Source organism: Cyrtonyx montezumae, unplaced genomic scaffold (assembly GCF_038088225.1).
Source record: "Cyrtonyx montezumae isolate F1298 unplaced genomic scaffold, pur_monq_1.0 scaffold_18, whole genome shotgun sequence".
Lineage (NCBI taxonomy): Eukaryota > Metazoa > Chordata > Aves > Galliformes > Odontophoridae > Cyrtonyx > Cyrtonyx montezumae.
In genome coordinates, this window is record NW_027071914.1 from 2,849,192 (window position 1) to 2,920,984 (window position 71,793).

Below are 71,793 nucleotides of genomic sequence, written 5' to 3' on the forward strand. Positions count from 1 at the left end.
ACCATATCCCTGAACATCACTGAGCAGCTCCAGGGTCAGTGACTCTGTCACCTCCCTGGGCAGGCCATTCCAGCACCTGACCACTCTTCTAGTGTAGAACTATTTCCTAACGTCCAGCCTGAATCTCCCCTGATGCAACTTGAGGCCATTCCCCCTAGTCCTAGCACTAGTTATATGGGAGAAGAGGCTGACCCCCACCTCAACTTCCTAGTGGTTGTTGTAGAGAGCAGTAACCAGCTTTGTTGCCCTTCTCTGAACGTGCTCCAGGGCCTCCATGTCTTTATTGCAGTGAGGGGACCAAACCTGAACACAGTGCTTGAGGTGTGGCCTCACCTGACTGAATACCAAGGGATGATCACCTCCCTGCTCCTGCTGGCTACACTATTTCTGATACAGGCCAGGATGCTGTTGGCCTTCTTGGCCACCTGGGCACACTGCCTCCTCATGTTCAGCGGAGTGTCAACCAACACCCCCAGGTCTGTTTCCTCTACACGGTCTTCTAGTCACTCTGCCCCAAGCCTGTAGTACTGCCTGGGGTCGTTGTGACCAAAGTACAGGACCTGGCACTTGTTCTTGTTGAACTTCATCCCTTTGGCCTCAGCCCAGTGATCAGCCTGTCCAGATCCCTCTGTAGAGCCTTCCTACCCCCATGCAGATTGACACCTCTTGCAAATTTGGCAATATTTGCATCATCTAGTCCCTGTCTGTAACACGGAAGGAGTCTTAGTGAGGAACATTTGAAGCTTCATTTCTTTTCACAAGTAACTATTATTTTTGCATTCAGCCAACTTACTTCTAAAACAAAATTCTTGAAGTATTCTTCCAGATTGCCTGCTCCAGGACTGGAGCCTCCAGAAAAGTTCATGCTACGGAGATCATATGATGGCTGGAAGGGATTATAACTTACTTCTTTACTGTTACTAATTTAGAAGCACCTGGAGAATAGATTTAATGCATCTGAAAGGTCCCAAAGCTTGCCTTTTCCCGGAGACAAAGAGAACTTGACTCGCCAGGCTTGAAGCCCTTGAAGCACAGACTGCACTGGGATGAAGTTATTGCTAACAGGAGCGTCTCCTCTTCCAGACCTGCAGTCTCAGCAAGACATTGATTGGCACATCACATCATTTATTTATAAGAGATTGTTTTCTGTGTCTCGGGCATAGCAGAGCACTTCCCCTGTGAGCACTGTGGGCAGAGGCCTGCCTCTGGGGATGCTGTAATGGAGGAGACAGCCAGGCAGAGCCCAGTGGCATGTGGGGTACCCGGTGGTGGAAATCTGGGGAACTCCATGTGGGCAGTGAAGGAACGTGAGTAACCGTAGTGCTTGCTTCAGCTTAGGTTTCTTTTGCAGATGGTTCCTTTAGACATACTGAATGCTGGGTCAGCACAGAGCACCCAGCAGTGTCCTGTGTCCCTCTGGCACTGAGACAAGACCCTTCTCTGTGTTACCTGCACAACAACTTCCATGGCTTGTTCGAGATGTTACACTCATGGGACCCAGAACCAAACTACTTTCTAGGCCAGCTTTCCTGGTTCTCCAACTGCAGCAAGTTCTCTTCAAATCAGACAGCTTGGGCATCCTGAAATAACATCAACCCAACCTAGGGAGCCTGCTGGCTTTCCAGGCCTCCTAGACATCCATCCCAGTGAGGGACATCAGAGGTTATACTTTTCAGAGGGATGACTCATGTACTTGCCACGGGCAGGGAATCAACTATTCCATGGATTAAGATCCCCTGCAAGTTGGCCAAGCAGAAAAATTGGCTTTCGCTATAAAGGTAGCTGGTAGCCTGCCCTTCACTCGGAGGTAAGAAGGGTTGGAGAGCTGCCACCCTGAGAGTATACTTCAAAAATAGGGACAGAAATTAGGAAAATGTTAAAACGGAGAGGAATGCCAGTTAAAAAGCCTGTTATAAACACCTCTGAGGGCTCACTAACGTTAGCCTCGCTGAGCAGCAGATCCATGGCTAGCTAACAAAAGGAGGGAGGCTTGGCAGCCAGCTCTGGATGAAAGGTTATTAAGAAACATACCTTTTAACATTCAATTACATCATATTGTTTCCAAAACAAAGGTAGTTATCTCTAGGTTTAACGAGTGATTTAATAAAATGGCCGTATCTGCAGTTTTGCTTCTGAGGGAATTGGGAATTGTTTCCTCAAGTCTGATCTCAGGGGTTACCTCTTTTAATCCAGCTTCTGAAATAACTGCAAGCCTCCAATTGCTTTGTAATTAGATCTGCTTCTTACAGAAAGCCTCCATCAGTAGGTCCCAGAGCATCAGCGTGTGGTCACTGTCTTTTGCTGAGCTTTATAAGTTCAGAAGTGAGGCACGGGGGCAGGGATGAGGAGCGGGTGATCTTCAGTGCCAGCTCCTTGCAAGTGGGGTTGACTTGTCAGCTCTGTAGCAGAGCCTTGTCATTTTGGTATCTGAGGCTGCATTTATTCTGCTAGCTCACCTTGGAACGGAGATTCGGAGGTCAGACTCTGTGTTCTCTCACATACCTTCCTGCTGATGCTACCTTATCTTCCCAGCTCCCAGATTTGGGGACAGTTGCACTCTGTGCTGGTGCCTGGGAAGCCCAGCGGTTGTGGGGTTCAGGTACAGCTGTGGGTATGGATGGCTTCAGGGAGGAAACGTGGGTGCAGGGAGGGATTTGCCTGCAGCTGAGCGCTGGCTGTGCCAGCAGCATGGGCACTGGCAGCTCAAGCCATCTGCCTCCAGCATCTTCAGCAGGGTGCTGTGTGCTCCAGTTCCATGGAGTCTGAGCAGCAAGGGATTTCAGTGCTGCTAGGGGTTGCTTCCATTATAGCAGAAACGCCTTTTGGAACCAAATACCCTCTAATTCCTTTTTATATAGATCATTGTAAATTTTCTACCTTTCCTTTTTATACAGTTGCTCATAAGCCTTGTGCCTCTCTCTGCTTTTAGTCATTTTTGTAGCTTTAACCTTCCACCTGCCTGGTCTACTTCAAGGCTTGCTTAAAATGCCCCAGCTGTAATTGCTTTACCAGTATGTCCCTCGTGTAAGTAGCAGTTAGCGGTAAGACACCCAGAGACCAGGTTTTAATCAGCCTTGACTGAAGACTAAAAATGATTCACTCCTGTCAGCACTGGGCAACGCAACAAACAGCTCTCCAGCAAATCACTTAAGCAGAAATATGTTGGCATGTTTCTATAGCAACTAAGGAAAAATATTTCACACAGAAGTCCATCTGCTGCAACATAGAGGGAGATCTGGCCAAGGATCGTGTTATAAATTAATCTTAATTTGCAAATTTTATTTTTGCAAACCTCACGCAGCCGCCTGCACAAAAAGGCAGAACGTCAGTGACAGGATGACAATTGGGTTTGGATGCAGGCTGTCAATTAATCAGCAAACTGGTCATTAATTCGGGAAACGGCGATTGTCCAAGGATGAAAAATCACAGTGCATTGGAGAGGTATTCATCTTCCTTGCTGTTTACCAATCAGACTGCATCACACCATCTTGTACGCAGTGTATTTGGAAACACACACTGGTTTTTCAAAGAAGGCTAGTAGCAGGCATCCAATATTTTTTTAAAAACCATTTTGGTTTGATTTACTTGTAAAGAGTTACTCAAATTTATTCAACCATATAAAATGCTTTGTAGAAGCCATCAAAGTGAGGAGAGGGGGAAAAACCAATGCGATAATTTGGACTGCAATGCATTTTATTTTATGTGATGTCAACACTTCAAAGCCTATTGGAGCTGTGCTCGGGAGATCTGAAACATTTTACGGGGTGCTTGGTGTCTGTGCTACAAACCATCTCCAACTATAGATTCTCTTGCACAATGTTCACATGCTGCCTGCCAGTGTTTCTTTCTTTCTTCCTTTCTCACTTGCTGCTTTCTGTGTCTCCTCTGGCAGCTTTGCATAGCCCCAAAAAGGAACTCAAAAAGCAAGTTGGATAAACAAGAAGAACTTTCTGTCGGCTCGGAAACATGTAGGCTAATGTCCTTGAGTGTGTGCCAGGCCTCCGGGGGTTACGTCCAGGGAACGTGAGTCAAGCCTCGCCAGGCTCTGTCACCTGCAGCTCTGTGCGATGCTAGCCCTCAAATATTTCAGGAAGAGTTGAGATTTGTGTCTCATGTCACGCACCCTTACTCACATGCGGTGATACGTACAAGTACATTGACACACTTGATTGGCAAGCGTTGGGAAGGCAGAAGCACATTTTCCAGCACGGCGGCCGTACTGTGTGCTCCCTTCCTACCAGCATCCTTGATGAGGAGGAGTGTCAGCCTGCTTGACTCTGGGTAGGCGCACAGTCTGTGTGAAGGTGTGGTAGGTTAACAGGTAAACATGGAGGTGGAGCTGCTTCTGGAAAGGTAACTTGAGATGGTGGAACAGGAGAAGAATAGCACATCAGAAGTCTTGGAAAGGCCATGTTGTTCCATTTCTTCTCTTCCGCTCATCCCTTCTCCCTTCAGCTCTAAATATTACCAAATGCCATCTTCTCAATGGAGCAGGATCAAAGAAAAGGGACTTCTCTGGATAAGTTTATGATACATTTTGATTTCAAGGAGCAAACAACTGTTGATGTTTAAACCTAAAGAATTACAGACAAAAAGATGTTCTCTTCCTTATTAAACAGAAAACAAGTGCCATGTCTCATCCGCAGTCTGACATGCCTTACACCTATCAGCTGAAAACTAGCAAGACACCTCCAGTTAGCTCAAGTGCTAACTTGTTCATTGTTTGTGAAAGCAAGTTGTTTTCTCTGGGCTTTTGTGTTGCACAATGGTTATTATCAGTGTTCCTTCAAGTTCTTAGGGCAGAAGAAGGAAAACCGGGCTCTTTTGTGGAGAAAATTGCACCCTTGGTTGTGATCTGCTTTTCTGCTCTCAGAAGCTGGCAAAATATCTGTGCTCTACCTGACACATTGGCTTTACCTGGAATTTTTACCCAGGAGTGTCAAACCTGTTGAGTTTTAACACTGAAGTGAAAAAAAAAATAAAAATGCAGCTGCAGAGTTAGAAACATGAAAGAGTCTGCTAAGCACATTTGCTTACAAAACTGCTGCAGTCTACGGTGGGGCCATCAGAATAATTAGGGATGAGTGGGTCAGGAAATCTGGCTCACCAGGCTGGGCCCAGCGCTGGCCAGTTCTGAGCTCTAGGAGGAAAAGGTCTTTCAAATGCAAACACATTACAGCATTTCATATGGATGAAGTTCCAAGCTTCCAGGCATTATTTAAGAGTCTTTGTAAATTGGTCTGTTGACCATGAATGAAAGTATTTGAATTTGGTTTGACACTGTAATAGCTAGCATGAAGCTCAGTTAAATCCATAGCATTATCCAGCCACATACAGTAGTTTAAAAGCCCCGAAGCGCTCGATGAATCCAGGTTAGCATTCCTAAGTGAATAACTGTTCTGCAGAATTCGTACTGGGAAGGAAATGAAGAAACTGGTTTCGGATTAAAACAATCTTCCATCCTCCTTAATTCAGTCTAAGCTTGAAAAATCTGAACGGACCTTACAGTGATTTTTGGAAAAGTTTTATTAAATTCTTTTGTCATGGATCGCTTTAGCCAAGATTTATTCAATAATTAGTACAGCGCTCTGATTTGAAATCATTTCTACTCTATTATTATTGTTATTATTATTATTATCATTACTATCACAGCTACTATTACTATTATTATTCTATTTAAATGCATTAGGCTTGATTATCACTGGGAAATTTTTGCTGGACGCAGTAATCAGCCTTAAGTATAGGTTCCTCTTGGCTGAGTTGCACCGAGCTCACAGGACGGGCTCCTCAGCGGAGTATTTTGGTGGGTGTGTTCTTAGCTGAAATAGTGGAGTGGAAATACATTGGAGTCGTACTGTTTTGTAGAACCTAATGATTTGCTCCTCTGCCTGTACGTGCCTGTGCTTTACAAAGTCCGTAGTGTATCAACAGTGATCACACCTTTGCTGTGGAGTTCTTTTGAAGCTAAAGTTCAGTCTTCTCTGAAATCCACCCTAGGTCTGTCATCGTAAACAGCCTCTCTGCAAGTTAATGTCTATGTAATGATCAGAATTGGCTCCACGAGGCTTTGATTTGTTGATGGAAATACAAAAACTGCCCGTGTCTGATTTCACCTTCTGTATATTTTGTCAGAGCTCAGTTCTGTTTGAAATACCCCACGGGTGATTTTCGTTGCACTGTCCTTATGGGTTGCAAGTAGATTTGATGGAGCCTTGCAGTGTTCTAACTGAGCATTCGGTGCCAGTCTGTAAGGTGCCCTTCCGTCAATCTCTTCTTCAGTACTCTTCCTCAAACCAAGACTCAAATCCCAGGAAAGGCTGTACCGCAGCAGAAGTGTCACACATCTGACACCTGTGGGGCTTTAGCCTGATTTTCGAGTAAAAAACATTAGATAAGCTTCAGTGTTCTGCAGCTCCCCCAGTGCTAACTTGAGAGTCCAGGGTGCAGTGTATTGTAAGGACGTGTCAAGTTTTCCACAGGCTTAAAATTTAAGCTGGATTTTCTTCCAGAGTGAAGTAATCTTACAAGATTGTTTCAGGTGAATCATCTTGGCCATTCAGTTCTCACAACCATGGTTGGTCTGTATGGTCTTAGAGCATTTCCCTCCATCAGGTTTGGTTTGTGATCGCAGTTCTAATTTCTAAGCCACTGAGTGACTATTTATTGCAGTATTTTTGTTATTCACAGCTCTTCATCTTCCATCAAGGAGGTTTTCATAAACTATCGATGCCTCCACCTGTGGCCTTACGTCTTCCTTGCAGTGGTCAAGGAGCTGGGTGGGAAGTCCAAGTGGGAAACGGCTCAAAAGCTTTTCTTGCCCTGTGGAACTTTGTCAAAGCACGGCTTCATTTGGAAGGCAGATCATGCCATGGGATTAATATTTGTATATATGACATGTTTGTGAATTCAGCCTCTTGTTAGTCATGATTTTGGCTTGTCTCATATAATTTTTAGTGGGTGGATGCTAGAGCTGCTGTTGAAGGACAGTTCCGGTTCTTTGGTTTAAGTACTGGAAGCAGCCATAGGGCAGAAATGCAATTCCAGTTGGAATGTCTTTATATAACTCTGTGTAGCTTTCCCAAACTGTATCAGGATTAGCATTTTCCCTGGCCACTCTGGTAAATTCAACAGCAAAACAAAAGAACAAGAAAATAAATAACATATATCTTTTGTTTTGTAGTGGCCTGAGCTAAATCCTCCTGTGGCAAAAAGTGGCATTGTTATTTTTCAGTGGAAAGGAGAAAGCTGCATAAAAATCTGAGGGCCGGTTTGGGAAAAACAATTTTTTTCACTAGCCCTCAAACATGAGCTCTCCAAAACATTTTTGGCACGTTTACTGGTTTATTTCTCTCTAATTTTGTTGCTGCATCGGCATCTAAGAAGGCTGCAGACGGGGACGCAGGGTGGATTTGGTAGTTGGTTATCACATTGCTGTAAATTAGCTTTGAGGTAATTAATCCTTGTACAGAGAATACAGTATTACAGAATACTGAGAATTTTCCAAATATTTTTGTAAGTCTAACACAGCCTTGCCAACTTGCGAGCCCCGAGTGTGCCATGACATAGAGGCACTTGAGCTATCTCTGCCTGCCATTAATACTTTGTGCTTCTTGAACCCTTATTAATTAGGATATTAATTTCCATATGTAGTTTTGGAACAGTGCCATGCTGGGAAGGAGATTTTTCTCACACGCTGTTCTGGTTTTGTTCATTTACCCACGTTTTGATGCTGTTTATTACATTATCAGGTAGGGTTTGAGCATCGAAAATTTTGGTGGAGAGGGATCTTCGGGATGTTTTACTTCGTGTTATTTCTTGCAATGCTCTGAATGCAGATTTATCATTTCTGGTTTCTGTGCAGTGAATCATTTGTGAACAGATTTTCATTTTTACTGCTGTAGTGACATTTATGAAGAAAGTGTATGCAAATGCACTTCATGCTAGCAGTTGTTCATTAAGGGTGCACTCTGACATTCGTTATTTCTTATCTATTACTTGAGACTGCTTTCTTAAAACAGTTTAGGATTCATTCCTGCTAACCAATGGGAGAAATGAGCTCCTTTAATCCCAGATTGACAAGAAGGGAATAGAAGTATAATCACTTTGTTTATGCAGAAAAAAAAATCAGCAAATTCATAATATGCGGAAAAAAAAATCAGCAAATTCATAAAGAAATTTCCCTTGATGGCTGCAGCCTTTCCCCCCCCCAAAAAAAAAAAAAAAAAAAAAAAAGTATGTGAACAATGTCACATTTTTTTAGAGATGCAGAAAATCTCTGGTTTTGTATGCCTGCGCACTGCTGGCTGCTGATTAAAGACACCAATTAAAATCAGAACTATGTTCTGTATGTCAGATTGACATTCAGACCTGAACTGCCATCCAAAGACCAGGGATGCTGTGAAGGATGTTGAGCAATTTTGGGATCTCAGGTTGTCCCACATCAACTGCTTACACAAAGCCTGCTTTAATTTCTTGGGTACCAAGTGTGGCATCCTTAGCAGTCAGTGGGATCATCAAGGTGATGATCACTGAGCAGCTCCAAGCTGCATTTCTGGAGCATAAGACTTGTTGAATTTTAATCTCGGCTTGGCACACTGGAATGGGAATTAGGAGCCTCTTTGACTTTTAAATGATCTGACGAGGAATGTACTTGATACAGGTGGTAAGCATTATTCTTGGAGCCCTCAGATATTCCGGGCATACATGTATTTTCATTCCTCATAAACGTATCCCTGGTGAGAGGGGTGGGGACATCAATTAAGAGGAAAGCCATTTTCCACAGTAGCAAAGGATCAGAAAAAAGTGTTCTGCAAATTAAGCAGAGGTTTTGCCAAACAAATTTTTCAGATTTCTTCAGGATTCTAGTCATGGCCTGTGATCTGAAACATTTGCCAAGAATTCGGCAGAAAAAGGAAAAATACCCCAACCTTGAAGTTTTGTACAGGGAGGTGGTTTGTGGCTTTCATGGGATTGCATCAGAAGTCTGATCTTCCCGGCAAAATATACTCTCTTTGCAAAACAATGAATCCCCTAAAACCACAAGTGCCATGAAGTCAAGCAGCATGTGGTTTGGATAGGAGCAGGCCAATTTGTCAACTTTGTTTCATTCAAAGAGAATGAAATAATGAGTGGAAAAACATTGAGATAAAAAAAAAAACCTCAAGACACTCGTTACAGATTGATCCTCCCAAAGCAGAATCTAATCTTGTTTTTACTTAACAGAGCTCCTGTTTTTGTACTTAGACAGCACTGCTAGGTGATTTGAATAATACATATTTATAATCTATAATTAGTTTTTGACTGGCGTGGGGAGTGTTATTCTAGCTAATACAGGATTTTTGTGGGAATTTCAATTGTGTTTTAGAATCCAGTCTAAATATTGTGACGAATTTCTAGCAGGTAGTCCGAAGGGACAAACCCTGTTGAGGAGGTGGGACTGCCCTTGTGCATCCCGGCGTGACCGCGCTCGGCTCCCCGCGATTCCATCCTGGAGACGGGGCTGAGCAGCTCCAGGCATCCATCCTGCTATTACTCTGTCATTCTAATTGGTCACACTGTGCAGAATTGCTCTTTGAGGCAAAGTTTCGTGTCTGTTCTTCCTGTTGCTAAACATGCACAACGCCCACCCTCGACAGCAACATTAGAAGTGTTCAGAAAAGTATTTACCAGCTTCACTTATTTAATTTTTGTCTTCTTTGTCTTTCAAAAGATAAAAGATGGGAAGGCTTTAAAATTCCAGTCTACAGAAAAGAGCTTTGCCCCACCAACACAGTATTTTTTGGAGAATTGGTGGGAGAAATCTTGGCTTCAGGAAGTTGCAGAGAGAACAAGAGTCTTTAGATTTGCCAGAGGGATTCTGTGAAAGGTGTACTCTGTAGGAAAAGCAGATTTTCTCAGCAGTTTTATAACAACTGAACCAGGAAAACAACCTACAGGAAAACAACAATTCTAGAAATAAACTCAGCACTACAGGTCAGATTATTCTGCCTGTGCAACAATGACAATTTCAGTCTGGAAATCCACTTTGCTCTTTGAAACTGAAATCCCCAAAGTCCTTTCTAAAAAATCAGATTTTCCATAACCAAGCAGATACATTGTGAAGGTAAATTTCACCCTGCAGCTTCTGCTCCCGGCCGCTTTAATTCAGGGAATTCCTCTTTCCTGTATTTTAGTCTTTGCTAACAGGTGCCAGCTTGATTTCAAATTGTTTCAGTCTTGGTGTAAGCAGGAGACAATCTCCACCCACATCTTCCTTATTATCTATAAGAAATTCCACAAAACTTGTAGCAACAGCTTTCAAAATCTGCACAGAGCTTAATTAGCATCAGTCGAGGAGAACAGAACAGATTTTAAGCACTGGTGCGCTGTGGACCCACTTGAGCAGGGACTGCCATCCCACTAGCAGTCCATCAGCATGGGCTTTGGCCCAGCACGTGAACCAGTGCTGCCTGGTTACTGGCAGAGTCATCACCTCTGGAAGACATAGCCTTTGCTATAGCCATTGGCTTCAGCTCCAGGTTTGTTAGAAACAGATCCAAATAGAAACCCCCATCTCTAATAAGCCTCTAATAAGCATCAAAGAAAGCAGGGATGTAGTTCCTGGATCTTAATTTTCCTTGGAAAGCACCAAACTGAGAACTCATCTTCTGAGTGAAGACATACTGTCTACATACCATTGTCCTTCTCTGCTTTAAAACAGCAGCAGCATGGAAAATGGAGTTGGTGGCAAAAGGACAGTGACTATCCCTGACTAAAACAAAATTGCACCCAACCTCTTTTTCCTCTTTAACAGAATAACTGGAGAAAACAAATATGTAATCCATTAAGTAGCAGGCTCCATGGTGACTTTCATGCCAGCACTGGCTTCTTCCCACTGGCTTACTCCAAAAGTCTGAGGCCCCCATGCTTTGAATTCGGTACAAACTCCCACACAGGTTGGCTTTTTGACTGATTTACAGAAGAGCAAACCTGCAAAGTACGAGCACAAAAGTTCATATCTCCAGCAATGGGCAGCAGTAAACCTTTGTGCTCTAGGTGCTGGATGTGTAAGCGTTGCTTTGTGGGATGGGAAACTTGGGGGAGAATTCCTCCTAGCTATGAGTTAACCATTGCCAATCCATTCAAACTGTTGTGAAAAAAAGATGCAGAAATGGATGTAGCCCAACTTCTCTATACATAATGTTTGTGTTATTTAGTTCCAACTTAAACAATATCCCACCCAGTTTCTGAGCAGTAAGAGAATGTGGTGGTGACTCAGTGGAGGGGAACCAGAGGTCATCAGACATCAGTTCAGTAGCAAAACAGAGATCAAGGAGAACAAAATGTGGAAAGCATGGGGGTTAATACACAAATGTGAGGGTAAGCCAAAGCTAGAGGAGGAATGTGGAACACTGACTTATCTGTGGGTTACCCCACTAAACGTACGCATAGTTGCAGTCAGCAGAATGACAGCAGAGAACAGGATTTCCTCAGTGTGTGTTGTGTTTCAGTGTAAAGCTTTTCCTATCAAGTGAGGCTGATGACAGAAATGGCATTTGCTGTTTTTCCTCTTTTCCCTTCAGATGGAATAAATCTCCAAAATCAAAATGCTGTTCTCGTTTCTGCAGTACCAAAATCTGAAGAGTTGTTACGGTCAAAGAAACTGAAAGTGAAACAACAGGGCATGGCCGTCATTGCATAGTGGGGGAATAACAAGTCAACAGACAGGTCTTGAGTGCTCAGGCTGTGTCAGAAACATAGGCTTAGGAGATTTGAGTGTGTCATTATCAACTGGCTGAGTTGACCAGTGAAGGTAATCCAAGAGCCTTTGGTGCTCCTGGTCATCTTGGAGAGGAGCCGTGCTGCCACCACCGCCCATTTGGCTGCTGTACAAATTGGGCATATGTTTTCCAAACAGGGAAAAATTGTTTGGGAAACACTGATCCTAATAAGAGGTCAAAATATGAGTAGGGAACAGAAATCTTAGGTTACCTACTACATCAGGTTTCTTTTTAGGGAATGTGTGTGTCCTCCCTGTCTTTCTCTGTGCCATGATTCATGGAGGCTGAACTTCTGCCTTGAAGCCTCCTCTTTCCATATTTCCAATCCCTTTTCTTAATCATGCTCCTTGTTTCCCCTACCTGTTTCCAGAACCAGGCTCCATCCCAGCATAGCCAGAGGCATCTGGTTGGCTAAAATTATAGTTATGAGCAAGCTTGAGTGGAACAGACAGGATCCGTTCTTTTTTTCCACAGGGTGTAAGTCATGTCTGAAACCCTGAGCTAGGGTTTGTGCAGAAGATAAAAGGGATGGGCCCAGCCCAGTTAAACTTGAGATGGCTCAAGAAGTGTCTGAGCCACATCCCTGTAATTCATGTGGTATGGTAAGTCAGCACATAGTGCATAATAGCCCTCACTCAGGCACCTGCAAGTGCTTTGTTTTGGGTCCAGTAATCCCAAACACTGCTCTCAGATAGCTGGGTTTCATCTCTTTCCTTTTTCTCAAGGAGAAATTTGGATTGGCTCACTCTTTAATTTAAACCATTTGCCCATCTCAAGAGCTTTTACAAGCAAAAATCTCTGGTTTCAGGACCTTTTAAGTCGTGCTTACCTGGTGGAAGTACTTGAGCAACAGGCACGTGGTGCGTCCCCGCGTCTGCTGATGGTCTCCTCCCCTGTCATGTGTCTCGGCCGTACCCTTCTCACATGTGCTGGTCAGTTGCTTCGGGTTGTTTTGGTTTTTTTGCTCATAATTTCTTTTAAAAACCTGCATAGAGATGCCCAGTGCAACAGAGATCTTAACTAAAAACAAATTACCAGTTACAACTGAGGTTGTGGACTTTAAAGAAACCCGTGAGTGTTAGCAAATAGCTTGCAAATGTTGAGCTGTGCGATGCATGAGGGCAGAAGAGTTACTGGATTTGTTCCTTTCCTTTTTGTCAACTGTGAACTGCTGATTCGGGACAAAACCTCGACGGTCATTTTTCTTCACACTCCTTTTGTTCCTTATCAATTCCATCTTTGAGACTGCCACGATTATGAAAGGTTTGGGTTTTTCTTTGGCATAAGACTCAACGCTTCCAAGATGTAGTACACGTTGTTACAGGGAAGGCCTTGTAATGCAAACAGACAAGACAATTCTCTTTATTCCACTTACATAATGCTTAGGCACCAGCAGAGCACAGCGTGCTGAAAGGAGGCTGCAGCAGAGCCAGAAACAAAGCCCAGGTGTTGTGCCTTCCTTGCCAGCTCTTCACTCATACCCTTCCCTCCCGGAGCATGTTTTGTTTGCATCCATTTCCAGTTTTCAGTGCGGAAAGATAAAGAGGGTGGGATTCACCTCCCCTAACTTCAGCAATGTGAAAGCTAAGAAACTGGTCTGAACTAGTTGCTTGGCTTCCCTCCAGAGCCGGCTCCTCCAGGAGGTGATTCAGCCTATCTTAGGGCATGCTGGTTCAATCCGCTTCTGCCGGGCACTTGCTGAGCTCCGCGACTGCCAGCAGGACTGGTGGCAGTACCAGGACACACCTCTGCCTCCTGGTCTGCCAGGCTATGGTAAGGACAAAAAGACAAGGAGATCTTCCATTCCCATAACGCCCTGTGAACTGTGACTGTTTGACAGGTGTTGTCTCAGGGGCATCCTGCACGAGCTCATCCAGCCAGGACTTTGCACTGAATTTTTCATTAGAAGGAAGGTTTAAATGAAATCGAATACATGTAACTTAGCGACATACCCAAAGCTCCAGTTCATTTTCTTGAATTGTAGAGCCAAGTCCTGGCCACGCCTGCTGTTGGCAGCTCCTGAAACAGGAGTGTGAGCTGGGCTGACCTTCAGTCCTGAACCAGAATGGCTGTTCCTATCTGCTGTGATTTTTCATCCAACCTCTTCATTTCTTCTCAACAGGTAATGATAGAAAAAGCAGCGCTTCCTCTTTCAACCCTTGACAGCCATTCAAAGAGTCTCTTACTTTGAGCTCTGTGCAATGTTTGTGCTATAGCTTCACCAGTCCGGTGTCTCAGGTGGGTGCCACTATTTACTATTTATTTCCCTTAGCAGTACTTCAAGTCAGGTCCTCAGTTGCTGTCTTTGTTACAGCAAAACTCTCTAGGAGCAGAATAGAGAGGAGTCGGTGTCTTTCTCCCCTATAAAGGGTTTGCTGCTTCCCGAGAGCCATCTTTTTCTGTTTTTCCCTCCTGGTATGCATTTCACATTGACCATATAACTCAATTTTTGGGAGGTCTGAAGGAGCTTTTGCCAGTTTGTGGAAGTGGCACAAAAGGATTTGGCATTTCAAATCCAGGCCTTCATAGAACTCGCCTCTGACCTCCATGTGTGGAGATCATGTAGTTTCTAGAGTTGATGTATCACAATATGAAGTGCCTGGAAATAATATGGAGAGAGAAAAAAATATTTCCTGTGAATTATTTATATATGTATCTACAGGAGATTTCTGTCAGGCAGTGATGCAGCCTCATGTGAAAGATTTTCTTCTTCTTGTGTCTTCTTAGTTGAGAATAAAGCAACACAGAGCAAGAGTGGTCCAGCAAGATGCATTTGCTAAGCAGTGTGCATCTGACATGCCATCAGGTCTTTCCTTTTCTTAAGAATGCATATATTTGGACTTACCCAAATATTGTAAAGACTAACAAAAAAAGAAGAAGCCACAAAAAAAAAAAAAACAAAAAAACAAAACACCAGATCTCACCAAGATCCAAGGCATAATTCCCCTCAAGTCTAAATTTTGCATTTTATATCTTGAGACCGAAAGGTGATTTAATGGTGATATCATAACCACCTCCCATAGACAGATGAAGACTTACCTAGGATTTGACCAAGGACTTGAAAATTAGCTTGTTAGAAATGCCTTTCATGAGCAGCTGTTAGATGGTGAGGTTTGTTTCATGAGAGATTTTGAGCACAGTCTGGATGCAGTTACATTTTTGGTGAGAGAAGAAAAACGGTGTACACGGCAACAATTATTTTGCTCATTTTAATCTCAATAAGAATAAGCAGTCAAGTTTGTATGTGACCTAAATACTTAATATATTCTGGAGGAAGAAACTTCTTAAGGAGATTAAGTTCCCAGTCAGCAATGGTACTTTCTTTCATGGGGATATGTCTGTATCTCCTCTCAGTTAACAATTGCAGTGCATCAGTTAACAGTTGCAATAAGGAGATCAGTTGACAATTGCTAAATATTTTCTGTCTTCTCTTCCCCCAGAACATCCTGCTTCACTTTCACGTCCAAAGCTGCTGAGATACTTTGCCAACTCTGAGCACAGCATTAAAAGAGAGACTCGATCCACTTGACATTCACAGATAAGTATTTTTTTCCCTTCTTTATTTTCCCATTAGAAGGTGAAGAGATGATCGGCTCTGAGTCTGTATATTAGGGCATGTGAATGGTGATGTTTTGATGTAAGTATTCCTGCTCTGAGTACGACGACAGTCAGGTAGGAAAGCTGTGGTGTGAAAGAGCTGCAAAATGAAGGCAAAGCAAACTATTTTGTCCACCTAGCGTTACCTGATTTGGACTAAAAACAAGGAAGATCCCCTTGTTTCAGAATTAGGAGTTCCAGTCTGTGTTCAACAGAAGTTGTAGATGTTGCGTATCGTTCAGGTTGTTGCCTGTGCGTAGAACAACAAAGATTCTTTTGGAAAGTGGCTAAAATTTGGGCCATGAGCATGAGGTCATTTGGCACATGTGTCATCTTCCCTGCTCACAGCCACATGGATCAGTCACCAGAGGCTGAAACCTTTGCTGCCAAATTTCAGCCCAGGAAAGGTGTTAGAGATTGAATTGCACTGTGATCCTTGGGAAAAAGAGGGCATATCTTTGTCATTTTGTGTTACTGACATTTCAATGGATTTTGACAGAAGGAAGATCGCAGGAACGTGCAACTCCTGTCAGTGAGCATCCCGAAATATTTCTGAGTAAACGATGGCAGATGCTTCATGCCAGAGATGCTGTTAGACACTGAGAAATGTGATTTTCTTTTACTCTCAGATGAAGCTCTGATTCTTTTATTTTCCCAAGCATAAGGTCAGTATGACATTCAAATCATATATTCGTACAACTCTTGTATTTCATTCTTGCCGTTGCTTTTTGTGCATAGAAAGTGATAGAACTTTCTAAATACATTGAACAAAAAGCAGTTAATCACTAGGCAGGAGACAGGCAGTGCTAAAAAAAGTTTCTTACTTAAAAACAAGTTTTATTTGGCTTGTGTGCAGAGCTCTGTCTTCATAAGCCTTTAATCTCAGACCTGTCAAACCTCCTTTGACCCAGAGTTTTACAGTAAATAGAAAAAAAAAGACAAAGATGCTCTTCTGTAGGAAAGTGAGCTTAGGGAATGGAGTTCAAGGTGAAAATCTTGTAGTGCCGTTTCAGCAGCATTAATGGAAATTGATTCAAGGGAGACTCTTCTGGATCATTCCTGAATCTCTACAGCCAAAGCCTTGGGAAAACGATAAAGTAATGTGAATCTGTGATCTTCTAGGGGAGTCCTGAGTGGCCTGTGCAGTGGGTGAGAGGAGAAGGCAGATGGCATGGAGCTGTGCTGGAGACCTGGCAGTGTGCAGCTCATTACAGGCGAGCTGCTGTGTCACACCCAGCACAGAACAGTTCCATGGGTGAATCAGGCCTTGACAGCGTTTTCCTGCTTCTCATACCCCGCACACAAATGTCATGTAAGGAGACAGTGGAGCAAGCACTCGAGCACTTAGTTCCAAGTTTCTGTACTAGCGTATCTCAGTGCAGTTGTAAGATGGAAACATGAATTACTTTCTGCATGACACCTTCAGAGTGATGGGAGGAGTACAGATGCCAGGTGCAGTGGAGGCACGAGGAGAGTGTTCAGTGAGGTTTTGTACTTTGTGTTTTATTATGAGAAAGGCAAGCAGTGTACTGACAGTTTTTGTAGATCTTTGGAGTCTTTCTTCTGTTTGCACGGTGGCAAGTCTTTGCATTTAAAATGTTTATTTGAACAAGTAGGTGAGGGAAAAGTAAGCTGGATGGTAAGCAGCAGTACGCAGAAGCAGTTCATGGCATGGGATGTGTGCCTGGACATGGGTCTGGTTGTTCTTCCAATATTCATAGGGAAATAGCAGAAACCATTCTGGGAAGAAAAAAAGCCAAAAAACAACCAACCCTCATCTGCTTATTTTAATTACTAAGGCTCAGAGATTAGATTTTGACTCAGGAAATATTCTGTGATGAGATGTTCCTTGGGGCACCTTCCACTTTCACTGCTGCTGCAGAATGGTGAAAATGTGAGACCTGGGATATTACTGAAACAAGGACAAACTTCTTTGAATGGTGACCAGGGAACTCTGGATATACAACACAGGGATGCACCACTGCCAGTTCACAGGGGAGTGTGAATCATGTGCAGAATTAGTCCACTTAGAGAATGTGGTCCCTTGTCCCAGCTCACAAAATGTCTACTGGTATCTTTTGATTTCCGTAGCTAGTTTGGCAGACATGTTCTTGAATTAATCCAGGTGGGTTGTTCATTAATAGTTTTACTCTATTGTTTGGTGGTGATAGGCTATGTTAGTCATCAGGTGTCCTTTCCTTGTCTTGGGTAGAAAAGTAAACTTCTACTTGCTTTGATGAATTTTGTGTTTGCAATTTAAAATCTATTTTCTGTGAATACTCCTGCACATGATTTTGAAGTAGATTTTTGCAAGGATTTTTTGCCAGTAAAACTCACTCACTTAGATGTTGCCAGAAAACAAGCACTACTAGATGCTTGATATTATGTACTTATGTACTTTAATATTATTATCCCAACTGTACTTCATCCTTTACTTCACCCTGAGCAGTGAACTATATCCAGAATTTCGTTTGGGTGAGATTTTTCAGTATTTCCTTGTGCTGTAGGCAAAACATACTTGTTTCTGAATCCCATAAAAGCACTCCACCATTGGTATTAACTTTGCAGAGGAGTTAAAGATAGCAGCACAGTATTCAACAGCAGCATTAGGTGGACAGATGGATGGACTGAAAATGAGCTCACATTTGCCTCGGTAAAGGCAGGCAGGCAGGCAGGACACCCAGCTCAGCAGATGCTCTGGGAAAGTCAGGAAGGGAGGGGATTTTTATGACTCCAGTACCACTTGGATGTTACTGAAAAGGCACTCAGCCACTTCTTTCTTGGAACATTAGGTTTTGCACCTGCAGTATTTCCCAGACTAAATGAAGTCATCTTAAATAAATGATGAAAATGCAGAAAATACATCTGTGAAAAGAAGCAAATTAAGAAACCAATAAGTTGTCATTTGTAGAAGGAGCGTGCTCATCCCACGCTCTCATGTCACAGCTACAGGTTCATATACACCTTATCTGCTCCTGGATTTATTTTCAGTAATTGAGAGCCAGAATAGCTGTTACATTTTTGCACTCAGATACAGCGGGGTCAGGTAGCCTGTCTTCTGTTACCTTCATGCCAGTTCTTTACACTTTTTTCTTTTAAAACCTAAAGACGTGCATATTTCAGTCAGCATAGAAAGTATGATAGGCACTCACTTTCTTTATGTATTCTATACTGATGACCATTGTGATATATCTTAGTGAAATGATTGTGTCTGGCAAAGAAGAGATATCAAGGGTGATAAGGAAAAGAGCAGACTTGGTTGTGGGAAACAGGATCACCGCTCCACATTTTTGAGGCAGACAGGAACACCATTAATCAGCGTACAAGCTGTTCTGAAAAACTCATTCCAAGTTATTGTGGGGCTAGGTGATGGCCAAAGATTGTATGGTTAACAAAAGGTGTCAGAGAGGGACAAAGAGCAAGAGGATGAAGCTCCTGGGTATCAGATCTCTTGTCCAGATGAGTCTTTGGGATGTGCTAAAGGCAAATTAAGAGACTGCAGGTTAGATTGCAGGTTAGATAAGATGTATACAGAGTGATTGTCTGCTGGGACATATGATTTATGTAGTCTTTAAAGTGTTGCAGTGAAAAAGACCACTTAGACTAGAAGGAATGTGCTAAGAAATAGAAACTCGGGGCTGCCCTCAGAGAGGAGGAGGGGAAAGTCCAGGAATGGCAGCAAGAGTCAAGGGAAGTGCAAAAAGTGGAAAGGAGAGAGAATGGTGTTGAGCAGAGAGCATGATGAATTGCTCAGAAGAGCTCTGTGTGAGCAAGAGAGTGTCAGTGAGGAATAAAAACGGGCAGTGAAAGATGTCTGAAGGCTAGACCTCAACGTACAACCTCAACAGCCAAGTTCAGGATGTCAAAAGAAGCCTTGGGTCCTTGTAGCTGAGTGGTGTCTAAAATATCACGAGAGCTGGCAAAGAAGGTCAGTGCAGTCATTCAGTGTTATTTAGTTAAACTGTGTTTTTGTAGGAGTATTTTCAAGTTTTCAACCAAGAATCTTTGCCCTTGCTAGAATGCTCTCCTTGTTTTTCAGCCTAAGAAAATTTCAGTATTTCAAATGACACTTGGTTGAGCTACCTTGGTACTGCTAAAACAGCCGTGCTTCTCATGTTTCTGTGCGAGCACTGGGCATGGAGAAGGTTGGAGGAGTGAGGCATGAGCTGTGCTGTTCCCTGCAGAGCTGGACACCAGTGGTGGTATCCCAAGGGCTGGTTGAGAACACCAGCTTTTGGATGTTTGGCTGTAGGTGATGTTTTGGGAATAGATCTCACCTTGTGATCTAACTGAAGATCCTTCACCTCTTCCCATGTTCCAAATCCCTCTTTGTGTTGCTCTCCTCCTGCAAAAAGCAAGCATCTGCTATCCACTCATCCATTCTAGAGACAGCATTAAACGTGCCTTCCTGCTCCGAGCCCCATTGAGCAGGAGAGGTGCCATCCCCGTCTGTCCAGCTGGCAACAAAGGCCTCCTGGACCTGTGGGCCCTGAGGGCGAAGAGCCAGCTTGCTCAGGTGGGATGTCCACGTGGGCAGGGGCAGGGAGGTGGGAGAGGGGAGGAATGGCTCCCCAGGGAGCACTGCTTATACCAAGTGCTACAATGGTGGAGTACGTGGTTCCTAGGGAGATCAAACTCACTTTGAATGCAAGGGAAGGATCCCGCTCCTCATTTTAACAGGGCAGGACTGGAGCCTCAGCTATTTTTAATTTTTGAAGAAGGATTTTGACAAGTGAGTGACAGATTTCAAGTTTCCTACTCAGGAATAAATAGAGGCAACTGTTTCTTAGCATACCATATTTCCAATTAATAAAACGTGTGGGACTTGAGGCACTCAAAGCTGGTTAGCAGCGGGGAGCCCCTCATTTCCATGCACAGGGGACGCGCGTACCCAGCTCAGGGTGCTCGGTGGCTGCCGGTGAGATTCTCAGGGCACTGTGAGCTGAGCCTTGCCGGACAGTTCACAGACACAAGGATGGGCTGGGTTTGCTTGGAAGTTCAAGCTCAATGAACTGAGACTCCAGAGAACAATTCCCCGGCCGCCGCCACCTCCCTGCACAGCCCTCTGAAGCTCTCCGTCCTCAGAACCCACCGGCCTCCCTCTCTTAATACGTTCACAAATTTTCCCAACAAAAGAGCAATTACAACCTTACAGAGACTGCTCACAAAGAGAGTGGGGATGACCCCGGCGAGGGGTTTGCACGACTCAACACATGGCCAGTCACCAACAAAGCCAGCCCCGCTCCCATTTGATCCCAGAAGAGCCTCTCAGACCGGCACGCTTGACCAAAAGCTGGCCGGGTGATTCATTCGTCTGGCGGCTCGGTGATTCATGGGCCTCCAGGAAGAAGGGAGGAGGGAGGCGAAGGCTTTTCAGAGCTGAAGTTAAATGCGGGTGAAACACATTCCCCAAAACCTGACTGTGTCAAATTGGTGTGTGAATACCCGGACAAAGCCGGGGCAGGAGCCCTGGTGGGCCACGCTGTGTGACTCTGAGGGTGAGCCGCGCTGCAGGTGGCACCTTCCCAAATCCATGCTCTGGGCCATGTGGAGTGCATAAAGAAGCAGTGCTTTACATCCCAACGGTGTGTGCTCCTCGGCTTCCCCTGTCTTCCCAGTCGGGCACACTTTGGGTTGGATACTAAGAGCTTTGACACAGTATCAGGGTCAACACTTCAACTGACTTCGACTTAAAATATAAGCTTCCAAGTTGTGCTGACAGTTCTGGCTCCTTCTCATATCTATGAAGCAAACGTACCACAGGCCCCATCTCCAGAGAGGTGCATGCCCATGGGACACGGGAACATGCTGCAGGAGCCTCTCTCCGCACGTGCTTTGGAATGCTGTGTCCAGTTCTGGGTCCTCATTTCAAAAAAGACAGAGATTTTCTAGGGAAAGTCCAGCCGAGATCCACCAAGAGGGTCAGGTCCTGGAGCATCTCCTGGAGGAGGAAAGGCTGAGAGCCCTGGGGCTGTTTGGTCTGGAGAAGAGAAGGTTGAGAGGAGATCTAATCCCTGTTTATAAAAATCTGAGACGCTGGAGTCCGATGGAGGGGGCCAGGCTCTTTTTGGTGGTGCGCAGCAACAGGACCAGGGGCAATGGGCACAAAGCACAACACAGGACGTTCCATGCAAATCTAAGGAAGAGCTTCTTTCCTGTGCGGGTGATGGAGTGCTGGAACAGGCTGCCCAGAGAGCTGGTGGAGTCTTCCACTCTGGAGATATTACAGATCCACCTGGATGCTTTCCTGAGTGACCTGCTATAGCAGAACTGGGGAACTGCTATTGCACGGGGATGTCCAGAGCTCTCTCTACAGTTCTGCAAATTCAGTGACCCCACCAACCATTTGCACTGCTGTCCTCTCTCAGCAGTGCCCAGGAGAGGCTGCAGGGCCCCCAGGCCTCGGCTCAGCCCACCGAAGCGCCTGTGTCCCGCATACCCTGCTGGTCATCTGCTGCAGGGGATTGTGTTACATATTGCTTCAGACACACAGGTCAAAATGCTAAATTATTTAGCAGCCATTGCCAGATGGGTTTTAGAACAATTAACAAGTGCTAAAAATAGGCAGCTCTCTCTGTCTCATGGATTTTGCCAAAAAGCGTCTGTTTGCTGCTCTCTTGCCAGAAATTTATGCTGAGGGTGCAGCAGAGGCCTCATGCTCACTGCAGTTGTCGGGGCTTCTGCTGTGCCTGGGTCTCTGGATGGCTGCAGGCTGCAGTGCATCCGGGTACAAGTGCCACTGGCAGGCAGTTGTTCATGCACAGGAAAGGGTTTGAATTGCTGGGTGTTGCTTTTCTTACTGGTTGTATTACTATTGTAGCTCTGCCTTTGGTGGCTGCCTTTGGTGGCTGGGTGCCACCATCCATGTGGGACCACATCTGTGTTGGGGCAATGAAGGCAGGAGCCATTAATACCCTGGCACCAAAGGGGCTTAAGTCCCTCTGAAGGACTGAGGTCCTCTCCATGCTGCAGCAGGTGGAGAGACACCCAGCAGGGTGTGGAAGCCAGCTGTTGGCTTCAACACACCATCCACGTGGTAAAGCATTGTGGGACGTGTAGTTCAAGGCTTCCTGGGGCCTGCTGCTCCCTGTAGTCAGAGCAGGAGCATCCCCTGGCCGTGCTTCAGGGCTCTGCCATCGAGACTCTGGCCTCTGAGCATGTGTTTCTATCAGCAACACAGGGTGTGCTTTGCGCGGAGTAAAAGGGCGTGTTTGTTGCTTTTCTGAGTTTGCAGCCACCCATAAAAGCAGGGGCCCTGCATTGAGCCCCCGGTTTATGAGCCTCCACTGCCCGGCGAGCTCTGATGCTCCGCTTGGTGCCACTTGCAGCACTATGCTCAGCAGGCCCCGGGGAACAGCAGTGCAGATGATGGAGCACATTTCACTGAGTTTCTGTTTCTAAAAAATGTTACACTGGGCAAAGGAGTTGGACCTGAATGAAAGTGGTGGATCTAATTTTAGACAGTACCTATGAATGAAACTTGAAACGATCTGTTCAGGAAATACCTTCCTCTGCACCAGTGCCAGGGAGAGTATGTGATTTAATGCTAAATTAGCCAGTGCCTATGAACAGGTTACTGCAAGTATATTTTTCCTTACTTTAACTAAATCATCTAAAATAAACCAAAGCCTTAATTTCTACATATATGCCCATGTCCTTCTGCAAAAGCTGCAGATCTTCCACCTCTGGGGAGTGAATGCCTCCTCTGCTTCAGGGCCATATGTCACCTCTTGAAGGCTGTTTGTCACTGCGGCCCTGCACTGAAGAGCTCTTTTCTTCGATCTGGTGTCTGGGGATGTCCAGAAGTGAATGGTAAATATGAGAGGACCTTGAGCAAACTGAAAGCCTATCCCAGGGCTCTTGCCCAGATGAGCAGCCACGTTAGCTTTCAAGAGGCCAAGTCTCTTTCAAATGTGCTTTGTTATATATTGACCAAACATTCCTCTTTTCTTAAGAAAGACAGAAGGGAATACTTCCCCTCCAGATACCGAGCAGGCATCCTGTCCCTGTCTCCCAGGCCTTTTATCACACAGCTTTTCATGTCCATAATTTGGGACCCTAGAGACCTGAGGGTTTAGCTGAGAAATAAATCAGCAAACAAGCTCTGTACCTTCCTGCACAGCCTTTGCAGCCAAGCACCAAGTTACAGGCGCCTTTCTGCATAAGTGGGCTAGGCGCAGCAAGAGCAGCACTCACACCACTTGATCAAAGAATAATTTACAGGTATAGTAAGCCAGTTACTCCTATCTAACCCCTAACAAGATTCTTGGCTCTTGGAAAAAGGAAGCTGTAGTAAGGAAAAGCGCAGAAATGTTTCGTAGTGCTTTTTTTCTTTATCCAGATAATCTGTGTCTTGGGTCAAATCCATCGTTAACTAACCAAACCTTCTTCAACCCTCTATTTTATGAAGTTTCCACGTGGAAAGGCTTTAATGAGTTCCTGTTCATGACAAAACTTCCTATGTTGGATGAAGCCCTGCTCATCTCATGCCAGCTCTGGCGTAGCCTGGGCTGGTGCTGCTAGACCCAGACACCTGGAGCTGTGCTGTGTAGGTGCTGGGTCATTGCAATGCCCAGCATGGCTGCTCCAGGGAGTGCTGGCAGATGTAGTGCCCAGTGTGAGTACATCTCAATGTAGCATGAAACTAGAGCAGTGCACCTACTGGAGCATCTTCACGTTGCGGTCTGAGGGCAGGTGGACCACAGCTCTTTCCCTAGGGACACGTGAGCCAGGGCAGAGGCGACCACTGTAAAATGCTCAACAGAGGAGATGTATTTATGGGAAGGCTGGGGAAGAGAGGGGTCTGCAAAATATTTCTATGTGGCTGTGATTGCTACGACAAATTCTTTATGTATGCAGAAATCAGCTCTGCTGGTCACAGCGTGCTGGTCACCAAGCCCACCTCCTCTATTGGCAATAAGGAAAGGCCAGAGAAAGCACCAGGGAATTGTAATGCAGTTTGTGCTGCTGCTCAGCTGTAAGTTCAGCTGCTCACCTCTTGTCTGCCTTGCACATATGCACACGCTGTAGCTGCAGCATGTTTGTGTTTCCCATTTAAAAAGTCACAGCACCAAATGCAGCAGAGATTAAATCAAACGATGCCTCAGTTCTCCAAACAAACAGTGAAATCAGTTAACTAGTAAATGAGTTTCAGGCCTTCATAATACTGCTGAAGTCTAGGAAGTTGTCTCAGCCTCTGGCAGGGTCACCTTGGCTTGTCTACATAAGAGCATGCTGTGCCCTTCTGCTTTTCCAGCATCCTTCTGGCTTCATGGCTCATCCCCCAGTCATAGTATCAGTAAATCTTCATAGGGAATAATGCTGTCTGATTACAGTGCAGTGAGACAAGAGCAGGTACGCTGCCTGAGCTTAGGTAGTAAGTGGCTGCCTACTGTGTATTTGCCCTCGATATATTGCTCTGAGACTTCCCAACATATGTATGGAAAGCTGAATTTACAGAACAGTTCAGTCCCCCTTAAAAAGATGATGGGATTCTTGGAAATATCCAGAAAGAGCTTTCCCTTAATTTGCAAGGAATATATAGTGAATTAGAGAATTGACTGAGGAGGAAGGAGTGAACCTGCTGGGCTAGGAAACAAAATCTTGAGTCCACGTTAGCAGCACAAAGTGAACTGAGGCGGTCTGAGGCTGCTAAAAGTGCACGTACTTGCACAAAGCCCTGGTCCTGTTGAAGGCACAGGAATTTATCAATGAATGTCAGCGCAGTGAAGGTTTCTTTGGGGTTCTTCCTCTTCTACTGTCCAAATTGGACCCATATTGCACGATTCATCTGCTGTCTGAACACCTGATCCTGCGGGAGCTTAAGCAGCTCCTAGGCCGAGCTGGCCTTGCTTCATGACCACATGAGAGCAGGGCAGCTGGAAGCTTCCAGCCCTTTGCAGCTCTTAGCAAATGCATCAGACTGAACCCAGTTGCTTCACTGAACACGTTTTAAATACTATCATTAAAACGGGGATTTTCAGAAGGCTGTGGGAGGGGCACATCAGTAATGCCCATCCTCGAAGGGACCACTGTGCATTGGTCCCTTCATTGCCTTTTAGAATCTATCTCTGCCCTTTTCTGATGTTAAGTAAAAACAAACTGCATGTCTTGGGATTTGTTCATAACTGATGGATATTCAAAACATACACAACTGCCACAAGCTGTCACTTCTCCATCCCCTCCATAATACAGTTCTGGGAAATAGCACCTTTTAACAACGAGCAAACCTGCCTTAATAAGACAAAAGTCTTGTTGCTAGGAGTCCAACTTTCCACTGGCAGCACTTCTGGTTAATACTGGAAATTCTAAATATCTGATTAAACATTTCTGGAATTTCTGGGAATACGGAGATGCTGCATGGGCAAGATCTTCAGAAAGTTCTCACCAACACAGCTCCTGTTGGGGGCTTAAAGGAGCCCCTCCAAGTAATCCATTTCCCTAATTTCCCAGTGTTGTTCCTTACGTTCCCTGAGCTAGCTCCGTCAATGACTTAAGTTCTCCTTTGCAAGATGCTTAGGCACAAAACAAATCAGATGTTTTGGTCCAGAATCACTCCTGGGGTAGCTCCCGTGAATTCAGACAAAACGCATGAATTGAGTTTATTAAAGCAACCCTATCAGAAAAGAGGGTTTGGAAATAGCAGTTGAATGAGGTTTTGCAATAGTAAAATGGTTGTTTATTAGTGATGAGTGAATCACAAAACGTCTGGCATGTATGTTGGTCTTAGAAAAAGAACTGAAGAAGTTTGAAACCCGATCAGGTCTCTCCGAATCTGTATGTCAGCAAAACTGCCTGAAAGTAAGTCCAAGTCAGGATTCCCATTCAGACATAGTTAAATGTTCAGATTTATAAGGCTGGATATAGTCATATCCCAGCAAGTGCTAAGAAATTAGGGATGGTAAATTAAACCGCTGAAGAAACAAGAACAAACTCGTTCCTGAATTTTATACGATTGTGATCTTTTGGAGATAGTCACACAAATCCCACAGCCGTGCCAGAGCTGCAGAGAGGGATATGAAAGCCAGGGAAACAAAATTAATTCCCGATTCAGGCTCAGTAAACAAGCAGCGCAGGTTGTTTCCAAACTTTTGTTTTGTTTTCTTCTTAAAGGCTTTGTCAAACCACAAGTAGCTTTTCAGATGGCTCTGTATATAAATAAGCTTTGGGGTTGGAGTAGCATGATCTTAGTTAGATCTTGTAAGAGCATTTTTGAGATAGATACTCTCGTCATGTGCTGGGCCACAGACTTTCTCCTGAGAAGCACAAAGCCAGAGATCCTCCTGCTGTGGCCACTGAGCAGGCAGCTCTCACAGCCCTGACCTCAGAACTTCAGCTTCTCAACTGACACTGAAGGACCTGCAGATACACCTCGGGAGATGCGGGCTTAAGCTGCCGAGGGTTCGGTTGGTCTTGTCCAAGGGCATCAGTGTCCCTTGCATGTTCACAATCTGTGAGACAGTCTCCGTGCACACTGTATGATTTCAAACCACTGTTGGCTTTATTCTCACAGTGTTCCTTTTCTGCTCACCTTTGCAAGTGAATTTTGTCCAAGGCTGCTGCTCATTGGGACACCTGAGATAACAGGCCAGACAAAGCCAAAGGGCAGTTGTAAGTTAAAACAGACTTGAGTTGCAACCAGTCAACCTTCATGTTCGCAGTTGAATGGTAGAAGCCTGAAGAGCTCCTGCTGCCCAGGCTGCCAGGTGGGTGGACCCTGGTCAGAGATAGTCACTGAGAGCCTGCTTCATCCCTTTGGCTGGGAACTGATGCCAAGCACCCACGTAGACACTCTTTTCCAGTGCCATATGACTGGTGGGGCCACTGCTGACATAACAGAGAGCTTATCAGTCCCCATCTGCCCACCTTGCACAGGGAAATGGGGCAGTTGGAACTGCTGGCTGGCAGTGCTGCCTCCTGGCAGCAGGTCTTCAGAGTGGCAGCAGGTCTTCAGAGTGGCAGCAGGTCTTCAGAGTGGCAGCAGGTCTTCAGAGTGGCCTAGGAATGTAAACAAAACAAAACTGTTTCACAATCTGGCTTGTTCGTGGTTCCAGCAACAGAGAGTGATGGCCAGGGCAGCTAAATCCAGTTACCAAAATAAGTCTTTGGGACACCACACCGTGACCCACAGTGATAGTCACGTGTACCCGTTGGCCTCTGCCTAATTCCTGCAGGAATCAGCTTTATACTGGCACAGGAGAACAGAGTGCTTGGTTTACGGAGCTGTTTTTCATCTGTGACAGCCGTGGCTTTTAAGGCTATGAAATCATGAAATGCTCTCTCATTTGTACTCAGGATTTCTCAGAAAGACACCCACGTGATCACCATGGTGCTCACAGGAGCCCTTGTTGGGAAGAAGCTCACCCAGCACGGCAAGGGGAGCAGGAGGGAGAGCAGCCCATGTGAGGTGGGTGCTGGGGGGCAGACAGAGGGCCTGGATGCAGTTATTTGCTAGCACAAATTCCCCATGAAACCAAAGGGAAGCATGCTGCCTTTCTGTACATCCTCCACTTGTACCTCCCAGGAATGTGGTAAGGGTAAGTGCAGGCAAGAGGCTTTGAGATATGCTTGGTTGTTTCACGATTCTGGCCTTACTCCTCGTTAGCTGTAGCAGGAGCAGAAAGTAGGTCAGATCTAACTGAAGGCTGCACTGTAGTAGCTGCAGTGCACTCCCTTAGGGGCAGGGCTTTAGGGAGACCTTGTGCTCTCAGACATCCAGCTTCAGTTTCTAGCAAAGTTACTCTTCCTGCATTAAAGAGCGTATTTCTGAAGGTCACCGAGATGTGTTTAGATAAATGGGCAAATCAGAACTTTAAGGAAGAACGTCAAAATTGCGACTTGCATTTCAGCAACGTGGAGCACTCTGCGCTTCCTGCCCTGACAGCTGGCGATTGGTGTCATGGAGCATGCTTGCTCCTTGGAGCTGAGGCCAGCCTCAGAGACCCGAGAAGAGTCTTGTCTGAGAGCTGGCACAGTGAACCCCGCGTGTGGTTGTTTTCTTATGTTTAATGAAAATGGAGTCTGTCAGCTTGGAGCTGTGCGTGGACTGTGGCTGCCAGGAAACGAGGCGGTGTGGGCTGATCTGAGCCCACCTTTGCAGCCTGGAGAGACCTTCTCCCCCTTGGAAAGCTGCTAGCAAATTCTGTGTGCTCTCACAGCCAGGATCTTACCTGACCCTGCCTGAGATGTCTTTATTTCTAGAGCTAAGCAAGGACAGCTGGTATTCTGGACTAAGTGTTTAAATGCACTAACTCAGATGCACTGGTCTTTTGAATCTCAGCAATATACCACTGGGAGGCTCTGGGTCCAAGAGGTGCCTCGGGAGGAACAGAGCGTATCTGAAGAAACGTGTCTCTCTGGAAGTTCAGAAGATTTCCAGCAATGAGGGAAGGAGAGAAAAGACTCCTACTGAACCATAGCGAGGAGTCGCATGAGCACCCCGGTGGGTTTTTCAGTGGATGAAACAGAAATTCAAGCTTAACTGGGGAATTTATAGCTACATAGTGTTTTCTTTTTTCATATACAACTTTCTCCAGATCCAAGCATTAGGTTTAAGCCCATGCATTGTAGGAAATACATTTATTAATGTTTGTGTTCATTTAGCTTGGCCATAGGGAAGACGTGATTCCAAGTGCCAGCCTGTGAAGCCGGAGCAGCGCATCCCTCCTGCTGTGTCCTCCCCAGGACCCAACACAGAAGATCCTCAGGAGGCAGAAAGGGGCTTCTCGGCAGAGCTGTGTGAGTCAGTGTGCAGGCTGGAACCTCGGTCTTCTCGTGACAAGCATTAGTCAGAGCGTTCCTGGCACGTGGCAGGAGCCTGAACCCCGCGGGTCTCCTGCGAGTCCAGCGGCTCACGCCGGCCCTTCTCGAGGTGGCTGCTGTTCAGCGGCGTGCAAGATGATCCCGCTGAGGAGCGGAGTTCTGCTGGGCTCTGTGTGCTGAGAAGCCCTCCGCAAACCTCCCTTATGGTTCTCCATTAGAGCAGCTACACATAGCTCCTCTAGGGCTCTACAGAGTTGCATTAACAGGCAGGCAACAGAAAGCACGAATTTATCAAAATTAAATGGAAGTCAGGAGAACATACTGTCTAAGGCAGCGGGGCGGTTCAGACAGCTCTGCAGCAGCCTAAACACATGACAGACTCAAGCAGCTCCCACCGCTGCCAACACAACTGCTCGCGGGGTCTGCCAAGAAGCCAGATGCTGCTGCTGGAAAAAATATCTTCCAGAGTTTGGCATCAAGATCCTGTGATTACCATCCAAATGGGAGGAGATGGAGTGGTAGAATGTGAGTTTAGTATTTAGCACCCCAGAACTGTGCAGCAGCCTTTGAAGGCAGAGGAAAAAAGTTCAAGCAAAATATTTTTGCTAAAAATATGTTCAGAGAAATGAAGTTTTTTTTAAATAGCAGAAAACCAAACTATTATTAAAACAACGCAAAATATTTTATGTCTGTATCAATTAAATGAGTAAAACCAAAGAGGATTGTGGATTCTTTACTTGAGTAAATTTTGTTAAGGAATAGTTTTATAAAGGTCAAAGCATGAGCTCTTTGTCTCTCGTGTTGTTGCTAGTGGAAAGTTCCACTGCAGATAGCATCACAGCAACTCCCCTACCCAAGACAAATAGAGATGGGTCTGAGCGTTCCCGTGTAAGCTTGGGAAGGGTTGAATATTGATCCAAAGTTTGCAGCTAGTCCTCCTCTCCTGGGCAAACAGAGGCCGAATCCAAGCTGACCCAGAATTTGAGGGAAAGCTGACCTGTGTTTGGTTCCAGGCTGACGTTTAAGCCCATCTTCGAAGGTGTAGCAATCAATGCGTGGGCCATTTCACAAAGAAGTTTGAGACTGCTCTTGAACCTCCTTCTCCTAACACCCATGAGTGATATTGTCATAATCTGGGAGCAGGAGAGGATCTGGAGTCATGTGCGTTGGGAGAGGTGTCCCAGCTGTGGCCTCGAGGAGCTTCCCCAGCAGACACCGTGGCTATGGCTGCTCAGCACACAGAAGCAAGTGGGCCAAGCAATGTCTGCTCCTCTGACTGGCTCTGCTCACCTCGTGTCTCCATTCTTACTTTTCTGCACATGTGCTGATTCTGTTCCACGACTGGGAATCCTATTATTACAGTAATAGTAGTAATAATAATCATAATAACTACCCAAGTGGGAACTCAGGAACTCACATATGGAAAGTTAAGACATGAAGACCGTTCTGTTTCACTCGTATTTTTGGTTGCTTGTTTTTATGACTGATCTGTTTTTCAGCAAATGTTATCTCATTGCCTGCTGGAAAAGAACAAACAAAGTTATTGATCATCATCTCCCACCTTTGTGGACCTGTCAGACCTTTATGTAGGGGAAGTGGGCAGGAAGCTGAGAACATCTGTTCCCTCACTGAGGAGCTCACAAGGGATACTGCAGTCACTGTCTTTTCTTCGGGGGAGGGGAGGGGGGTTGCAAAAGGGAGGAGGACACTGCTAAGTTGTGGGCATTGGGAAGGGCTCACACCGGATCATTCCAGCCCAGTACCATGCATGCTCCCAGTCTCGGCCAGCTGCTGGTGGCTGTCTCCTTGCAGGCCATGAAGTCCTCTTAACTTCCTCACTGGGGAGCATAGGGCAGTGCTGGGGTCCACTGGACCCCAGGAATAGCATGGGGCCGTGTCAGACGAGGGTCAGGTGGGGGTTAGGGAAAAAGACTGCCTTGGCACAAGCTGCAGCAGCTCAGGGAGAACTTGGGTTTGAGTGGTCTTGTGTGGAGCCTGGGGTTAGACTTGATGATCCTTGTGGATCCTTTCCAACTGGGGTATTTTATGATTCTGTGATAACTGCTTACCTGTTTTATTTTCCAGTACCCTTGGACATGGCTGAGCATCTCAGCTGATCAGTTCAGCTGTTGATTTTATAGCAACTGGAAGAGATAATCCAAAACGATTTAACCTTTCTGAGCCCTTCATAGAATCATTTAGATTGGAGGGGACCCTTGAAGGTCACCTAGTCCAACTCCCTGCAGTGAACAGGGACACCTACAGCTCCATCAGGTGCTCAGAGCCCCATCCAGCCTGCTCTTGAAAGTCTCCAAGGATGTGGCATGCACCGCACCTCTGGGCAACCTGTGCCAGTGCCTCACCAGTCTTATTGTAAAAAACTTCTTCCTTATATCCAATCTAAATCATCCCTCTTTTCGACTGAAACCATTTCCCCTCATCCCATCACAGCAGACCCTGCAGAAGAGTCTTTCCCCTTCCTTCTTACACTCCCTTTAGATACTGACAAACCATTCTCAGCTCTCCCCCGAGCCTTCTCCATCCTGCACAGCCCCAGCTCTCAGCCTGTCCTCAGAGAGAAGTGTTCCATCCCTTGGATCATTTTTGTGTCCATCCTCTGGATGTGCTCCTACAGATCCCTGTCTCTGCCCTTGTTACCCACAGGTGCTGATGTTTCATCCCCCAGCAGGTTGCATTCTGAAATTGCTCTTTGCCTGGGGGATGGGGGCACAGAAACTGAAGTGAAGTGTCAGCAGGAGCTGCCCCACAGCCCTGGTGTCACCCTGCAGGGCAGCCCTCAGCTGGGCTGGGAGCCTCGGTGAGAGTGAGCTCTGTGAGTCTGATCAGTGTGAGATGTGAAAATGGCTGGTTTAGATCAACTGGAGAGCATGGGTGGCATCTTGTCCCTGCAGACTGCTCTCCTCTCATCAGTGTGTGCTTGAGTTTGGGTGTTGACCTGGCCCTGGCCCTGGTTGCCCCAGGGGGAATACAGAGTTGGATGTGCCTTTCTGCTTCACACTGGAAGGAAACTGTGTCTGATCCAACCAATAGATGGGATTTTTTTCATGACATACAGCATTGTAAGCTATAATTTATTGCCTGACTCTGCATTATCGCTTTCCTGGATTTCCCCTTTCATTCAGCTGTGTGTGTTCAGAGACACGTGTGCCCTCCCAGGCTCAGGTTCAGGTTTCTGGCTCTACCTCCCACCCTCCATAAATGTTATTGCAATACCATCGGTAGTACCTCTGTTCTCCTATTACAGATTCTATCATGAATTTTAATAATTTGTTCTTCAAGTCATCTTTAAGTCCTTAATGATGATGTTACTCAGTTGATTAGCTTAACAAAGGCTCCTGCAATTCCCTGTGCTACGAGGCCTCTCTTCAACCATTAATTTTGATCTGAGGTTCAGGTAGAAGGCTGCACAATGCTATTCTGGCGTCCAATTTGTATACCAGCCACTGGAAATGTAATTTGGTTCTGTTTCACAAGGAAGGCTTATACTATTAAGAAACTTTACTGAAGTGGATAGGTTTTCTACTGCTTGAAACAGGTTTTTGGTTGAACTTTGGGAAAGAAAAGATGGGAGAGCGAACCTTTGCAAAGATTAACCAGGCACCTGTCTCTCCAAGGAGCGCCCTCGTGGTGACTGCTGGAGGATGCTGCGCTCCCTATGCCTTTCCCAGCCATGCAGGACATCTGGATGCCGTATGTTAGACTCTGTGCCTGCAGGTGTAGAAGAATCTTAGCTGTAAATGTGCTTGTCCACAGAATCTTGATTTAAGGGGCAAGATGTCTCTTGAAATAATGTCTGAAATTAAGATGCTAAATGGTTTGGGTTGTTTAAGCATTAGCATATTCTCACCACTTTAAAGAAGTGTCATAATCAAACACTTCACTGGTCAGAGTTTTGACCATTGCTACTGAATGTGTCAGTGACCTAGGCTCTGCTCTATCTTAGCACGTTCACATCTTTATCTGTTATCTTCTAGCTGAGGCTTTGACTCTGTTGACATGGCTTAATCGCCATGAGATTCAGTGTTAGCTGACAGCATCTCAGCTACTCCTCGATATTTGCCCGTGCATGCTTTACCCTGGAGTAAAAGTACGTCAGCTTTTGTTCTTGAAGTAACAGACAGCTATAATAATCTGTAAATTCAATTTACACAATGGTATAAATTATGTGTATCTCACTGAAACCTGTGTGTGTCCACACCCCTTGCAAGATTGCATGTGTTGGATGCTTCCACCAGACTGTACAGGGAACATGAAGAGAGAAGCTATGTATGATTCATGATGGAGGACTACCATGCTCAGTTTCCTAATTCAACCTCCTCCCATCGGTGTACTGAAGCCAGTTTGCAACTGGCCTGTTGCACAGTGGGCCAAGCCAGCACGAGTTTGAAAACTCACCTGAGCTCTCATATACTTTGAATCAATAACCACGGGTTTAAATAATGTATCTCACCTTCAGAAAACTGCAGCAAGTCAAAGTTTGTCCTCCTTCTGAATAGAAAGATAATATAACACACATCTGAACAAATGTGCAAAAAATAAAAGGAGTTACAGCTAAGCCCAGGCACTTCCTTTGCAAGCTGAGAAAAATGCCTTTTCTAGGGAACACTGCTAAGAAGTTGGATGTTTGCCTGTCTCATCTATGAAGGGAGCAGCCGGTCACCTTGAGCCTGCCTTCCTGCAGCTGCCTCCTCCGGGCCTGGCTCAGGGTTGGTGCTAGCCCTTGGGAACTTGTTTGGTCCCCTATGTAACTCCTAAATAGTTTAATTCATAGAAGAATGTAACTCATTGTAATTCATTGCAACTGTATTTTACTATCCATCGTATTATAGACAAGAACTGATTTCAGCAACTGTTGGTTACTTCCTTGTGTTAGTATTTTGGCATTTGATCATTTATAGAACTACCTGAATCTCAGTTTTACTTGGATGATGCATTTCTTATATTTTTCTGAAGAAAATACCTTTATTTTATCTGTATGTGGAACTTCTGAATATCATAGAAATATAATTTGCTTGGACTGTGAAACATAAGCCTTGAAAGTACACATGCTGAGCACTTAAGGCAGCTTTAGTGTCCTCTTTTCCTGGGAAGCCGGACTCTTACTCATTAGGTGCAAGTCACCTAGACTCAAAAGCCCTGGTCATTCCCTCAGGTCATCAGCTTCACTCAGGCAGCTCCAATTACCTTAGCAGAATAGTATCACTCAGTAACAACCTAAGTAAATCAGGAAGTCACCAAACAAGGGAAGTAATTACAGCTTCTTTCAGTACTGAAAAAGCAACCTGTTCTTTTACGACCCATCAAAACCATGTGTTAGCCTTTAGTGGTTAAAATAAAGGGTGTGCAATTTGGGAATAATCCAGCTACGAAGTTTCCTAAGTAATTGGCAAGTCCTGAAAGGTTTTCACTTCTGCAATTTAAAGGTGGTGAGCTTGAGATTAATTTAATTTTCTTTTAGATTAGCCTTTAAAGGACACTACAAAACCAAAGAATGACATTTTCAAATGGCAAACCCACATTTCACTCATTTGACATAAAGATTATTTTGTTAACTACCTTTAAATTTCATTTATGATGTGATTTAGTTTGCTGTAAACGAGAAGGTCTTTCACTGCAACTGTGTCAAGCATTCAGAATTTGAAAAATATTTCCCACTTTCATAGAAAGGTCTAGCATGTTACTCGATCCTAATGGTAGCTTTATCAGTTTATGCGACTCGCTCTTGTTTTCCGCTCTTCATTTCAACACGCCCATTCATTTGATTCAGATTCAACTGATTGTAGGTGAAAAAATTACTTGTTTGCTGTAAGTCTACTTGCATTTTCATGGAACAGTTTTCAAATGCTTGAGGTACAAACAGATGCCATCAGCTTAATGGAGAGAGCTTTTGTAACTCAGAGCATGAACCAGCTCTTCTGTTTCTCAGAAATAAAGCAGGCTTATCCCACACACTACTTTGGGCTGTGCTTTCACTGAGCATATGAGTAATCTGGCTGAAATCAATGGGATGACTCAAAATGCTTAAAATGATGTGCATCCCTGCCCCATGGCCAAGACGCAGGACACTTAATGCTGGGGGAACAGTTTTCGCTGACCTGCAGTTCATTCACTCTTCTTTTCTAGAAGATGCTTCAAAAAGAATGACAAGCACAACAGAATACAGCTCCGTGCTTATGTGCCTAAAGATTATACCTCAAATTTGGCTTACAAATTCCTCAGTTTGATTGTCGTGTTGCATTGCTCAGCATTACCTCGATAGTTCTGTTAGATTTCCCATGTTATAGCCAATGATGTCCTGTTTTCCAGTTCCCGAGCCATTGGCAAACCTTGGCCTGTTCCTGAGGTGTGGTTATTGCTGGTAGAGATGTATCTGCAGTAACTGGGAGCCAACCCTGAGCTGCGGGGAAGCATGAGGTGCATGATCTAAAAGCAAGGGTGGCATCAGCTCAGAGCAGCAATACTTCCTGATGATGAGAATTTAAAGAGAAAAGGGAAGTGTTATCACCCTTGGCTGCCAAGCAGTTTCTGAGGGCTCTGCGATCCTCTCTGCTCCCCACAGGCTGTCGGGGTATTCCCAGATCTGTTGTGTGTTCACTGATTCATCCTCTCCATTGCTGAGACACCTAAATGCTTCCAAGGGAAGGCAAGAAACCAAGTCAGCAGAGTGGAAGTAACTGAGGGAAAAAAACACATTTTCTTGTATTGCGAGAAAAGTCAGGGAAAAAGAAAGAATAGAGAAAATTGTGAGTAAAGAAAGAAAAATAAAACAAAAAATGAAATGAAAACATTCGTGGTGTGCATTTCAAAACCAACGTCTGACAGCTGTAGTATATTCAGTGTCTGACATCCCAATGGCTTCAATGAAAAAGAAAGCTACTGATGCTAGCACTGAAAATCCCACCTCCTAGCTATTTTGGGTTTACTCACCAAAACTACCAAAATATAGCTGTGATCTGCTTTATGTTTCTCTTAAATTCTTGGGAAAACAATCTGAGACACAAGCTAAGGTGCTGAGAAAAAGATGTCAAAATATTCTCTCGTAGAGAGCAAGTGGGGGCCCAACCTGTATGGGCTTTGTCCCTGGAGACCCTGAAAGGACCTGCTGCTTTAGAGCTGCTTCCCAAGGCTGGTGTGCAGGACATTCAGAGGAACATCTGGAGCTCTCCATGGACCAGCCCAAACAGCAAAAGCTTGCTGAAGAAGATAAGGGAGAATTTCCTTCTGTTTCCCTCTGTTAGCTCATAGCTTTGACCTTCCTCTCCCTATTCATTTCTGGATTTTGTTTCACGCACCCCTGGGGACAGTGGTGCGTGGCTTACGCAGCAGACATAAGGGGCTCAAAGCAGCCCAGCCTCCTGCCCTACTCACTTCCTACCCACTCCTTCAGGGCAGTTTCACTGCCTGCACCAAGCACCCAGGAACACAGCTGGCTGATGCCACTGCCAGCATCCAGGCGCACTGGGGTGATCCCGGCCACGGCCAGCAGACTGCACGTAGATTGATTTCACTCTCATTTTTGCAGCTCGGGCCAACTGGGAATGTAAACCGCACTGACCAAGCAGAGTTGGGGAAGTTGCCAGCAAATGCAGAAAAAAGGAAAGGAAGGAAGATGTGGAAAGCATGAGGTAAGAAAATGAATGCTGTTTTTTAATACTCAGCGTTTTTGTTTGGGCCAGGCCTTGCGAAACTGTCAAATTTCTGTGACCTTCTCTTCTGTAGAGCATATGACTTCGGATCAATCCTTCAGCCTCTGGGTGGGGCTTAGCCGAGTGAACCACTGGCAGTGACACCAGGTGGGTACACACCTGAAAACCCACCTGTCAGTGCCATTTTGGGGGCTTGATTCAACCCACTGTAAGGTGGAGCGCCAATGAGCAAATGGCAATTCCCATCTGCACTCAGGTGGAGAAGGGAAATGTGACCATCCATAGTACCTTTCCCTGAGATTTTAAGAGCGTACAGCCCCAAGGGCTGGGTTTGACTTCATTAAGGTAAACTTAGTCCTCTAGAGGGCATGGTTACACTGATTATATATTTAATAATTAACTAGTGTTACCTTGGCTATCTGTTCACCTTCCTGGTATAAATCAGGAGTAAAAAGCACCACTAGTAGTAAAGTTTCATTACCATTAAACCTTGTTGTAAGATCTTCCATGTAGTCTCTCTTCTTGGGGAGAATGATTGCATATGGACCAGAAGGTTTGGGTTTGATCGCTGGGGGAGCTTTCCAAGAGGCAGCTGTAATTCTGTCAGTGCTATCAAAATCCAGTGTGAGAGTTGGTGGATCTATTTTTTGCCCTCTTTTCTGATCTTGCTTTGGTAAATCCCAGCATCCATTAAAAGCAGCTTCAGCTAGGCCTGGATAGCAGAGTAATGTTGGGTTTCCAGTGCTAGAATCCATCCTTATCAGAATATATGGCAGCTGCAGACATTTGATGTCAATTACTGAGATTCGGGTGACTGAACTTCCTCAGACCAATTCCAGAGATAGCAAGGTTGTACAGATGTAAATATAGCCACCATCTGTCCTGCTATGTATGCTTCCCTGATGGGCACACAGTGCAGAGGCTTGAATCCAGGAGCCTGTCATCCCAAGGAAGATGCTTCACTACCTGATCTGAAAACCCACCACCTCCACCGAGGCAGCACAAGCCATGCAAAGCCCTTGTAATCTGGAAGTCATATCTTTGTAGACCTTACACAAGGCCCACTTGTCTGCCATGCAAACACCTGCATTTTATTCTGTTTTACAATATTTAAATCCCCTTATAAAATAAACGGCTACTTGCTGGAACGTTACCCAAGCACCTTGTCCAAGATCTGATGAATTTAAAAGCTATTTTCTATGGTGCATTGGAGAAATAGAAGGACTGGAAACGACCATCAGCTAGCGTTACAAATAGAGATGTATCAGTCTATTTTTTGTGGCTCCCTTCAGCTCCTGAGTACATTCCATATGCACAACATGCTAAGATTTCTTTCTTTGGATCAGTCATAGTGCCAAACCAAACCAACACCTCGGAACTGTGAAACGTGTTAATCTGTACTAATTTGTTATCATCACTGAGCTGTGCTGCGCAGTATCCCTTTACTTCTCCCTTTCTTCAGTTAAACCTGGAATTCATCCTTAGCCATTGCATCCTACTTGTCTGTTACAGTCTCATACTTTCTCAACTTGCTCAGAAAACGTCTCTTATGTTGCTTTTTTTGAGCTCTTTCTAATGACTGAGGAAGTGCTGTTCCTTAGCTGGTTTAAAAGCTACTAGTGGCCTGTGGGTGAACCTTTCTTGGGCTATATCTGTGCTTCCCAGTTCAACACGGAGCTCCTTGGGGACAAGGTGATTTGTTGCCTCCCACAGCTTTGTAGTTCATGGGTCTGCAGGAAGAATACAGCCAAGAAGAGAGCCTAGTCCCAGAGATGTGATGCTGATCTGGCGATCTGATCTCTGAAAACAGATTGGAGTGCCTCTTTTACTGATCCAAACTCATACACTCTGGATCAGGTTTGTGAGGCAACTTGAAATAGCAGTTGCCCCTGAAAAGCTCAGGCTGGGTTTTAAGGCGTAGGAAAACACCTCTTCATAGCTTGGGTTCATGCATCCAATGAAACCTCCATTCTCCATTTTCAGGTCAGAGCCAGGAAAAACTTTCCCTGAAAACAGAAAGAAAAAAAGGATGTGATTTTCTTTTCTGCCTTTTGTCTTCATTTTTTTTTTGGCTAATATTTGGATTTAATAGAAGAATTTTCCTGAGAGAACTAATGTAGTGCAGATCTTCAGTTGGTTTCTCTGTGCTCAACCTGTTTCTCTCCATCTCACCTACTGTGCCTGCTCTTACTGCAGAAGTTTGGGGAGCAGATGTGCGCTGTGTTTAAGTCAGCAGTTCCCTGCCCTCAGACACCTTGACAACGTTACAGGGTTGATCCAGCATTAGTAAATAATAACAACGGAATCCAGTTATGCAAAGCAAATTCTCAGGCTGCAGTTACATGGCCAGAGGCACTCAAATTAGCTCTTTTTCAGCATATCCAGATACCTCTGTGTTGTGCTGCAGTCTGCGGTGTAGACATCCCTTGACACCGCTGTGGGCTGGATGTACTTGCCTGAGTTTTTGCAGCATACATGAAAATGCAGCATTAGGCCACGAAAGAGGTAGGAGGGGGGTGGAGTGGGGCTACGTTGGCTTCAGCGCTGGACATGCTGTCTCAGATCATTGTTACTGCAACCATTTCATTCTAATTCATCCATATCAGCCATTTTTAGGTCTTTTCAGCATTTCACTCTTGCCATCAGGCCGAAGAAGGCTTTGGCCACGCTTCATTATGCTTGGCCAGTGTCAGCAGAGGAGTGAGTGACACTGTTATCCAAGTCTATCTCTCCACCACAATGCAGACAGCCAAGCACTGTTGGCCCCAGTGGATATTGCTCAGCAGATCTTTGTCAGGCTTGTTCAAACAAGATATGTTACCATTGACCTAACAGCTAAAAGTTCATGCCTCTGACTCCAGGATACTTCTTGTCTTGGTGTCATTTATTCATTGAAATAATTGGTTATTGTAAGATTATCACATTAAGAAGGATTTTTGTTTGTTTTTAGAAGAATGGCATTGTTCTTAGTATCAGATGTTGGTAGGTAGTTTATTCTCTTGCTTCCTATTCCGCTGTGGGTTTGGGTTCACAAAAATCAGAGAATATAAACCTTGAACTGCTATGCAAACTCTCCTCGTGTCTTTGCCAATTTAATTCATTGCTGGCTATACAGCTCAGGCTTCTTGTAAGTGAAAGGTGCCAATCACACAGAATTATACGGTGGTTTTGAACAAAACCAACTCACCTGTTTGCTGGAGACTTGAATCACACCACCAAACACATTTACACTTATGCCTAGACATGAGCCAAAGCCACAGAGTCCAGATCCAAAACTGGCTCGGGGCTCTCAGGGTCTGATCCGGATGGACTCTGTGGCTTCTTTACATAAAGCATGGTAAGCGATGAAAGAGTAACTTCAGATTGGATCTCTGAGGCATGAAAGCACATCCAGTCCTGATTCAGAGACACCATTAAATATGACCTAACCAACATCTCAGACAAACGAATTTACAGGTTTTGTTCTGATTTGATCTATTTTTGATGACTTCTGGGATTTTACGTTCCATTGCTTCAGTTCCCAGGTCCGTGCAAGTTCCTGGATCAGTCCGAGCACTGCACATCAGAACTAATTTCACAATGATTCCTTTACATGCAGAGCAGCGTGCATTTTGGATCTGGCATCCAAAGTGACCATTTCTCTTCATAGTTGTTGACTGAATTCAGGGGAGCTGGCTGTGCTGGGAATTCAAAGGAAAAGATTGCATTTCGCCAAGCCTTTTTATTTTTTTTTCTTAAAGCAAGTTTAAAAACTGGGATTTGCTGTGGGGATGATAAGCAGACCTGTGTAGTTCATGATTTCATGTGCACCCTCTGAATGTTGAGTTCAGATCTAACAGAAGGAACAAAACCCATCTTTCCAAGACAGAGGCACTACACACTGGGCAGCCGACTGCACTAAGTTATTTTACAGGACAGCCTGGAAGCCAAGATCCCGTCTTCTTTGTAGAAAAGCTGTAAGAGATCACAGTGCTTTTCACAAAGGGGTTTGACTTTGAGACTGCCGTCCAACATTTCTGGGATCCGTCAGAAAGCGTTGGCAGCCAGGCGCCCGGCCTAGAGCTGGAGGGTGGTGGCCATCCTGTAAAAGTTGAATTTCTGAAGCAGAGTGGGACTTCACTGAGCCAAGATGCTCTGCGGAGGGCTGATCAAGGTTCCCCCTGAGCGCAGGTCAGGCATGTGGCTATAGGTCTGTGGAATCTTAGCGTTTCCGAGTTGAAATTCTTGTTCCTGAGCTTACAAATTTCCTTTCAAGTTCCTAATTGCCAACAGCCAAACCAAACTGGTTTGAAGCCCTAAGTCTCTCTGTCCATCCACAGCCGGACAGCATTGCCAAGCGATATTCTGTTACACCACTTAGTGCAAATTATTTTCTATCCCTTCAATGTATTCCTAGTTTTAAAGAATACATTTTCTTTAGGTTTTGTTTTTGCTTTTTCATCCTTCAGTGAGTTTACTTCTGTGGAACAGAGCCCCTTGCCATCAGAGATCAAGGGCTAATTCTTTCAGGTTACTTTGTGGGAATTTAGGTAAATAAGTGGGTATTCCCATAAATCATGTTTTTCAGAGGTCAGTGAAAGTGCATGTATCTCCATTGCCTCTGGAGAGATTTTTAACCTTAGCTTCTTGATAAATCAATTAAATATCCTTTTGCTGACAAAAGTGCAAATAGCACTGTTCACCAACTCGTTGCACTGTTTGCACAGGACTTTGAGACCGAGGCTGCCTTAATCTCATTCTCCAAAGGGTCTGTGCTGAAGACCTTGACTGAGCTTGAGCTATGGGAGGAAAGCAGCAGGAAACACCACGCTCGACGAAGGTTCACAGACCGGGGTGCTCCCTGCCTTGTCCCAGCAGACAATTCCCCACTCCCCACTTTCCCAGCACATCCACAGGCAGACATGTGCGGGGTCCTGCAGACACACAGCCTCCATGGAATCATCACACCCCTTTCAGTCTCTCCCCACTTAGAAGTACGACTTCAGAGCAGAAACTTTTTGCATGGAATGGAAAGGACCTGAGTGCAGAATGAGGACAGGGAGTGTGGAGCAAGGCACACTGTCTCCAAAACGAGGAATAAAAATACAGATGTAGAAACAGGTGTTCAGGATACGTCTTTCCCACCTTACATCCCTGTCCAAGCTAATCCACATTTGAGGACACAAAATACTGTAAGCATTCCTCCTTCTCCCGATACAACTGCATTCATTCTTCCATCCCACAGCTTTCAGCACCAGGCGTATTCCATCCACACAGAGCATAGCTTGCATACCTCCTCAACCACAAACACACATCCTACTCATAGTCTTCCATGCTTGCAAGCACAGAACAAGTGGAGAATATTGTACTTCACTTAGATGTTGGCCATTGCTCCGAGGTGCGTGTGGTGAGCAGGAGATCCTCCTCGTCACTGCCAGTTCTCCTCAGCCACGCAAAACCAGACCGTACCACACTGCTTCCTCTTTTTCAAAACAAAGTGATCTGGGAAATAAAGGGAGAAAATGTGATTTGACTCCTGTCACAGTTACATAAAAATGGTTACCGCCTTCAGATGGAAAAACGTCTCTCAGATCTCATGAAGGTGTCACCCACAAGCAGGTATACTCATTGCATTAAGGTTCCCCTTGGACAAAAGGCAAGTTATGGTGTTTGTTGTGGGTCATCTAATAAGCTTGATGAGGCTGTGAGTACATTTTGATACCAAGTATGCTATGGTTTAGACTTTAGAATAGAACAGTTCAATTGGAAGAGTCCTACGAAGATCACACGTCAGTGCTTTTGCAGCTTGCAGGGAAGGATCTGTGTCTTTCTCTACCCAAAATGGTGGGTTTCAAACCCTGATCAGTTGGGCGCGAGAATGCAATACCATTCAACTTAATATAAGTGGGATATGACTGTGGTTTGTTTGTTTTTTTTTCCTCCGTTCCTGACTGACAGATACTCAGGTTTGGATTACGGAATTAATAAGTGTGGTTAATTCTTTGTGGTCTTGAGATATTGGAAAGTAAATATCAGTAGGACGTGCCAGGTAAGGAACTGTAGCGTTCACAGTGTTGAGAGAGGTAGAAGGATGCCTAGAGCCCTAGGGCTATCTGCTTCTTATCACGGTATCATTAATATCTGTACTTGAGTTTCCAGGAAGAGACTGTGAGATAGAAGATGCCTCTCACAATGCTGTACCTCCACACTGCAATGGCAGTATTGCCTCTGACCTTCAAAATATCTGCTGCTTTTCTTGCTTACGTGCTCCTGTGGGATTTTGGCAGCATTTACGGCTAAAACATACCCCAGAAAAGCCACTTTGGAGCACAGGCTAAGTGGGAATGCTCTCAGCCAGTTGTGCCACAACTTTGTGCGTATTTTTGGGACAGTGCAGATGCAGTTGGCCCCCTCCTGTTCCCATCAAATCCAGCAAATGAGGAGGGAGGCCAGCATTTTAGCAGTTCCCCCAGGCATGTGACCCCTTCCGGCCCATCCAGGCCCTGGGTCGCCTTTCATTACCTCCCAGCTGCCAATCCTAGTAGGCACCAGATTATTTCAAGTAACACTGCTGATGGAAATGAAAAAGGAAATAGAGCTAATTTGGTTTCTGTGGAAATGCTGCCTTTGTACTTGGCCCTGGCTGCCAGGCGTGGAAGTGGCTGCGGGCTTTGGGCTTTAACAGATTTTTAGTTCTATTGAGTGATAGTTGGAGGGATGCTCTGAAGCAGTTCACACATCATCCAAACCAGTTTGCTGATTCTGCTGGCATCCAGGGTAGTTGTTCAGGGGTCTAAAGCTGTGCTGGAAATCTGCAGCCAGTGAGTCTCACCATTAATTCTACCATTTCACCCTGCAGATCTGACCTCTTTTAAGAGTGATTTGATGTTTCTTTAAGCAACACCCCGTCTCTATGAAGAAATGCCAACAGAGGAGAAGTTTCAGGCTTGCTATTTTTATTTAAGCTGTTGGAACGGTATGGACATAATGTAAGTAACTGGACCAGCCAACAGGGTGTCTGTCAGTCAGTGACTCAGTCTTCAGATCAGACAGATGCAAGCCCATATAAATAGGTTCAGCCCAAAAGTCATGATAATAAATAATTTATTTTTGTACATTTTAAAGCACCAGATACAGTAAAGTGAGTGTTTTCTTTGGAAGCAGGCATTACTGGTCGGCTGCATTTGCTTCCCACACCAGCAATAACATGTTCTGAATGAGTGCAGGGAGACTCCAACCACCATTCTGCCAGAGCTTACTTGATGCTTGGTTGAAGGCAGCTGAATCTTAGGAAGTCACTCTGAAATAAATTAATGCGCTGTCTTGATGCACATGGCATCATCAGGTTTACAGTCCATCACTCAGAGCACTAGAGATCAAGTCATCTAGGTGGACATCCAAAGAAATCTGACTTTTAATGTGTTATTTTCTCATCGTTTATTCATTATTGCAGGGCTGAGTCATGCACAGCAAATGAAAAATGTCCCAGGACTTTTAAAGATAATTTTTGCTCATGTAAACTGCCATGTAAATATAGGAAAATACAAGCATAGCAAAACAAATCTCCTCCGTTCAGATGAGATGTGGAACCATGGAGGCTCAACAAGGAATGCTCATATGGACACTGTCCTTCATCCAGACTCCTTGGTTGAATCAACTTACAATTCTCCTTGAACAAGTGATTAGGGAGAGTAACCAAACATCTGTCTATAATGCTGTTGCCTGAAGTTGAAAGGTGCTTTGGATCTTATCTACTCTATCAGACTTATCTATGCCTGCAGATTCCTAAACAGGTCACACAGTGATAAAAAGAGGACCTCTCACCAGAGCTGAGTTGCTTTGGGCAAAACCACAGTGCCTGCTCACTTCTTGCTTTCCAACAAGGAAAAGATTTTCGTGCAGGGTGCAGACCTCAGACTTGAGGATGTGGAATAACCTTCAGAAGAAAAGCGGAAACGAGACTCTTGTCCTTGGTCATACTATAAGGCAGGGATGAGAACTCTGCCTTGGTGAGATTGAGGTGTTCAAGATGAGGACACCAGCATGTCCCTCCAAGGAGTCTGGTTGCTCCAAGAGCAGTCAGTTCTGTTGCAGGGCCATCCTGCCTAAATCTACAAATTCATGAATTAGATGAGAATGGAGCAGTTTGGGCTGTGATTTTTTAGGGTTTGTATCATGTGGTCATGGAGTGGCTGAGATCCTCTTTAGTCTGACTCAAACATTTTAGTATTTTACCTGTTTGTAGTGTCACTGCCTCAGTGCCAGGTAAGATTCAATATATGCATAAAAACCCAGATGAGGTTTCCAGATGTTTCACACGCTCTGAGGATGTTCTATTCAGAACAGAATTTGTCAGTAAGCTGGATCAGATCTTGCTAGGAGAAAGGAAGAAACAAAGCATGTAGTATCATAAGGAGCCTATCCCACAATAGGTGGTCTCTCCACCTGTCAAACAAGCTCTTACCCATGTATCTATCTCTGGCTACAAACAGTATGAGCTATCATGGAAATCTTTAGGCCAGACCTGTATTTAATATGATATTTAGAAGGGCTTACAAATAGTTGAGTTTTTCATTTTATTATTAATGCCCTCTAGCTGTGCACATATTGTATTTGTGTGATCAAGGAGAAAATACCAACTGCTTTTCTCACCCAGCTCCCAGTGTAACTTGGCAGATGTCTGCAGCATCCTTGGATGTAAACCTGGGGTCATGCACGCCCTTATTTGCAGCAGCCCTGCTCACATATTTGAGTTTATAAATGGAGACATTGATGTATTTCAATTTACAGATCAAATGCAGCAAGTTTACTAATAAAAAGTGAAAAGTTTTTTGTGGCTGCTAACTCTGCAAGCTCAGAGTGGGCTTCACGAGTCAAAGCTTCTTATGTGTTTGTAAAACAGCAGCAACAAAGGTGCATCAGGTTGATCATCATAGAGACTTCTTGTGTTCCCCATGCAGCCTGCAGTTAGTCATGCAAGTAACCTAACAGAGCTGATGGGTGAGAAGGAGCATTTTTTAATAGTCATCACTCCCTCGGGTACAACTACCCTCCCAACACCTGCAATGTCTAGCGAGCACCTCTGCCAACTAAAACACCTCTCTTCAGAAGAATAACTAATACTTTAGAGCAACGATTAGAATAACTAATACTTCTTTGAAAAGCTGAGGATTAGGTTCGTATGTCCTAGATTAAAGCACTTGAAGGATCAAAGCCATCTTCAGCAGTTTTTGTTTGAGGCTTTTGGAAGAAGTGGAAGGAAAGAGACCGTGGAGCAGATTGCTTTCATTTTAGGTCCTTTGTCAGTGGGACAAGAGGGCACTTGCAGGTTGGGGTACGGAAAAATAAATAGCAAAGCAGGTACAATCATTGACAAAAGCTCTTACAAGCCGCGCTCTCAGGCTGGAGGCTCCCAGGTATCAAATACTTTGTCAGTCTCTGCAAACTGGTAAATAAAGAAAAGATTCTTCCACATAAATCTTTGGAGCTGATCCTCACAAAGAGTGCTTTCAGCCCGAGCTCCTACTTCAATACACGACGGTTGTGGAAGAGAACAGTGAGTCTTATTTACACATCCAGCAGCAGTTTATGACGGGCACCATCTCATCTCAAGGGTCTGACATATGCATGCATTGCTGTCCAATTTGCAAATTCTTGCATCTAAAAGTTTAATAAGCTCTTCATTTGATTTCTTAATGTTTTTCACAGAAAGTGAACATTTTTCCTGGCAGAGCTGGGGCCGTAAGCTCTTTTATCTGCACCCCATAAAGGGCTGGGATGTCTCTTTGAGTTTGGCCAATAATTTGAAAGTAATCCAGATTTTGTTTTTCCTGCAGGTTTAAATGAAAAGTGAATGTTTTAAGTGGAGGAGTAAGAGGCACATTGAATTTGGAAATATGACCACAGCAGCAGCAGTGCTCTGGAAAAATTCAAGGAGTTATTAAAATCTTTAAAACGCAATTGTTTAGAAATTAGGCACATAGTTTAAAAATGACGTTTTGGCAAAGCTGGGTAACTTAGCCTTCCCATCATATATTACATTAAACCTCTGCCATGTGTCCCGTTGGGATGGCCAAAGCCCAGGACAGTCCCATGGTTGCCCCAAAACCCACCACATGTCCACACAGCAGCACTTGTAGCCGCTGCTGACCAGCCCTCGGGGAGCACTTGGCGATGGATCCTCGATTCCTGGAAACAAAGGTGAGTTTCTGCCCGTGAAGGGTCTGGGTTCTTGGAAACGAAGGCCTCCAAAGGAGACAAGCTTTCTCTCCCATGATAGTGCAAGCATCCTAAACCAAGCTGCATTGAGTTGCTTAAGGCTGAGCTGCTTCTCTCACGCTGGAGGAACAGAAGAACATCTGGTCTTAGCTACTGTTTTTCAACTGGATCATCTTGTGCCTCACTAAAATGAATGAGAAACACATGCAGGCTGTATTTTCAAAAAGTTGTATTTCATTGATGCAACTAAAGTAGTGATTTTCACATGCAATTAGATACACAGATGTAGACAAGCAACAATTTACACACACACTACATTTCCAACGAGGCCCTACGTACATTCCCATATGCTTTACACATGCAAAATATGCACATGGTGAGGAGGCATGGGAAAGTATTTACATGTGCAATTGTATCTTCCCACAGCAATGCCTGGGAATTAGAAAGCACTAACTTAGACAATATTTTGGATGTAAAATCTGATGACACTTTCAATTCTGTTCTGCAGGCCCCACTATAAATAACTCTAATTATTAATTATGATCTGCCTACAACAGCACTTCAGCAGGCACTTCAGCAGATAGGCCAGAGGCAGGGAGCTCAAATCAGCTTCATGTTCTTTTATATTCTGAAGTGTTTTGGAATAGACATCAGTGTCCAGGGCCCATTGGAAGCGTGCTGCATGCAGGCGTCTCCGAACGCTCGATGAAGAGCGAAAAAATGAAGAGCAACACAGTGCAGCCAAACCAACACATTCAGGAGATGCAGGTCCAGACTGTGAAAAATGTTGAGGGTTTATTTTTTTTTTTTAATTTATCTTTTCTAATGATATCGTGTTCCGAAAAGCAATGAAAATGTTTTCTTTATGAAAAACCTAAAAGTACCATTTTAGAGAAAGGCTGTTTCCTAGGACGTGGGCTGAGACTTCGGGAGCCTGCAAGGCCTTTCTGACGCCCTTCAGCCTCCCTGTGTCTGAGTTCTCCTGGAGGAAGGATGGGATCTCTTTGCTTTTTTCTTCCTCAGTGTGTATGAAGATAGAGGCAGGGTGTGGTGAGGTGAAGGTGTGATCGTGGGAGGCAGCAGCAGAATGCTGCACCCAGTGGAAACTGCTTTTTGTCTGCTCGTCTTTTAATACAAAAAGTATGTTCTTTAGAGAGCACGTTGGGCTGTGCTGCGGTGTTGGACAGACCTGTAGGAACCAAACCCTGTTGCCATGAAAGTCTATATTTTTAAAAAGCACGGAGAACACTGAAGCTGAATGTCTTGCTACCATGAGCACAGTGAGCTGGCTCAATCTACCAGCAATCTTCAGGATGAAGAGTGGGGTGGTTTGAGGCTCAGCATGACAACTGTGTGGGGTACTGACCTTGGGGAATAAGACTGGGAGCAGCATTAAGAGCTAATGGTTATCGGTTGAAAGCTGGGGGTGAAGGTGGCACAGGATGGCCATGGAGAGGACAGAAAGCCAGGGGAGAGGTGAGGACCAAGTGGGGGCAAGCTGCTGGGCGAGAGGATGCAGGGCAGGCACGGAGGCAGCTGGGCTGGGGATCCATAAGTCACAGCCACTTGAGTCTCCTGCAGCTGGGGGCTGAGGTGCACCAGCTGGGCACTGGGAGTTACCTGCTTGAGTCCTGGCTGAGAGCTCACAGCACTCCTTTTTCAAAACAGACCATTTTTGTGACCCTTTCAGTCCTTGTTTCTGTTAACGGGCCAAACAAGTTCTAAGTGCCAGCATACTGAAGAAGTGGAAAAGTTAGTTTATAGAAGGGGAAAAAAAGGGGAAGGAGAAGAAAAACAAAACCCAAGTTATTTCACAATGTTTGCATTCCCATGTCTTAACCACAGTATTCCCAGCACGCGGATTTTTATGGTGCATCTGAGAACCAACCACAATGCAAAAGAAACTTCAAAAGGAAAGTCAGGAGGAAGAAGCGTGGAGGGAAGTCAGACAGCAAGGAGCAGAGCATGGCAGCAGTGCTGGGTTTGCTGCTGGCATTGCTCCCCACTCTCCTTCAGTCCCAGCTGGGCCCCAGGGGCAGGAGACCCAGCAAGACAGCCTGCATTAAGGTCAGGGAGGCCTTTGGGAGTATGGTATTTCAGGTTTTTAGTGCCCTTGCAGCAGGTTGCAATAGCAGAACATGACCAAGATATGATAGACGTAGCTCCTTTGTACCTCTGCAGTGATTTCTACTTTGAATAACCGCAATGCCATCTCATAAATACCTGCTACCCCATGTTCCAAGAGCCTGACACCAAGAAAATGTGTTGGCATCAGGATACCTGCAGAAGACCCTGAGCCAATTTGGCTCCTGGCAGGCTGAGCTTGCAGCTGGCTGCGGGTGAATCCAGACAAGCGTCCGTGACAGCAGTCACCCGGGTTGATGTGCGCAGGAGGAGTGACAGAGCTCACTGAAAGGTGGCCAGATGTGATGGAGTATATTCTGAGCAGCTCTTATTCAGGAGTCAAGACTTTCTGGGAAAATTTCCCAAATTAAATGGAAAACTAATTCCTTTAAGCCAGCTGGGCATGACTGACATGACAAATGGTGAAGAGGTTACCTGGAGCCATCACTGCCCAGCCTCTCCTCGGCATGGTCAGCCCTGCAGCTCGTCTTTGGGAAATGACTGGGGTTACTGTGTACCACTAAAAATGTTGCTTCATCCACAGACCAGAGGGAGACTCTCAGCTGCCTGGAAACAGCATAATTTTATCAAGACCATTCAAAAGGTAGCAGGGTGCATCACTGGAGAATCTGGGCCTCTGTGTTCCTGTGCTTTTTTTTTTTCTTTCTTTTTTTTCTGTGGCTGTTTTTATTGCATTACACAGCATCTCACTTAGGGATTCCAATGCCTTTCCCTTGTGGTTTGTATCTAGCAGAACATGCTGCTGCAGGAGAGCACATCATCGGTGTGAGCACTCTTTGTCATAATCTGGCACAGAATCAATATGATTTCTGTTACATTACTGTCAACTTGGCTTCAGCGTGCTGTCTGTGGCATAGTAAATCTTCAGTGTAGGAGACAGGAGATAGTCTTGACCAAAAAGTCAAAAACTGTTATCCCAGTTTATGGGAGGAGAACAGAGCCTTAAAAATACCTGAGATGTTCAAGGAAGTGTAATTCCCAGAGTTGAATTCTGTAGGCATTAAATTGGTGTAACCAGCTTCCAGAAGAGCATCCTGAGCCTCCCAGCTCTGAGTTTTGCAGGTGTGACCAGGGAACGTCACATGTCCATCCTTTCCACCAACGTCACTGTGTATCTGTTAGCGCTCACACTGCATCACTGTGGGATGTCTGAATGTCAGGTGGTCTGTTGAACCCGAGAAGGAGGACATGGAGTGTATTTTGGGGTACATGGTGACACCATTGGCCTGGCACACATCTCCAGGGTAAGCAGTCGCAGTGTGCATGCATTTAGCTGCACCCTGCGCAAGGCTGGCGCAGCTGGGGTATTACACACTCAAGGTCAGTGTGCTAGACAGTAGATTTGCAGTTTGTGCTCCAGTTTCCATCTCAGGCATGTGGGGCTAGCAGCACACATGCTTCGGGAGCGCATACCCTTCTTCCATCTGGGATTTCCAGTTCCGAAGTATGGCAGCTCTGCAATCCTGTTTCATGTCTCACGATGCTGCAGCGCATTGTGGCTTCCCTGTCTGGGTGAGGGCTGTCTTGCCTCTGCCTTTGCTCCCCTGGGAAGCAGTGTTTTATCCCCAGTTCCTTCTTACATATTCCAGCAGCCTGCTTTCCACCCCAGCACCCTCCCCAGGCACACGATAGTGGCAGTGGTCTCTGAGCTAACAAAACATTGGCCCAGGCAATGCCATGGGCAGAAGCTGCAGCCCTTCCCCGCAGCGTTCCCGTCCCAGTGCGGAGCTCCTTTCCTTGCTGAGATTTTTGTCAACACCTTAGCATTATTAAAATGTTGTTTTTAAAGTCAATTTCCTTTTCTTCTCTTTGTAGTTTATAGAGTGTTGCTGAAGAACTTCTCCCAGGCTAAAATGAGGATCAGTTCCAGGTTTCCAATCATATCAACAGTAGGATCGTGATTTATTTCTAAGGTGCTTGTGTAATTGCCCGTACCCCACACACACCTCCAGTTCACACTGAGTTTCCCTGTAGCTAATGAGTCCTCCCAGAGAGGAGGAGGACTGGTGCCCTGAACCCAGTGCAAATGAATGAGCTTCTAAACCAAACCCAGCCCCTTTGAAGACAGCATGTCCCAAAAGCTGTCAGGCCTTGTTGTAAATGTGACAGGCTCAGCTTTCTGAAATAGTTGGTTTTTTTGTGTTTTTTTTTTCCTTTTTTGCCAAGTTTTGCTGGCACTATTGCATTGTTGTCCTATTGTTTTCTGCTGTTGTTGTTCTGGTCAAAGCATTGATGGGTTTGTTTGGCCATTATGGCTTGTTGTCAGTGCCAGCATGTTTCCTACACAAAGGTTTGGCCAGCAAAGCCCAACTTACAGCCCTGAAAGATAATCCTACGTATTTGGACATCTGAATCCAACTCATTTGAGCAATCTGTGCAAAAGCAAAGCAGTACTCCTTGGAGACCTGGAGGAGCTTGGCGGGGTCGCTTGGTACCTCATGAGAGCAGCCAGCTCATCACCAGCCCCACTGGAACCAGGTGGCCCTGGGCTGGGACACGGACCTCCTGCTGCCCCATGCCAACTGCTGAGTGGGTGCAGGCCGCGGGCAGACCGCGTGTGGAGCAGCTTGGGGCTGCTCGTGTCCGGGCAGTCTTTGAACTCTGTCTGAAGTGAGCCGTGCGTTGGCCCCCAATGTAAATTAGAGCAGCCTGGAGACTGTTACAAATTACAAGGCAGCTCTAGCCCAGAGGCAGGCACACATCTGGCCACGCTCCCATCAGGGAAGCAGTGCTGGAGGTATTACTTTGGCTCTGCCTCACAGTCGGACTTCCCTTTACTGGAGTGATCTTCTCAGGGCTGGTTATAACAGGGTTAGAGCTGGGAAGGTACTTTCATGTTTTCTTTTGTGGACATGGTAATCACAATAGAAAGTATTTTCAGCCTGTGTGCCTGGATTCTAGCCTGCAATGCGCCCACTGACCACCTCTCCTGGAATCACCCTTCTGTCCCCATCACCACCAGCTGTCTCCTGGATTCCTTAAAATACAACCTGCCCCAGTACCAGCTGCTTTCCCACATGGGTCGTGGATAAAAACTAGCAAAGTCATGTTCAATTATGGTCCAAGTAATGTGCAGTCTGAGTTCAGACATCCTCTACTGATGTTGCAGAGCCTGTGTGCTGGGCTGAGTGTAGCACAGAGGCTGGAAGGAGGGCAGGCCACTTAGCGTGGGACTCTTCTGCAGCATCACACCATCCCTGCACAGTGTGAGTAAAGATCAAGATTCCTTGATGAATTTTCATGTTGCTATGAACCCTTAGTTGACTTACCTGCACTAACTGAACCAATCCTGAGGATGAAAACTCTTTTAAGTACACTTCCCAATGCACAATGCAAGGGGAAAAGGAAGAACAATGGACAGTGCTCACCTTCCCTGGTGACCCTTGGCCAGGGCACTAGCTGTTCACAGTTCTATTTTTCCCCTATAAATTAAGCCGCAATCAGCCTTTGCACTGGCTTTCTGCTGAGGAGCAAAGGTTTCTTTCTCTTTTCAGTGCCTTCTTATAGCCCAAAGATCTTCACAGGGCAGAAAAAATGACATGCAAAAATTGGGCAGAATTGTCTTTGCTGCATTTTCAGAATTATAGATTATTTAAGATAAAGTATTTCTTCTCATAAGTGTCACACTTAACCTCAGAGATAACTTATGAAGACTTCAAAGTTTGGGATCTGGATAGATGCCCCTGTTGTTGAATCATAGAACTATCAAGGTTGGAAAACAGATCCAAGATCATCCAGTCCGACCATCCACCTACCACCAATATTTCCCAACTCAACCACGTCCCTTAGTGCTACATCTAAATGTTTCTTGAACACCTCCAGGCTGAGAGCTGGTCCCTGTTTCCCCTTCAGCCCACACTCCAAATGCTCAAATGCGGGATATTTCCAGGAAAAGAAAGCCTGTGCAGTTTTTACTTTCTCAGCTTCAGCAAGGAAATAGGATTGTTCACACGAAGGCTGAGTCACTGACCACTGGACTGCACTCTCTGCAATGGGTTTTGGAAGAACGGAGATATTTTAATAACGGAACTTTTATAGACAGGCTTGGATATTTGCAAGATCACTTTAAAAGTGCCACGCAAAGGTAGCATTTTCAGAAACAGCATACATGGAATGAACAGTAATAGAAAAACTTCTTCACAGTGCAGTGACTGAGCACTGGCACAGGCTGCCCAGAGAGGTGGTGGATCTCCTTCTCTGGAGACATTCAAGACCCACCTGGATGCCTACCTGTGCAACCTGGGCTGGGAGCTGCTCTGGCAGAGGGGTTGGACTTGATGATCTCTGGAGGTCCCTTCCAACCCCTATGATTCTGTGAAGTAGTAACAGTGACAGATGATTCTGAAAATGTCAGCGTTTGGGGGGATAATATTGGATTTATCAGATGCTTTTATTTCACTATGGGATTGGATGCCTGATGGCAAATGGAAGCTGGAAAGTGTTCGTTCTCATGTCTCTCCAAAACATGGTATAGTACAGCATCACCTCCCAGCTCTCCTGACCATCTTCCAGTTATTTTTTTCTGGAATTAAGGCTTATCACAGAATCACAGAACTGTAGGGGTTGGAAGGGACCACCAGAGATCATCAAGTCCAACCCCCCTGCCAAAGCAGCTCCCTAGCCCAGGTTGCACAGGTAGGCATCCAGGCAGATCTGAATGTCTCCAAAGAAGGAGACTCCACCACCTCTCTGTGCAGCCTGTGCCAGTGCTCCGTCACCCTTATATGAAGAAGAAACGTTCTGAGGAATTCAGACAGTTTTTACAGAAGACTTCATTAAAAAATCAGTTATAGAGTGTTTTCAGCTCATGTCTGTGAGGTAAATATCAGCACTACGCATGGACATAGTATGTGTGAGATATCCTGCTGGCAGAGGACAGTGCTAGCAGTTGCCTGGCCCCTCTTCTGTGATTTTTACAATCTCTTCCATTCATTTATTTGCTCACAGGTCTGGGTCTAAATTCAGCTGGCAACAAGCCTTGTACAATTCAGCTGACTTCAGCAGGGCTGCCCAGGAGAGCACAACTGGGCCACTTCCATGCGTTTGGTATGCTGTGTGCATGCTGGGGAGCACCCTGGATGAAAGGTGCTACAGAGGTATGAAGAAGAGATTTCTTTGCAAGTGCTGAGGTGGGGCGGGTTGGAGGACTGTGCGTGGCTGTGTCAGCCTAGGGAGTACAAAGTGGCTTCCCATATGGTCAGTTTTTAGGATTTCTCCTGTTTCAAATCTGCATAAATGACCCACTCAAGGAGGCCCAGCTATTAAAAACAGCTGACAACGAAAAAGGGGTAGGTGAACACAAGCAAGCAGCAAGTAAACTATGTAACTGAGCTGACAGATGGCAAATTAATGTTGTCAAATAGAAAGAAGTACATAAAGCTAAGGAGCACTATGACCAGATTGCTTTCTTGCACATGAAGTCTTTAATCATATGGATATCCTTGCTATTTTTACTCTAATGAGATTGGGAAAAGAAAAATAAGACCGAAGCATCAAATTAAAGATGAATTTGCTTTGAATCTGTAAGAAATTGAAGCCCTTGCAGAAACAAGGAGAATTATTTGCCAGGCAACATTAGTGTCACCGATGAACTTGTTTATGCTTCTGAATTTGGACATGTTTATTTTATTGCTAATATTGCTATAGCAAAGAAGTCAGTGAGGGTAGGCCGTCAAACAAAACTGAGTGAAAACTGATGTTTGTGGAAGTTTTTGCCCTGAAGCAAAAGCAAAGAAAAAAAAACAAAATCCCAACAACTTCCACCTTGTCCTTGGGAAAAGAAAAAAAAATAGAAAAAACGTGTCTGTTGTATGAAACATCTTGATGAAATGCCAGTGAGCCAAATACACGAGCATAAAATAAGGGATGTATTTGGCATGTTGTGAGGAAAGAATTCCACTTTGCTTTGTTGCATGGATTTCTTTACTGGTAAGCTTGAGGATGGCTTTTAATCAAGAGGTTAATATGGACTCTGACAACAATTAAGGTATTCACACCTCTGATTAAAGGGAGAATCGGCCTGTATCTGAGCAAGGAGTTCAGTAAACAAATACATCAATCATGGAAAAATATCCCCCAGTATGTGTGTGGTCAGAACAAGCCAGCCAAGGCAGTTAAAAGGAAGCAATTTTCTTCAGTCCTTGGAAGTAGGTAATATAAAATAATCCATAATTAAGTTTAATCGTGGCTTATCAGACCTTTCTAGACTGTGAGCGCTGTGGTTAATGTTTAACATATTACATTTGCTATACGCTTTCTCTGATGCCATTTCATTGATACTGCGAGCCCGTTTTATTTGGAAGTGGCAGATGTGACAACTATGCCTGGAGGCTGAGTTTGTAGCTGATCTGAAGTGGAATAGCTGCAGCAAACTCTGACACAGTGTGGACTAGGTCCTTTGCTAACACAAAATGCGTTTGCTCTGCTGTAGCCGAGGAGCCAGTAGAGGAGTACAACTTATGTAGAAGAGCCTGGCTCAGTCAGCACGCTGTTGCTGTGTGATGGCCGGATCTGAGTCCGCACGTCTTTCTGTTGACTTGATCTAGAAACTACTTCAAGCATTTTCTGTCCAAAGGCAGAGTTACTTTGCTGGAAGAAGAAGACAGAGCTTGGTACCCGCAGGGAAGTGCGGGCACTGGCACTGCTCTCCTTGCCCATTGAGGCCAGACCTGAGTGGGATGACTTCTCCTGCCCAAGAGAGCTGGGAGAGAGTACGGCAGGGACAGTGGTGGCCAAGGCTGTTGTCTTGACCAATGAAGTCTGCTGACCCCCCAGCCTACTCATCAGCAAGCATCACTTGACAAGTATTGCAGAAAGGGGAAAGTCCATTATCCCCATCTGTCTTGTAGTAGGTAAATAGTCGGGAAAGGAATATGGCGTTGGATTTGTGCTGTGTCAGGCTGGCCCACTGCAGGCCACAAGCTCCCAGACTCTGGGCCAGCAGTGGGGCCCATGGGTAACCAGGAGCAGTCTGGCTGCAGCACAGAGCTGTGTGGATACACCTGGGGACAGGAGGAAATGGCTGTGGTGGTGTGGGGGGCACTTCTCACCAAGGTCCAGCTAGCAGCTGTGCCCAACTCATTAAGCTGTCTCTCAAAGGTTTTTTTCAAAGGGGAACAAATTCTTATATTTTCAAATATTTTCTTGTGGTGCGTGGCCAAACCAGCATCGAGAAGTCCCAGAGTAGACCTGAACCTAGTCATCTGTTTTAGCAGATTTTAGCTGAAAGAATAGAAGACTGGATGCTGATTTGGGGTGCTACTCTAATTGCAATCCAGTGGTACTAGTGCCAGGAGAATTGTTCTACTTAATTTTTTATCAGTAACATATAATGTCTCAAGAACATCAGGGTCTCAAGGGCTTTTAATAAATCAGTTCAGGAGTGATGTAGTAACATGATGGTATTCAGGATTAGACAGTCCATCCAGTCCAGTAAGCTCCACTACAAGGTTAGATGGTAAAGTCTCCATCTGACCCTGACCAGTGGGCTGTGACCGTGAGGAATACTTACGAATATCCCCCAAAATATCAGGCTTCTTGCATGTCTCTCAGAGATAATTTTAAGACCAGAGTTGGGTGTGCTTTTCACAAGTGCTGTTACATATTAAGTATGCAACATTTCCTTCAGTAAAACGCCACAGATCTTTTTTCTGAGTGTCTCAGCACTTAGCTAAAGCTGAACAAAGATTTGCAGGCAGAGTGTTTTTTTCCCCCATTTCAGAAAGGAGTCCTGTTTGGAGCTGAGTGGGAACTCTTCATTAATCAAAATATTTCATTTTAATGCTGTCAAATGAATGCTTTTATGTACTGAGATGACATTTAGATAATTTAATTTATAATCTTTAGAAGTGAAAAACACCATCCTGAAAAAGAATGTATAGTTCACTAAAAAAAAAAAGGGGGGGGGGGGGAATAACAAAACTCAGTATTAACTTTGATGAGAAAACTGGAGAAAACATGCTGGGGAGGGGAAACTGTTTGAAACAATTTCTTTGGTGAACTGAGAAATAGGTTACTCCCAGCTCCCCTGTTAGGCAGATGAGAGAATATCTGTAGACTGTTTTTCAAGCCTACCCCCATGGCTTTATGTTTAAATGCTCTTTCCTTTTTTTTTTTTTTTTTAATCCAGGCCATCATTATTTTCCAGGTCCCCTTGAATTCAGACACATCTGGACTTGGGCAGGCCTCCTTCATTTATTTTCACTCTGCACTTGCTGAGCCATGCCAGCACTTTGTGTGAGCGCGTGCATGATTTGCAGGATCTGAATCTGCAAGTGCTGAGCACCTCTGCTTCCACCCAGCATCCGTGCCTCCCCGCAGCGCTGGGGGATCTGCTCCTCATCCTGCAGCTCTGGGTTTCCACGGAAAGTTTCCACCCTAAGACCAGAAATAGAGGCAGGCATGCAGAGAGGAGAACGCAGCGCCGGGTGCCAGACCCCCCAGTTGGGCAGCCTCCTCCTTGGGGTCGAGTTACTCCAAGTGCTTCACGTAGAGCGAATCTCAGTGCAGCTGTCTCATTTTAGGCACGTGCTTAGGTAGTTTGGTGAATCAAGGCTTTGGGTTTCTCAGGATGAGAACTGCTCTCCCTACTCCGGGGAAGCCCATCACGGTCTGACACGGTGGGAAAGGGTTTATTGTTTGGGCTTCAAAGGCTGATCGTGATCCCATGAGAAGAAGCCACCTGCAAGCAGCAGAAGTTGGTCCACTGTCCCCAAAGGCGCAGTGGTTGGGATGTACAGAAGTCCATAGGCAGTGTCCTGAATGACAAAGCCTCAGGAGGTCTCAGGAGTCTCAGCCATCCACTGCCTTCCCCTGCCCTGACCAGAGGGACCTGTGCCTGTCTGGCACCTCTCTGATAGTCCATGGTGCCTTTGCCCGATGTTCCAGCTCTTCCAGAGCTGCAAACATAAAACCAGCTAATAAATAAAGTGTTTGCTATTTCTTTGGCAAAAAGAAGAAAAACTACAAAGGAAACACCTACAATAGTCTTGTTTTGTTTTGTTTTGTTTTTAAACGTGGCTGGATGGGAACTGAAGGTCTATCGCAAAGACGCTTCTTTGGCTTTGATTTGACACTAGATTTCAGTTGGTCCAATGGAATTTCAATGCTATGGCCAAATATAACATCAAATAATGAAAAACTTCAATGGTAAACATTAACACAAACAGGCATCGAGTATATTAAACATCTTTTAGAATGCAACAGGCCAAATCTGCAAATTGGGAACAGGTCCCTGAGCTGGCACACTATAAAAGCAGGCTTCAGTTTGCCATCTCCAGGACCTGTGGATGGAGTACAGTGTATATCTGGGTTAGACTCCATTACATGTTTAGATTAAACTCTGTGTAGCATTGATTCAGCTATTTATTTTGGCTATGAGGAGCTGGTTTTCAACCATGGGTGCCTTAATGGGATGTCCATAGCCCAGGTCTGCATTAAGGGGTCTAAGTGCTTATTTTCTAAGTCTGGATACCGAGGTCAGTGGCTCAACCCAAGCCTTGAAAAGCCAATAACAAAAAAGGGGCCAATTTTTTTTCAAAAGCAGATACCTGCAGTGTGTGCTTTGCCACCTGAAGGAGTCTTTGAGTCTTTCAAAAGTGCAAATGCCCAGCAGCTTCCAGGGGAAGCAGCGTGGTGTGGTTGTAGGGCTGGCAGCCCCTTTCCTCCCTGCGCTGCCTGTAGGGCTCCCACTGTCCCAGCTGCAGTCATTGAGCTGGTCAAGATCTCAAGACCTGTCCTGCTGAAATGGGCTAGTTCCTTTCTCTTTGATTGCTGAAGGTTGGAGTGGTGGCTAACACGTGTGAGCATCACTGTGCTTAGTGCTTGAGGAGGACATTATGTGGAAGCCTGGCTGAGAAACCAGGAGTCTGATGATGGAGCAGAGCAGTGGATTGAGGAATGGTTTTCTTCTCTTCCCAGACACATGTACAGGTAAGTAATAAATACAACAAATTAAATAAAACAACAAAAATAAGTAGGCCCATGAATAAGTTCCTGCCATTAAAATAATTTATTATCTGCAGACCCTATTTGCACATGTACCCTCCATAGCATGCAAAGGAGCATACATGTTGTCTGAGCTCTGTGTCTTCCCGTAGGCAGCTGGGCTGTAGCCCAGTGCCAGCTTCCAGCAGGGTTGTTTTCCCTACTCTGATTTGTAATTACCGATCACTTGGAAGGATGGAGAGGAAAGGCCCGAGTTTGTTTTGTTCCTCGTTTAATAATTTAATTTGTATTCTGATCTTCAAATCCCAATAGCACCATGTGAAGTAGAGAAACTCTGCAGGAGAGGGGGGAGGAGAAGGAAGAGAGGAGGGAGCCAGGGCTTTCTATTTCCATATGGTGAGCCTCTTCTCCTCGCGATCACAGCTTGTCATCTGTCTTCTTTTAAACTTCAGATCCCATGTAAAAATCTTCCCAGCAAAGAATGGGCAATAAATGTGACACAAAGGCAGTCCATGTGAAGAGATTACGTGGCGTAAACATGGAGCATGGTTTTGTTAGAGGTTTTCTTTATATACAGGCGTGGACATGAGAATAAACAGTCCCAGGAATGGTGTATTGCCATAGAGGGCACAGCAGGCAGGAGCTAGCATGAGTGTTACTGATATTCTGGGGAGTTAAGCCTGAATAATCAAAATAAAATAAAATAAAATAAAGCATTTACTTGGCAGATGGAATGATAGGTGCCTTTCCTATCAGATTGAAAGGTCAGATTTAGTGATCACGTGATTGCTGGCTCTTAATTAAAGCTGATGGCCACGATGACTAGCACAGCCCATGGAGCTGCCTCTCTGCCAGCTGGGAGTGCTTGCTGCCATGTTGCATCAGCAGAAGTGAAGGAATTGTTCTGGTGTCAACATGGGACTTTGATCAATATACATGTTGTAGTCCCCTGACTTTCAGGTTTGCACAAACAGAACCACCTTGTGCCTGGTTTTGTGCAGCCCGAATGCTGCTCACAGCCAACACTTTTCACCATCAATTTTGTTGATTTAAGTTAATTTTGCTTTAAAAAAAGATGGTTTATAATCTTAGCGTACTGCCAGCACCTCTGCAACTCATTACTTGCATGCCCTCAAGTTGCATTCCAGTGCAGGTGATAGGGTGTGAGGACAGCCCTTGCTGCATCCCTTGTGTCATGGAAGCTCAGGGCATCAGATCTCTGTAGGGAGCTCTCATTGTCGTCCTCTTGCTGAGAAGGGTCTAATCTTGCAGAAAATACTGTCTTTCTCCAGTCTACAGCTGTCACCTCTTTGCTTTTCCCATGGCCATGCTGTGGAGAAGACAGAGGAGACAGAACCAAGAAGCACAAGATTCAGCTGATGGTGCATCAGTCCACCTGGGTGAAGTGCTGTTGGTACCAAAGCCATTTGTTAGCTATCCGCTAGGAGCTGGGGCAGAGCTGCTTGCACAGTGCCCTCCCAGCACTTAGCAGGTGCTTCTCCTCCTTCTTTCTCCTTCCTCTTCTCCTTCCTCTTCCTCTTCCTTTTCCCCTTCCCCTCCCCTTCCTTTTCCTGTTCCTTTTCCTCTTCCTTTTCCTTCTTTACCTTTTTCCCTTCCCCTTCCCCTTCCCCTTCCCCTTCCCCTTTCCCTTTCCCTTTCCCTTTCCCTTCCCCTTCCCCTTCCCCTTCCCCTTCCCCTTCCCCTTTCCCTTTCCCTTTCCCTTTCCCTTTCCCTTTCCCTTTCCCTTTCCCTTTCCCTTTCCCTTTCCCTTTCCCTTTCCCTTTCCCTTTCCCTTTCCCTTTCCCTTTTCCTTTCCCTTTCCCTTCCCCTTCCCCTTCCCCTTCCCCTTTCCCTTTCCTTTCCCTTTCCCCTTCCCCTTCCCCTTCCCCTTCCCCTTCCCCTTTCCCTTTCCCTTCCCCTTCCCCTTCCCCTTCCCCTTTCCCTTTCCCTTCCCCTTCCCCTTCCCCTTGCCTTGCCTTCACCTTCATCTTCACCTTCCCTGCATGCATTCAGGTCCCCTCATGCAATACCCGCTGCCTGCAAACCCAGGATTTCATCCTGGTAGTGAGACCATGAGGCTGCAGGAACCACTGCAGGAACTGCTGCAGGAAACCCAGCGGCCGGAGCAGCCACCATGGGCTGTGCCAGAGTTTCCCAATGTCACCGCTCTGTTCTGATGAAACACTATACGTAAAGATATAGGCAAAGCATTATGCTCACAGCCGTTGCCAACAAGTTATGTTTTAATGTAATTTAACTGTAATCTCAGAGTGTTTTTGTTAGCTATAATTAGTAAAATATGTCTGTTTTCTGTGTTCCTTGAAGACGTCTGAACTCCTGCCAGTTCCCTATAGTTTTCCTGACATGCAGTGTAACAAGCAGACCACCAAAATGTATTTACCAATAACTGTTTATTTACATTCCATGAAATCTAATAACATTTGCTGCCTTCATTCGGGATAAATGCTGGCCAAAGTGTAAAGCATAAAAAAAATAAACACTGACAATTTCTAACCCAGTCCACAGAATATTTTTGCTCCATTTGCCCTGCCTGTTAGCATTTTGGCATTCTGCTGTTTGGAAGCTGAAAAAAAAATTAAAAAAAATAAAATAAAAAATAAGAAGTTGAAAACGTTCTGTAATGTATTTTCCTGTTCAGTCCAGAACCTTGCAGAGATTTCCTGGGCATTTCATTTCTCATTTCTGAAGTCTGCACGAGGTTGGTATTTCATTTCTTTGTTTTCAGCTCTCATGAGTGTTTGAAACCATATTGCAGAGAAAACGTCCAGGGCAGCAGGCTGTAAGGGTGGCTGGTGCTGCACTGGTGCCAGTGTAAAGCAATCCTCGCAGCCCAAGAGCTGTTGGTTTTGCTGGTGTAAAAATAGTCAGAAATAGGTCTGTATCTGGTTATTAACCAACTCTGCTCTTGTTCAAGAAAAGCATAACCGAGGGCAGAATTGTCATCTCAGATCTTCAGCAGGTTCCTCTCCTCCCTGGTCTGCTTCTGCTTAGAGCAGCACAGACTGAGATGGTGCGGGGAGGAGAGGTCCCACACAGCTGTGGGAGGGATCCACAGCTGGCAAAATCTGATGCAACCCTGCTAATGTCAGCGGTGTGCCGGGGAGGGGCTGCTGTTTGAGCACCACTCTGCAACGCCAACATGCTCACCCAGACAGCATTAGCCAGGGCTCATCCCTGAGGGCACCGCGAGGCCATCGCCAGGTGGGATTTGGAGGCGGCCAGAGTTCACCTGCGCTGATCTGAGCGCTGTGCAGCAGAGAGGATGGAGAGGCTGAATGTGTTTGTGTCCCGTCCTGGCAGAGAGTGCTTGAAAAGCTCATCCATTTGGCAGAGGTTCCTGCTGCTCCGTGACCACACCAGCACCCAGACCCTGTTGTGCCATGCTGCACAGCCCTGCTGCACGCCTCGCTCGGGGCACAGCTGCAGTGCAGGCCAAGCCCTTGGGATGAGATGGACTTAGGAAACTGGGTCAGAGACACGTCAGTGGGATTTGGGAAGGCAGTGCTGTGCCGCAGCAATTCGTGGGGCACAGGGAGATGACGCCAGTGCAGTGTGCTTGTGCTCCTAGAGGAGCCCCCAGCACTGTGTGAGGCCGTGGCACTTCTGAAGCTTTGGGGAACTCGTTTTTAAAGCTGCCTAAGAAGCAATCCCCACCGTGTTTTGTTCCTGGTTTAACTGGTAATTTAAGGCAGAGGCCACTTGCATTTTTCTATATGCTGTCAGTTAAGGAGCTCTACACACGGAACATTAAGAACTTAAGCCTGAGAATAACAGAGTCATTGGGGGAATTATGAGCTGTCCCATTCTGTGGTGGAGACCATAGGAGACCTTCTCAGCTACGAGCCTCCAAACCACTTTGAGCTCCCTGGCTCTGTACTCACTTAAATTGAGAGTAAAACTTTCCCTGACTTCAAATGGGAGCAAAACGTGAATGATTTTAAAGAACTTTGAAGCATTCCAGGCTCAAAGACAATACCCAGCCCGTGCAAAAGCAGGTGTTGGTATGGGATCACGAGTCCATCCTCAACATCTCCCTCTAAACACAGCCATGGTGGCATGCTGTTTTCTGTTGCTGACATATTGCCCATCTGCCCAAGCTTCTGACAGAGCTCAACTGTAGATTCTTTGAGACAATATAAATAAGGAAAAAAAGTAAATTATAGTCTGCCTGGTTTTGACTTCTCTGAATTTCTGGGTTCCTGCTGTTTTCTTCATTCAGTTTTCCGGTTTGTCAGTCTTGCATTGTAGCTGATAGTTACTGAGTGGAGGAATTGAAGAGGTTCCAGTGCACGAAAGCTCTCAGAGAAGGTTTCTGCCCTGTTGATGGCACTGGATGGGCATCATGTACTGCCACTGTTCTGGTAGAACACTTGGAAATTGGGCTGTAAATAGCTCAGTAGATTATTTACTGCTAAAAGCATGTTTCCGAAAGTAGAGGAGCATTCCAAAAGAAGTGCATGAAGACATGGTGCCACTTGGGGACATGGAATGCACTCAGCACATGTGTGGGGCCTAGTTGGGTGCCCTGCATATCACTCCCAGCCCAGCTCCAGGCCTTGGTTCCCATTTCGTGGGTAGATCGGTGGTGAATGTCCTAGCACACTGGGCTCAGTCCATCAGGGCACTGGTGCCTGCCGAATGGCCCAGACACCAGCCAGTCACCAGGACTGGTTCTGATTGCTAAACGCTGCTGTAAACCAGCCCAGACAAGTTAGAGGCCAAGAACGTTTATTTTAGAGTTAATAATAAATACTGGAAAGTGAGGAAGAAAAAGAGAGAATGAAAAAATTGGGATCTGCTGACAGAAAGAAAAACCATAACGAAGTCCTTTCACCCCATGTTTACTAATAGTCTCGCAGCGGTTTCTGGGCTTAGTGAAGGCACAACTTTGGAATGAGAAAGGAAATCACCTTAGGACTTCTGGACCACATTAAAATTGTTGGAGACAAAGGCTGAAAATAAACAAACAAACCCAGCAAATAACAGAATTCCTCAGCAAAAGGAACATTTCCTCCAACGTGGGGAGCTATGAATGGGATGGAGCACAGTCCCCAAGCTGCTAGTCATCAGTTGCTTTCTTTCGAGCTGTGGTTCCTCCTAATTGAGACTGGAAATCTTTCAAGTTGCTCTGCATAAAAGCAGTAGAAAACAGTGGTGACAATCGGGGCCTGCTGATGGCAGCAGGAGTTTCCCCATACATGTTGAACAGGCAGCATTTTAGGACCGTGGAGTGGGGCAGGAGGCTGGGTGCAGTTCTCTGTTAATTTTGGGTTTGGGTTTGTTGAAAAAGCACTCTTTCCCTGTGAGGTACCTGATAGAATGCTGCTGCTCAGTTATCTGCTAGCCAACTCCATCTATGTGCTGCCTACATTGCAGGCCATTTCCTCAGTGCCACGTATAGAAGGATTAGTGCATAGAAACGTTGTAAGACAACTTATTTTGCAGCATTTTACCTGAAATGGCAATGTGTCAAAAATAAAGTAGCCAAAGAACATGGAGCAGTTTTCATTTGTTGGGACTGGTAGGAATAGGTTGAAATTCATTGGTATCCCACTCATATCTCTCAGGATCAGTATTCCCCGTGGAGGGGACGAGGTGCTGGGCCATGGCTGGTGCTGCACCTCTGACCCTCTGGCAGGTCTCCCTGCAAAGCGTTCAGCAGAGGAGGTGGAAAAAGTAGGTCAGGCTCTGCTCACAAACGCAGCACTGACATGTCGCCAATTCTAATGAAATTAGGGAATGAATCAGTGCTAAAACCTGGGCAAAGGAGATCAAAACTTGGTTGAACTCTCATAGGGAAGGAGCCCAGCTGCAACTACTGCCTAGTCGGTGTCTGAAAAAACTGTAGAAATGAAGTAAAATGGACCTGTGTGTTCTTAGAGGGAAAAAAAGAGTGCAAGTGAGGGGAAAAAAAACAACCAACTTCATGCAGCATCTGGTGAAGACGCAGTGCGGGAGCCTTTCCTTTTTGGTACCCCCACCCCTGCACTGCTCACGTGCTTCTTGGTCCCTCTGCCCAACAGCCTAGCTGTTTTTGATGATTTATTTCACAATCTACCTAATTACAAAATAAAATAAAAAAACAACATAAAAAATTAAAAAAAACACACAAAAAAAACCCCATCTGACTCATCCAAGCAGGACCTGCTCTCATTCAGATGTGGAGTGGGGTGAGGGACTTGCAGCCAGAGAAGCATTTCTGGGCTGTCATTTTAGCCCTGACCAAAGTAACTTTTACTTCTTTATTTATTGTTTTCGTGTTGTTGTTTTTTTTTTTTAAAGTACCCCGACAATTAGTGGTAAAAAGGTCACTAGTAAAAATGAGTTTTGTGGTTTTGCAACTTTGCATTAAAAAAACCACCACGCTTCTGGCACCACGTCTCCCGGTTGGCAGCATTTCTGCAGAGCGAATTGAATAAGCATGCGGGCTGAAAAGCCCGCTCAGATCGGTCCCTCTAGGTCAGGGCTGCGTTATGCAGCAGGGTGTTTGGGAGTTTGTGTTGCACCTGCCTGAATACAGCTGGTGGGAGAATTAAAGCGAGCTGAGGTTTAATTTTCCCTTAGTCCCGGCCTCTCACTCTCTGTCAGCCCTGGAATATATCATTAGCAATTAAAATATAATGAAATCAAATTGTGAGATCATTTCAAAGTTAGTGACCTTAACGTTTAACAGGTTGTGAATGTTTTTACAAAGGCTGAGGTGGTAGAAATGTCTTATTTTGTACACTTTATCCTTCAGAGACCGAAGTAATAAACAATTAAGTTGAACTCAAGCTAACTGTGGAGAGCACAAATTGGTTTTTATTGGGCGCCCAGCACAGCTTTTTTTTCTTTGCACCTTTTAAGAACTGGGACCCAGACTTGAAGCATTATCAGAGGTGATGAAAGCAGCTAGAACTGATGGTTTCCCTTCGTGTTTTGCAATGAGAAAAGTTATCAGATACATCCTGGAAAAGATCTGCCTCTGTCTAATGATCCAGCAACTCAGAAACTCCCAAACTGGCATCACTGCAGGCAGATGCCCTGTAAACACTTCCCAGCCCCATTTGAGGCTCCACCAAGCTTCACGGAAGGAGCAACAAGCTGTATGAGTGTTGAAGCCCACATTCTCATGGACTGTATCTTCCTCTCGGTCCCTACACACCTCCCTGTCCGTCACACAACCCAGCTGCGTTCCTGTGGGGAAGAACCCCAGATGTAACTGCATCTAGGAGGTTTCTCAGTGGGATAATTTACCAAAAAGTGACTATGCCAGTAACAGCCTGGTTCATCTTTGGACTGGTTCCGGTCTAGACGTGAAATTATGTTTGCTAAAATGTTGTTATAGAAATGTAATCCATTTTCTGTTCTTCCCAATGGGTGGGATGACTCTGGCAACATTTTGGTGGAACTCCAGGCGTGTTTGAAAGCAACTGCAGCAGCTATTTTTTCTTCAATGGACTAGAGTTTCATTTCTGCACTTTCAAAATAAGGTTGTGATGGGATCCAGAGCAAGAGAATTAAGAAATGTGAGGAAAATCCTAACCACTGCAGGGTCTGCATTTCCAAGGACACAGCTGATCATTCTCACATGATGGCACGAGCTTAAATTGAGCTCTGCAGAAAGGTGAGCCTGCAGACTGCTGTGCAAGCCAGGCGTGTCCCTGATTTAGCAGTATTTTTAATCAGACATTTCATTTGGTGGTTGTCTCACCATAGCCTTTGCAGGGCCTGGGCGTGCTCCAGTGGGACAGGCATTGATGTGTGAAAAAGAGGAAAATAGGATTGGTTTTATCTTCCCACCAGCAGCCTCCCATCGTCCTGCAGTACACTAGCAGCTTGGGAAAAGAGGAATTGTTAACCCAGTGCCACTTGGTGTCACAGCGGGTGGACAGGAGCAGTGCCACAGGGCCAGGCCGTGTGCTGCGGGGCAAGTCGGGGCTCTGCCTTCAAGATGCACACCGATCTTCTTTCATCTCTTGGATTCAAATCCACCATAATAAATAAAATTCTTCCTGTCTGAAAGATACATTAATTTTGGTGGTCTCAAAAGTAATGAAAATAAATACTGGGCTTGGCATGCAGAGCCCCGACTGGAGTGAGGAGCAGAATGTGTGTACTTGGAGCTGTTTTTACAAGAACATAAGCTGTGGAAAAAGCTTGGCGTTTAGCTCGCGGGCTCTGTGTGCCTGAGAAGGAGCAGGGAGGTTTGAGAAGTGCAGTCCAACGTTGTCAAATTGGGGTTTTCGTGGAAGCAGTGGCTGGGCCACGCAGAGCAGCCTGGCTGTGCCCACAAGCATGGCAGTGCTGTCCCCTGTGGCTTCAGGGCTGTGATGCCACACTGCCACAAAGCCAGAGTTAGCTGAACGAAAGGGATCCACAGCTCCTTCGCTGGCTCTGGTGTGGTGGTGGCCAAGGCACAGGTGATGGGATGCCACAGTGGCCTCAACAAGCTCCGGGATCCTGTGGAGGAGCTGAGCTGTCCTCTGCCCTGTTGGCTAATTACTGCCATTATATTTTTTATAAAGGTCATCTGTATCTTCCAGCTGCCAGCTTTGTGTTAACCAGAGCTGGCCCAGCAGCAGCTCCGCATCACATTCATGGGAAAGGCTGGGACAGAGCAGGCTGAACACAGGGGGATGTGGTCTGTGCTTGCCACTGCCTGCATCCATCCTGGCTCTTCTGAGCGCATGAGCATGCCTCCAGGCCATGGGGTTTAATGGCTCCATCACCTAAACATGAGCCAAATGGGCTTCACTGCTGCTGGGCTGAAAGCAGTGTGGTTCTGAATTATGCTGGCTTTTTGAGAGTAGGAGAATTGCTTGCTGCTACCCATGCTTATATGCCACTGAAAATAATATTATGCAGAATTTAGACAGAAGCTGCTGTTAATTCTGGAACCCCTCTGACATTCTAACCATTATTTTTTCCTTTGTCTAAAATAGATGTGTGCCTCAGGGTTAGTTTGTCTCACTCTGCAAACTGAGCAAGATTCTCCGATGGAACAGACAAGCAGGGATGGGTCTGCTTGGTAGCACACTGAGTGATGAAGTACAAGTCTGAGTTTTAATAAGCTTTGTAGAAAATATCTGGCATCTAAATGTCATAGAGTGAGAAAGACATTTCAATCCTGAATTAATGAGCAGAGTCACAAAGCCAGCTATAAGACAGGCACGGATATGAATATAAAACAGCATGTGTGTCTTACAGAGAATCTAATATCCTATAACATTCTGCCAGCATAAAGTTGTTAATAAAAAGCATAGCTTATTTACGGATTGAATTAATGATGTCAGGGGTACACCCAGCTTTTCTTTTCCCTGTAGATGACCAGAATGGTGCCTTAGGGGTGGACTCCTGGCAGGTGGCACTTGGCTAGCAAAGCAATGTCCAGGGCTGGGTGAGGTGCAGTCCCACGGCAGCTCCGTGCTGCAGCCAGGCAGTGGTGCAGCCAGAACCAGGTGGGCTCTGGGCACGGGGTGCTTTCCTGGAGCCCACGCACTTCCCTCCTCTGGAGAAACCAATGGAGACCGTGGTGTGCTGGAAACAACAGTGCTTCATTCAGCCTTCCTGGCAATCCTTTGGGCTGTATTTCAATGAGTTGTTATTTTGATAAACAGCACGCATGCCAAGAGCTTGCAAGGTGAAGAAGCACACGCTCAGTGTTTCCCAGAAGCTGCAGCACTGCATTTGGATGCACAGCTCATGTGATTTCATCCCCAGAAGCCGCTTCGTTTCATTATAATGTTGCTTTGTGCTGGTTGTGTTTTGAAAAGTTGGCTACTGTGGTGGACCCAACCCATGTCAGGGTTGAGAAAGGGTCAGGTTGGATACACAACAGCCAGCAACACCAGCTGCAGGGCTGGAGCTCGCTGCCTCAGCTCTTCTCAGCGACGGTGGTGATGATGCAGCACAGGCTGGGCAGCGGGAATGGAACGTGCAGCAGCAGTGTCACTTGTGTCACTGTGACCAGGCCACGCTGACGTGTTCCCTGCTGTCACATTGCCACCCTCATGCAAGCACAGCAGCCGGGGGCTTTGGAGGGATAACTTCAGGAAGCACAGTTCAAGACTTCAGCACAGAATTTAGCCCCGGTGCTCTGGATCGGATGCTCACGTTTCGTGTTTAGCTTTGGGAAGGAGAAGAATCAATCAGGCTGTAAGCGGCTGATGCGAAAAGAAAACCAAAACAAAAAGAAATTTTAATAAGAGCTACAGCATTAACAAGTACTGAACTAATGACCTTCGATATATGAAGCAAATGCTTCATCCACGAGTCTATGCAATGTTTCATTACCAGCCATGGGAATTTACAGGTGTTAAATTAGCTGCAAGATAGCTCCCATATTGTGACCATAATAGAACATATTGAAAAAGTTAATAAAGAATTGAACATAGAGGCTGCAGAGTTCAAATGCAACCCCCTTGCCAGTTCATTTTGAGGTCTTCACCAGCTGAATTCCAGTGCAGGCCATGATTCTGTGTCTGATTCTCTTTATTCCTTCTTGATCCTGAAGGACAGCATCCACCAGAAGTGCCAGTACTGCTGGCACCGAGTGCTCTACTCAGCCACCAGTTTTACATCCTTCCTTGGATTTTTCTTCTACCTGTTTTACTACAATCCACAGATAGTAATAATATAGGAATAATTTCATATGTTCTGAAACAGTCATACAGTTGTAGAGGTTGAAACTTCAGCCAGACTTCCCAGTTAGGCAACCACCATCAATAAAAAGCGAATTGACAATGATGTCCATAAATTTTACAGTTATATTCTGAAGTCACACGCCATCTTCCTTGTTATTCACAAAATCCCAATGGACAGCACACACTCTGCTGCTCAGGGTCCTTCACTCAGCTCCTTACACGTGTGCTCTCGCTGCTTCTGTTTGTGCCACTGTCACAGCCAGTTGCAGGTACGTGGGATTATTTCACATCACGCCGTGTGCGTGGTGTAGGTTCTGTCCCACTGATAGGAATAATTATTGCTTCCTCTCTTGGAGGTAAAATTGTGTTTGAGAAGTACAGTGTAGCACACTCAGGGCAGGAAGGAGAGATTTGGTGGAGGTACGTAAATATGATTCTCAAACTTCACTTTTTTCCTCTTAAAAACAGATTTTATGTACTCGGAAATCCTTTGGTACCACCAAACTCCCATACTGGATGCTACATTTCATTAAACCATCTCAGCAGTTTAACAAAACAAAGTCTTTAGTATACACTATCAGTACAAATTACGGGAAAAAATCCAGTGGGAAGCAAGGGAGTGGACAGGATCATTCTCCAGCTCAGGCAGACCATGGGAACCAGCAGTCAGACTGCAGGCAAAGAGAACAGAAGAAAACAAGTGAGAAGGGCACAGCAGGTACTCCTGGCTATCGCTCTCTGCACTTTGTGTTAAGGAACAAGTTACTTGAAGGCTCAGGTTGTTCAAGTCAAGATTGAATGGCTTCAACAGTGGTGAAAGTTCAGATGGAGAGCCCTTGGCTGGGAAGGGCAAGGGGATAGATAAATTAACAAGCAATTAGTGCTTCAACAGCCATGGCCAAGGCCACAACGCAAAGCAGAGGGGCTGGGGCAGGAGGGGACAGGAAGCCCTGTCCGTCCGCTGGCATCCATGTTTGCTGCCTGCAGAAGTTCTTGGTGCTACAGGAAAGCCACATGTCATTCTGCAAATACAGCGTTCGTTTTCCATAAACAACAGCCACGCAACAAGCTTAAAGCTAAATTAGACTATGCTCATCATGCAACATCCCCCCTCTAAAGAAGCAAAAACGTAACAGATGGGAAAATATAATAAGGTAATTTTATGGCAGTTGCAACAAGCCAAGAAACTATAAAATGGCAGTAGATAGAATTATAGGATGTGAGCATCATTCGCCATTTCCACGGGCGTGGGGCTGCACAGCAGAGCCAGCAGGCAGTGCCCCAGTGCCCACGCGGGCTGCAGGATGCCATGGTGCAGGCAGACAGCACCGAGCTCCGTGCTGCCGGCCCCAGCCCGTGTCCAGGCTGGGAGGGGCCACGCTGCGCTTTATTTCCTGTTGCTCGTGGCTGCCTCGCTGACCCCTCTCCTGGTAAATGAAACACCTCTGGCAGCACAGTGAGTTTGATTAAAAGACAGGAAATAGAGGAGGTAAGACATTTTCAATAATGCCTTCAAAACTGGGGCCTGGTCCAGTGGCTCCTAACTCATGGATGTCGAAGAAGCTATCAGTGGGCAAGGGATGTGCGTTCCGTCCTCGCTGTGCAGTGAACTCAGCTTTGGAATGAATCTCAATTGTTTTTCTTGATCTTTCTTTTTCCTTTTCAATTTTTTTTTTTAAACAAAGGCTCTATATGATTTTTTCTCACTGTGTCTCCTGGGGGGGTTGCATTTTCTCTGCTCTTTAGCACTGAATCACAGTATGTTACGTTTATATGGTACCCAAAGGATCCCAAAGCATGCAGAAATTATAAGCCAAATTTTGCTCTTGGAAGCGTGAGCTCAGCTCATACCAAAGTTAATGGGAGGTGAGCACAGACATCTAAAGGGAAGGGTTGGCCCTTCAAGACAGAGGACTGATTTCACCCACCACCAAACACAGCTGCCCACAGGCAGAGCCCAGCCCAGCCCACAAAGTGCCAGTGGCTGCCAGTGCTGCAGGACTGCTCTGGGTTAGCAGCACCTGTAGATTGGCACTAGGCTTCCACAGGCACTGTCTCATCAATACACAACCTCCT

The 71,793-nt window shown here is 45.4% G+C and overlaps 1 long non-coding RNA gene across 3 annotated transcripts; it reads left to right on the forward strand.

The window, feature by feature from the left end:
* The first annotated feature begins 27,654 nt into the window (after positions 1 to 27,654).
* On the forward strand, positions 27,655 to 59,043 carry LOC136047666 (uncharacterized). Of its 3 annotated transcripts, XR_010622114.1 has the most exons (5): positions 27,655 to 27,762; positions 35,445 to 35,552; positions 36,661 to 36,763; positions 54,074 to 54,222; positions 58,904 to 59,043. It is a non-coding gene; the product is annotated as an uncharacterized LOC136047666 (long non-coding RNA). The 3 variants fall into 3 exon arrangements; XR_010622115.1 differs by lacking the exon at positions 35,445 to 35,552; XR_010622116.1 differs by lacking the exons at positions 54,074 to 54,222; positions 58,904 to 59,043 and adding an exon at positions 36,858 to 36,932.
* The last annotated feature ends 12,750 nt before the right edge of the window (positions 59,044 to 71,793 follow it).